Consider the following 72,089-nt stretch of genomic DNA (forward strand, 5'->3'; position numbering starts at 1 on the left):
ATACATACTGTAGCGAACGTGTCCTTGGTAGTGTAACTCGCCCCATGCGGGAATCGAACCCCGATCTCCCGCATAACCGACGGCCGCGCTAACCATTAGACCAAGAGAGTTAACTCCCTTGGTGGAGCTGTTAACGGGCCTCATACAGGATCGTTACACTATCCTCACCGTTCGGGAGAGCGTGCCCTCACGCTTCACTATGTCAAGTCCCTCACGTGGGACACGGCTCTCCGATGGCCTTCCTTCCATCCCACTTCTGACACCAGTGTAGCGAACGTGAACTGGTAGTGTAACTCGCCCCATGCGGGAATCGAACCCCGATCTCCCGCATAACCGACAGCCGCGCTAACCATTAGACCAAGAGAGTTAACTCCCTTGGTGGAGCTGTTAACGGGCCTCATACAGGATCGTTACAATACATACATACATACATACATACATACATACAGTACATACTGTACATCATGCCATCCTTTGGTAGCTTTGTATGAGACACTTGAGATGAGCTCTCATCTTTCAACACCTTCAGTCTAGCAGTGGAAGCAGCAAGGTTAATTTCCATGTCCAGTCGCTCTCTCCTGGCTTTTCATTTTGCATCCTCCATTTCAAGAGCATGTCGTCTTTTCGCTTGTTTGTTTATGTATTCACCCAGCACACACACACACACGCACACACGCACACACACACACACACACACACACACTCACACACTCACTAGAGGGGATGAAGAGGTCTGTACAGGGGGGTAGAGGGGATGAAGAGGTCTGTACAGGGGGGTAGAGGGGATGAAGAGGTCTGTACTGGGGGGTAGAGGGGATGAAGAGGTCTGTAGAGGAGGGTAGAGGGGATGGAGAGGTCTGTACAGGGGGTAGAGGGGATGGAGAGGTCTGTACAGGGGGGTAGAGGGGATGAAGAGGTCTGTACAGGGGGTAGAGGGGATGGAGAGGTCTGTAGAGGTGGGTAGAGGGGATGAAGAGGTCTGTACAGGGGGGTAGAGGGGATGAAGAGGTCTGTACAGGGGGGTAGAGCTATTCTCATGCTAAAATCGACTGTAAATCCAGATTTTAAAGTTGATATTCTTCCCCGTGGAGCATGCCCCCATAACCTGTGCCCCACCCACATTTTTTTTAGCACCAGCCGCCACTGCTACAGGCACATGAATGAATGAATGAATGAATGAATTAAAGCTTTATTTCGAACATGTGAAAAAAGAAATAGTTAACAACAAAAAACAAAACAAAAACAAGAAAAAACTAAACAAAACAAAAAACACTATTTACTTAACATGTCCGAAAAGGAGTAGGAAGAAGCATAACATAAGCTTATTTAATCCTACCCCTTCGCCAATACTCAGAGATTAATAATTAATAATCTACAGTTTCAATATTAATATAATATTTTTTTTGCACTGAGGCAGGTTCTGTCTGTTCCTACGGGCCAATCCCAATTCCCTTTTCTACCCCTATGGCTCGTTTTCGAGTGTCACTCGATTCGAAGGCAAGGCCTTCGAATACGTCACAAGCCCTACCCCTTGAAATCTAAGCCCTTTGAATTCATAGCTTTCAGTCACGTGGTTTCTTCCCTAGCAACCACCAACCTGACGGGCAAAAAGGATCATAGCAACATCGCGCAACATGGCGAGTGGACGCAATTTACCGGCTGCCGACTATTTTGACCACCTCACCCATGAAGAACTAGCAAGATACACGGAAAAGCTACACATATTGGGCACTTGCGACCCATATTTAGCCCCCGCGGCTGTGTTTGAACCACTAAATGCAGCTAAGTCCCTGCCTGATCTCGTGTTCGGTGACATCTGGACATATCTGGTGGAGAATCCATCCCCATTTAAGCCAACTGTACATGCCCCAGTATCGAGCTTTATCAGACAAAGAACTACAGGCAAAGAGTGAAGAGATCTTTACAGGGTTGAGTTTGACAGAAGAACAGGTAGGCTACATTTAGGCCACATCAGTCAGTAAATTTGGTCAGAAAAAACTGAACAAACCTTGACATGTCTTCATTCATTCTATGGTATACACAGCACAAAGGACAAACATGTTCAGATGTTAATATTTAATAAAACAATAAAAATTAAAATAAAACAAACTTTCAGTACATGTTCAGTTTTTTTATTTCATTAAATGTACATAAGAATATGAAGTTTTTCCAAATGAAATGTACACATTTGTGATGAGGCATACAAAGAAATCTTCTACGGTGTGCGGGACATCCTATTTCCTAGTTTATTTTATTCACCCAGCACCCGTCGATGTGCGTACCATATACAGCTTTATCCATGTAGGTACTAACCCAAAGGAACAATAGAGGGAGCAACATTTATCAGAGCGCAGCACACTTGCACTATCTTGTCTAGAGGTGTAAGAGCATGAGGATGTTCAGCTTCACACATTTGAATTCCAATTCTACTCTGAAGGATGGTGTATCTATTTCGGGCCTCACCAATGACCCTCTCCACGTGGATTCTGACAGATGCAAGCCCTCGTGTGGACTCCAACTCTACTGGACTCAGTTGCTTTTTGCCCCTTGTAAATGCTGGGATCTTAAGTTGTGCATTGAAAAGACCAACTGAATCTGCTACATCAAATCCTCGATCTGCCAATATAACATCCCCTGGGTTAAGTTTATCCAAAAACCCACATCTTTCAGTCAGGTGTTTGTCGGATGTTCTACCACCCCATCCCTTAGATATAAAAGAAACAGTTCCTTGTGGTGTGATACCAATAAGATATTTTATGGTATGGTTGTGTTTGTAATTTGAATATGTCTGTGCTCTTGCTCTTGGGTCTCCAGGCTTTTCAATAAATATCTCGAAGCAGTCAATTATACAAGCACATCTACGAAAGACCTGTCTAAATACCATAGGCATTGACAGCAATAGTTCATTTCTATTTGGCCAAAACACAAGTGCTGGAACAAGCTTGGCATTCAATGCATCAATGGTGTTTCTAAATGTTCTGCTAGCAGTTGGAACGGAGACTCTAAAGATGCAGCTAAGCAATGCAAGGGGCAGGTTCATTTTGAGTCTCATAAGGGTTAAGACAAGTTGTTGGAAAGGAGAGAGGATTGTACCAGTTGGTAACAGGGAGAAGACAAACATATAAACAACGTGTAATTTGGCATAGGTGGGCATTCCAGTCATTGTTATCACTTTTTCATCATCATTTTCTAAGGTGGCTTCATCAAATGTACTTAATTTGATCATGTCCTTCAGCCGACGGTTCTCTTCCCTAAGGTACTTGCATTCCCTCTCCAGTCTTGCAACATTATCCTTGCACCTGTTGTTGTTACACTGCTCAGCCTCAGGAGCAGGTAGCTCTGGCTCCATGTCAGGTAGGCTTTGATCTGTCAGTGCTGGGGCAGCTGCATCTTGCTGCTTCTCCTCACGCTTTTTCATAATTTTGTTGTGCTGCTCGTACCTGTCCATTGCTTTCTCCCTTTTCCTCTTCTTGTTGGGTGATGTGTGCGAGAACACTGATGGAACCCAGTCAGGAGACAAAGGGTCGTCAGATTTGAAACCTATGAATCAAGGCGATAATAACGTTACGGCATTAGTAGCTAATGCTAACGTTAGCAACCTTTTGGCAAGCCACCTAAACAAACCATGCAGAAATGATGAACGTTAGCTATGTACAGATAATGGCTAAATGCTTTGCAATTGTAGCGAATTATATTAACATTACTTTAGCTAACTTACCTTTGATGAAATGTTCGCTGCACAGACGTGTGTGCTTTGATGGCACCCATTCTTTCTGTCCCGCTCCTGGTACACTTCGTTTGATGGCATTAATCCACACATTTCTCCTCTCTTTATTTTCTTTTTCACTCGGTAACCTATAAAGACACAACCCAGGCCTATCTCCTCGCCGGTTTGTACACCCGATTGCACAGCAACTATCTGGCATGATTGTTTTCTAACCAATGCTACTGTGTTTCCTGGTGCTCTGCAGCTTCACAGGCAGTGCCTTTTGCCCGTCAGGTGGGCGTTTCCACTATGCTGTGACGACACATGAAAGCTATGAATTGGGACAGCCCTTCACGGCGCCTACGTCATCAACAGTGGTTTAGACGCGGTACGGGTGACGCGTTGTGTTGCCGGCGAATTCTCACATCTCCTGTGACCGGAGGAGATAGCAAAGATGGCGGCCGTTAGCATCAAACACTATGATAACATCCTCTGTAGTATCTAGTCTATTTCAGTCACAGACATGTTCAACAACAACACGTTTTACAACAAGGAAGGGATACAACTAATAAACATGTTAACTCACTATTCACCTTGTTATACAACAACTACTACTACAAGTGTCTATGACTACTGTTAATGTTAAATCCGTGTGGAGCTAATGCTATCGCGTCTCCACAGGCTAAAGTACAACACTGATATCCTTAACTTATGTCCTAAACACACTACTGTCATACAAGTCGTACCTTCTCCTTGACATGGACATAAACACCTGCTACCTTCTTTGAAAGAAATCGCGATTTATTCAGTGAAAACTAGTACATGATAGCACAACATAGCATAGCATTCGCGGACACTATGCTAACAACACTATGATAACATCCTCCGTAGTATCTAGGATAAACGGGTTATTTTGATAAACTGGACACATTTTGTGAATATATATGGTTACTTTCTCGCCTGAAAACATATAACAACTTCATAAAATAACATATTAACACTTGTAGAGCCAAATTACAGATTGTAGCCAATGGCGGCCAAAATTGAGGATTTTATATTTGTAGATGATTCGCAATGCATCCTGGTATCAAGGGGTAGCGTACCTCTAGCCCTTCGAAGCTAGTCTGGTCCTGAAATCCCTCGAAACGAAGTAATAGTTAGCCCTCCCCCTTACCCCTAGCCCTCGATGAAATATGAATTGAGACAGCCCTCGCCCTAAACGTGAACGCGCAAATCGAGCCATAGGGGTGAAAACGAAGGGCTAGGGGTGAATTGGGATTGGGCCTTTGTCTTGCTGTGTAGCTGGGCGGCTGGTGGGAGTGATCCCTTCTCCTGCTCTCCAGCTCCTCAAAGTCACGAAGCCGAGGCACCGACGGGTCATTCACAGGTGGTGTTAAGGTGGACGGGTCATTCACAGGTGGTGTACGGTGGACGGGTCATTCACAGGTGGTGTTAAGGTGGACGGGTCATTCACAGGTGGTGTTAAGGTGGACGGGTCATTCACAGGTGGTGTTAAGGTGGACGGGTCATTCACAGGTGGTGTTAAGGTGGACGGGTCATTCACAGGTGGTGTTAAGGTGGACGGGTCATTCACAGGTGGTGTTAAGGTGGACGGGTCATTCACAGGTGGTGTTAAGGTGGACGGGTCATTCACAGGTGGTGTTAAAGTGGACGGGTCATTCACAGGTGGTGTTACGGTGGACGGGTCATTCACAGGTGGTGTTAAGGTGGACATGTTGTTCACACCGGCAGGCAGAACAATGTTCATATGATCCATCTCAGTAATGAAAACATCTGACGTTTCCGGGTTCTCCCTACGTTGGTCACGTGTGCAGTAGTCTTATCTCACGTCACGGGGGAGGGGCTTGGCTTGCCACCACCGCCACCTACCGGTGGACATAACACATGGCAGGTAATGACAAAAACAAGACATCATTGTAATAACAGGAAACTGTGTAGGCCTCCATTATAGAAGTAGCCAGTATTGATGGGCTAGCTTATTAAAAGCAAGGCTAAAGGTTGTCAGTTGCTTTTTAAAAGAGCCCAAAATTGCTTTACTCAAATGGATGTTTCTGAGTAACAACCGACACATTTGTTATATTGTACATGGTGAATGGTGGATACTTATGTGTGTTACCTGTCCAGTCCAGCTGAAGAGGAGGAGACCAGGGGGGTATAACAGACCCAGAGGTATAACAGACCCAGGGGTATAATAGACCAGGGGTATAATAGACCCAGAGGTATAACAGACCCAGGGGTATAATAGACCAGGGGTATAATAGACCAGGGGGTATAACAGACCCAGGGGTATAATAGACCAGGGGGTATAATAGACCAGGGGGTATAATAGACCAGAGGTATAATAGACCAGGGGGTATAATAGACCAGGGGGTATAATAGACCCGGGGTATAATAGACCAGAGGTATAATAGAGGAGGTATAATAGACCAGGGGTATAATAGACCAGAGGTATAATAGACCAGAGGTATAATAGACCAGGGGGTATAATAGACCAGGGGGTATAATAGACCAGAGGTATAATAGACCAGAGGTATAATAGACCAGGGGTATAATAGACCAGGGGTATAATAGACCAGAGGTATAATAGACCAGGGGGTATAATAGACCCAGAGGTATAATAGACCAGGGGTATAATAGACCAGAGGTATAATAGACCAGAGGTATAATAGACCAGGGGTATAATAGAGGAGGTATAATAGACCAGGGGGTATAATAGACCAGGGGTATAATAGAGGAGGTATAATAGACCAGGAGGTATAATAGACCAGGGGTATAATAGACCAGGGGGTATAATAGACCAGAGGTATAATAGACCAGAGGTATAATAGACCAGGGGTATAATAGACCAGAGGTATAATAGACCAGGAGGTATAATAGACCAGGGGGTATAATAGACCAGAGGTATAATAGACCAGGGGTATAATAGACCAGAGGTATAATAGACCAGAGGTATAATAGACCCGGGGTATAATAGAGGAGGTATAATAGACCAGGGGTATAATAGACCAGGGGTATAATAGACCAGGGGTATAATAGACCAGGGGTATAATAGGCCAGGGGTATAATAGACCAGAGGTATAATAGACCAGAGGTATAATAGACCCGGGGTTATAATAGAGGGGGTATAATAGACCAGAGGTATAATAGACCAGGGGTATAATAGACCAGAGGTATATTAGATCAGGGGTATAATAGACCAGGGGTATAATAGACCAGAGGTATAATAGACCAGAGGTATAATAGACCAGAGGTATAATAGACCAGAGGTATAATAGACCAGGGGTATAATAGACCAGAGGTATAATAGACCAGAGGTATAATAGACCAGAGGTATAATAGACCAGAGGTATAATAGACCAGGAGGTATAATAGACCAGGGGTATAATAGACCAGGGGTATAATAGACCAGGGGGTATAATAGACCCGTGAGAACAGCCCAGAAGATCACCGGCGCCCCCCTCCCCTCTCTGGAAGAGCTGTACAACACACGCTGCCTCAGGAAGGCCTCCAAGATCTCCAGAGACCCATCCCACCCTGGGTACGAACACTTTGCCCGGCTGCCCTCGAACAGGCGGTTCAGGACCATGGCCGCAAGGACAAACAGACTGAAGCTCAGCTTCTACCCCAGGGCCATCCAGGCCCTGAACACAGCAAAGACCTAGGTTCTGGGCCCTGGACAGTCTGGACGGATTGATGGCAGCTGCTGGATTGAAAAAATCAGGTGTAGTGCTGAGGCACAAATGTGTACATTTCAAGCCTGCAAACTGCGACACTTTAAATGAATGTGCAATAACACTATGTGCAATATGACAACCCTAGTCGTCTTATCTGTACATTATAGTATAGTGGATACGATAGTGTACATAGCCTTTATTTATGTAAACCAGCTCCTTTCCCTTCTTTTTTTTTCTTTTTTTTCTTTTTTTCTTTCCTAGCACCAGGGGAGCTGTCATGCCAAATCGTGTGCACTGCCAAATCGTGTGCACGCGTCACGACCTAACGCGTCAGAAGGCCATGCTATGGAAGGCCATGCTCACAAAAACCGGCACGTCTCCACACGTGATATTTTGACGCCTCTAGGCGTCAATTCCACACGTCGATTTTTAACGTGTCTACGTAGACACGTCGATTTCAACGGGCTGTTCCATTCTACTGATGTCTGGGTGTTTCCATTCTACTGATGTCTGGGTGTTTGGCAAACAGCTTTTAGGTGCATTACCAGTTAACTTTATAATAGTTACCTTTAGAACGATGATGCTGTTTAAACAACAAAAGAAGAAGAAGCAACGAGGACTGGTAACATTAAAAGCAGACATAGATTTCGAAATCTATGTATGTTTGTAATGTTACCAGTCCTACCACTAGGCGTCACTATGCCATATATAATGTATATTCTCATGTATATACACATATAATTTTGCTTTCACTTTAGATTAAAGGAGAGATAGATAATACATAGAGAATTGTATGAGAAAAACAATGGTCCAAACAAATAAAGATTTGAAAAATTATGATAACCATCTTATTGTCTTAGTTTAATGTCATTTCAATACTGCTTCAATACTAACGTTGAAATTACAGTCTTAAAACAATAAGTACATCGAAAACATATACACAGAGCATGTATGTTTACACATGTAAGACAAAGAAAAGAAATTTTGATTTTTCTATTGTCCCCTATTTCCTGGGGCTCATATAGATTTGACTAATTAGTAGATTAGATTAGATCAGCAAATGTCTGTCCAGCGATTGATATGAAGGGGTGAAAAGTAGGGGAGGATGACATTGAAAGACAACATTATGGCCCATTGGCATATGAACATCTAAGCAATATCACACGAGAGGGAGTGCTGTTATACTTAATATCAGCACGGCTGTGATAGGTACGAGGCCGCAGTTCTACAGCGCCATTTATTACTTAACAGTAATAAGCGAGAACAGATTATGATTTGTTTGTTTATTTAATAATTTATTTTGGCAAGGGGACATCACTTTGCTTGACATTTTGGTATCAACTAAGGTAAACAAACTCATAGTCATGTTACATGGTGGCGGATGTTCAGTGCAAAACAAATTTGGTCTTGCCTGAGTAATACACATTCTGATATCTTATCCCCTTTCTCTTATCTTATCCCCTGACTCTTAGTAACAACAACAAGGTACAAGGTTCATTTATTGGCATTCTATAACACAGGGATGCACAATGAGATGCAAAATATAGTCCTTACAGTCCCAGTAGGTCTCAGGTCCTTACAGTCCCAGTAGGTCTCAGGTCCTTACAGTCCTAGTAGGTCTCAGGCCTTACAGCCCCAGTAGGTCTCAGGCCTTACAGCCCCAGTAGGTCTCAGGTGTGTGTGTGTGTGTGTGTGTGTGTGTGTGTGTGTGTGTGTGGGTGTGGGTGTGTGTGTGTGTGTGTGTGTGGGTGGGTGGGTGGGTGTGGGTGTGTGTGTGTGTGTGTCCGTGCTCCGTTCTACATCAGCACCAGACAACAACATAGCGCAAAGAAATAATATTTTAAATAAAAAAAGAAAATACTAAATGAGATAGTGTGCAATATTGGCAGTGGCTAGCTAGGCTAGTGGCCAGAGTTCAGTAGTCTGATAGCTTGATGGAAGAAGCTGTCTCTGAGCCTACAGCCCCAGCAGGTCTCTCAGGTCCTCTGACCAGGGTTTGCTGGTTGTCTCCCGTGCCAGACTGAAGACCCAGGGTGATAGAGCATTCAGACAGACAGACAGACAGACAGACAGACAGACAGACAGACAGACAGACAGACCCAGGGTGATAGAGCATTACAAACCGTGGCTCCCAAACTCTTTGTGACTTTGTGACCCTTGGTCTGGGAAAGGTGCTGTCCAAATACATTTTACTTACTTACTTACTTCTGTATCTCTTGCCAGATTGCAGCAGGGTGAATACCCTGTTGCTGGGGTTGGTATTGTCGATAGCAGTGCACACTGAGGTCATTTAATTTTTCAATAAATATAGGCTATATGGGATGAAAACCTAGAAAATGGAATGTACATTTATTTTGAACATTGTTGTGTGACAGTGCTGTGGTTTTTGTAGGCTTGGGACACTGGGTCTCTACAGATTGTTTCTCTATGATAAAGTGTGGGCTATTGCACAACAAACATGACACAATTGATTATGGATAATTTATTTATTTTTTTACAGGTGGAGAAACCCCGCTGACCCTGGAAGAAGTGCTAATATTTGCCACTGGCCTGGAGAAGATCCCAGCTATGGGGTTTCCATCCCCTCCTGAGCTGGAGTTTCTCCACCCAAGTGATGGACCAGCCATGTTCCCCACGGCCAACACCTGTGCCCTCATTCTCCGGCTCCCTGTATGTACAACATACAGCGCATTCAAGGGGGCCATGGAGACAGGAATTGGCTGTGCCGTCACCTTTGGGGTGGCATAAGAGGCAGTCTGTCTCAAGGTCTGCAGATCGGCGGTTCGAGCCTCGGCTGGCCACATGTCTTGACATGTTTTATGACGTTATTAATTACTGTTTGTTCTAGATGGGACCGATATTGGTGTGACCAGACATTACAGTTGTCTTTGAGCTCGATTGTAATCTAGGGTTGGGAGAAATAGTCACATATACACTGATGTGTTCTAATTTATACTCATTTATATCTGGGTTAGGTTATCTGTAAGGTATGAGAATTCTGAATTTGACTGCTCACTTATTCTTTGATTCCACCATAACCATAACAAAGTTGGCCTACATTGCTCTTAGGCAAGTAGAAAGAAAAACAGAGTTTGAGAGTTTTAAAACAATAAGCTGGGAGAACTCATTTGATTAAAAGGTTAAGTTCCTGCTGACACACTGTGGCTCAATGTGGTATTACACCTGTTGAAGGTCTCTATGCTCCTAATCTGTCATGTAGGACACTAGTACTACCTCTTCAATTTCACCATGTGTAAGGTGTCCTTGGGCAAGACACTGAATCCCAAATTGCTCCCAATGAGCGGGCCGGCGCCTTGCATGGCAGCTTGCCGCCATTGGTGTGTGAATGGGTGAATGAGAGGCCGTTGTAAAGCACTTTGGTTTCTTGATAATAAAGTCATTGTTCAATTAACATCAGACCTTGATTAAGTATTTCTTCACTTATAATATACTACAGAAGTAAATTGTTCCATAGCCATTGTAGTATATTTCATACATAATTATCACTATGCATGTAAGCTAAACACATATCATGGCTGTTCCTGCTTCTGAGGCCATGTGCCTGTACATCCAGTACTTTTTTGAGATATTGCTGAGTCTGCTATTGTTACGACCCCATATATGGTCTAGGATATGGGGGTAACAATTTTATAACAAGAATCAGGAGAGATGGGAGAATAAAAATAAAATAAGATTTATTTTAAAAGGACAAGAAAACAGGTTTCCGTGAAACTCTTTAACTAAAAACGACTATAGAATGAAGAGCAAATGGATATCATATAGTAATAAAGAATAAAGTAAATTAGAAAGCTATGCAAGTATTAAACAGTTAACAATTAAACAAGTGTGAAACAATTAACTTAATGACAAACACACACTCCCTCTGCAAGGAGTCAAAAACACACTACATGTAATAGCAACCCACCATAGCACCCTATGGTGGTAGCTTGCGCTAACCAGAACCAATCACACAGAACTATACTATAGAAGAACACACAGTAGCAAACTATAGTAGGACACACAGTGTCAGCTTGAAGCTAAGCACTTCCTCCAGAAGATCGACTCCAATACTCTCTCTTGGACCTGCCAAAGGGTCGACTCGCTGCTGGAGTTCTTGAAGGCGACCAGGCTCAAGAACAAACCGATTAGAGGGAACAGCAACCCTCTCTGGCCAGTTGAAAGCAGGTGCTGGTTGTCTCTGTACTCCCTCTGCTGGCTGCTCATCTGCACCGAAAACCCCTTGAACACCTGTGAGGTTTCCTGCTTGTAGTCGAAGACATCCCCGCACAAAGAGTTGATACGGGGACATGTACCGTTCAGTCCTGAGCCCATGGTGGTTCCACTGGTTCACAAAGAGACCCATGTCTCGGTTAATTCTTGGCAAGTACACGTAGTGTAGAGCCCAAAGGTGCATCTCATTGTTGCAGTCCAGTGTTCCATCGTGCTCCAGCATTGTGAAGAGGGAGTGGTATACATTAGAGACGCCATTCCAAACGTCTCTCCACAATCTTTCAATCCTTTGGTTGTGAGTGCTCCTTCCTTTCAATGCACTTCCCCTGGCTGACCCTCGAAAGACGTCCATGAAGAGGCAAACAGCATTATTCTCTCCACCATGATCACATCTCACTCGAGAGGGGACACCAAATCTGTCAACCGCCTGAACAAACTGCTCCATCACAGTGCTGCTTCTATTGTTTTGTGAAGCTTGGAGGAACACGATCATTCGACTGAAGCCATCGATTCCTCCATGTATAACGATTCTCCACCTTGTAAAGAAATAGCATATTATTATTATTGTAACACTACATCATGAGTACTGGTTATAGATAGGTAAGCATATAAACATATATACAATGGTGGATCAGATATACAGAGATGGATAAATATATACTGTGAGCTTATAAACATGTAGTGAATTATTTAGAAATTATTTAGAAAGACTAATATGTAACCATAAAAGAAATCAGGAAGGGGCAAATACATTTGCACTGCACTTTTATTACACATGGGGTATAGTTACTGACCTGATGAGCTTGTGGTTTCCATCCAGATGCCACAAGGAGTTTGGCCCAGCCACTCTGTATGTACGCCTGTGCAGTCTATTAGACATAGCTCTAAGAGCAGCCCCGCCTGGGTCTGTCCTGAGCAGACTTTGTCGAACACGCCTCCTTTGCACAACAACGCCCTCTCCAAAAAGACGTGCACGCACAGCTTCTGGGCCAATTTCATCGTTTCCTTGTACCAGGTCAATGACTCTTTGATCCAACTCTGCGTCGGTCATGGTTGAGTAGCGATGCCGTATGGAGATATTAAACAGTCTTTAATAAAATAAAATAAAAGAGAGCAAATTAGTCACTCATTTTGACATTAACTAATGACTCTGTGCAACTATACACAGCTCAGGTTAAATGCATCAATAATTACCTGAGACGTTGCTCAACAGTGCGTCTTGAGACACCCAGTATGTCTGCGATCTGGCGTACGGTAAAATTAAAAGATAATAAAAACACGAGTTGCTCTTGGGTGATCAAATAACGTGGCCGTCCAGCCTGTCCCCTAATTCGGGGAGCACGATATCCTTGGGACACTGCAGTGGTGAAACAACAAAAACAACAAAAAGGTTTATTAGAACAAAAAGTTTACATTCGGTTCAGTAACACTGCTATTTTACATACTTTAATCCACAACATCTCCCACTCTGCCTGTCTATTGTTAATTGAGTTGAGTACTTCTGTCTCACGTTCCTCTAGACCTGTGAACACCATGTGTCCTGTGGTCATTTGCAATTGACTAGAGGCCAAAAGGCCTGCATTGTATTGTAAAACAGGCCTCCAGACAGCGTCTAGTTATCCATTGTACCCATGTTAATTGAGTTGAGTGGAAGTACTTCTGTCCCACCTTCCTCTAGACCTGTGAACACCAGTGTGTCCTGTGCTAATTTGCAATTGACTAGAGGCCTGCATTGTATTGTAAAAGAGGCCTTAACTTGAGGAGAGGTGTGGTAACGAAATCTCTTCATGGTAAAAACAAAATAAATCATATTACTTTAGTGTAATAATAATTATTGATATTCTAATATTAGATTGGGCTATGTGCTAGTGAATAAATGGTACTATATAATATATTTGAATAGTTTAATATTGTAGTTTATTTAGATAAATTGCGTTGTTGATACATTTTGTAAGTTTAATTTGATACAAAGGTACTCAGGTAATCTTATATGCCGTGCGGACAACTCAATTTATATACAACAGTTAGTTCCGACATCTTGGATCTCGATTGGACAAGAGGCATTCCATGAGTGCTGATATACAGTATAACAGCACTGGGACTTTTAACTACATGTATCACTCCGCCACACAGATGTTCTACTAAATGAACGTTAACTAGACTACATGTTAATTAGACTACATGTTTGTGTTCACGTTACTAGGCAACAGTCCAGTTGAAGTTCAGTTGTGGAAATATTTTTTTGTTTATTTTTATGATTAAATAAACAAACTATTCATAATCTGTTGTCATGTATTACTGTTAACTAATACATGGCTGTATAACTGTTGTATAAAAGCAAATTGAGGGAACTTACGAGGCCGTTGTTGCTCTTGCCCAATCTCCTGACGAAATTCATCGATGAACCCCAACAACTGATCAACAAAATCCGATTCAACAAGCCTTCCTCTAGCCCATCGGAGACTTGTTTCCATTGTCTCCATTCTAGGTTAAATAAACACAGTAAAACAACAGGCTATAAGATTCAGACCAGACACTGTATCATAGCCTAATTACCTATGCATAAAGCTAGGATTGATCTTACCTTGCCAAAGCTGCTTGGACTACTTCCTCATCGTCCGACATTGCTAGTCTCACACATTCACTAAATGTGCGGTTGCAATTCGAAAGAAAAGCCCGCAATGCCATCCTCACGAAGTAACTTAACTTTACTCCCCCGCGAGAAGTTTTCAAATCGGCAATGCCATCCTCACAAAGTTGGTCTGCTTGTGAAACTTTACTCGAAGTTGGTCTGCTTGTGAAACTTTACTCCCCCGCGAGAAGTTTTCAAATCGGCTCGCCTGCAGGGTGTGGCCTTCCATACGTAGCGAAACGTACCCCCTACGCTGTGGTCGACAGCAATGACGCGAAACTCCTCATTAATATGTATGAGTGCCTTGATTCAAGGTCCCTCATTGGCTATGATACGCGAGTCCATTTTAGCGGAGCGGGCGTTCCATAGCTGGCACGCGTCACGACCAGCTGGCGACTGTGACGCGTCAGTCTAGTGTTTTTGAAACCTCCGTTTAGCGAAAAGCTTTAATTTGGCTCTACAAGTGTTAATATGTCATTTTATGAAGTTTTAATATGTTTTCAGGCGAGAAAGTAACCATATATATTCACAAAATGTATCCGGTTTATCAAAATAACCCTTATATCTATCTGATCTGACGGTTTTTTCCACAACGTTATTACTTGTCACTTTAAGCCCAGGAGGGAGTTAGCGATTAGCGATGTTTAGCTTAGCTTAGTTTAACAGAAGTATCTTCACTTTTAACATGACTTCCCGTGGTCGTGGAGGGCTGGTCGACGGCTTAAAATGACCGTGTAGACCTGTAGACCTTATCCAGCTATAGTCTTGTGTTTCTACCCCGGGCATAGCCGGTGTTATTCACGGACAAACACTCCTGTTAGAGTGGTCTGATCAGCAGATCATTTTCTCATAAAGTTGCAAACACAACTCAGCAATTCAACTTAATAAAAAAAATGCGCGTTTCGTTCAAGATCCATTAGAGTAGGACATGTACAGTTATGATAACTACAGTCATATGTAACTTTTGGACTAGTATAGTAGTTGATATTGTAATAAAACGTGCCAATGTCAGACGATGAACAAACACACCACGAGTCCACACTGATTCAGAAAACAGAATAAACTTTATATATAAATACACAACACCTCAGGGGGCGTTTGCAAAAGAACTGTACAGGTTACAATCAGGTATATAATAATAGTTAGGGAGTAACATATCATTCACAAATTCAACAATAATAGAACAGATAAATACACAGATAGCCCTGCTACGTCCTCCGTGAGGGCCCGTTCCCCTGTACATAAGTCCCTGTCCAGCCCTGCTACATCCTCCGTAAAACTCTAGAATGTAATAAATAACATACATCATTGTTGTTAAAACTCTAGAATGTACAGATTATATCATGGCTTTCAATTATTCCCAAACATAAACTTCACTGTAGGTTAGTGAGTATTACGAAGTATTGCAAAGTTTAAACTTTAAAGCCTTCACTTTTACACTAGTCATCTTTCCCCTCCTACTAAGGTTACCAACCAATCACATCACGTCAATACGATGTTTATGACCAATCACGTCGGACAGGGGTAGGACCAGCCATCAGACGCAGCCAACCAGACGAACCCAACCGGCTCCATACTGCCATCTGCTGGTCAGGTCATGGTATGGCGGCTGTATCGACTGACTCACAAGTCAGGAATTTGGGGCAAAATATGTAGCCCACCATCATCTGTGATGTCTTGTCAATAAAGGTGCTGTGACAAACTGTGTCGATGTGTATGTGGCCATTTTTGGGGATTTGGGTCACATTTCACTGCAGTGTGAACGTAGCCGTAGTGACACCGCAGAGTACCAGGTATTGATAACCATGCACAGCTGCCCCGCATTCCCCAATCAGGTGGATGGCCCAGGGAAGCAGACTGCAGGCTTGTTAGCCCCACATGCCACACCTGGGCCTCCTCCATAAGGAGGAGCCACTTCCCTGTTTCACTGATCACAATAAAAAGGACAGGAGAGACCAGACATCTTGGGAACTGTTGTTTCTTATTGGTTATGAATCAAAGAACAGTTATTGAGTTTAAGACGATTTAATCCGAGTTACAAACAGATTTATACATACATGTGTTGATCCTGTGACCTGGGCTGGAAAAGAGGCCGCTCTCTAGCTAGCCTGCCCGTTTTGTTCAAGAGGGGAGGGGCCAGAATGTATGTGTGTTTGCCCAACCCCCAGAGGTCTCTGTTGGTCATCTGGTTGGCATAGAACCCTCATTGTTAGAGGGCATCATGTCCTTGCATGCCCTGGTATGTGTGTGTGTTTAAAATATACTACATATTCATACATAGATCATACATACTACAGAAATATACGACACATCCCCCCTCGGACCACCCAGAGGGTGTTCCGAAACTAAACGACCACAAAACAAAAACAAAAACACAAAACCCCACATACTGCAGCTAAGAAACCAAAGAAAAAAGCCACATGTGCTAATCCATGAGCTTCCCGTATTAACATGCCTATTAAATCTGAGGGTGCTACAACCAACCCCTCATGATTCCTCCATAGACCTGTGTCATCCTGACTTGCCCCCCTTGCTAGCCAAACGTTCTTGTCTAACATAGTTGCTCTACTCTGTAACATCAATAAATCCTCAAGTGTGACCATGCCCTGTAATTGCTTTTCATGTGTGACCAGAAGACCTTTACCTGCCTTGTCTGCTCCTGTAATGGCTTTGGCTGCATCCTCTGCAGCCCTGTTACCTTGTGTGACATGTGATGAGTCAGACCTGTGTGTGGCACACTTCACTATGGCTAATTCCTTTGGCTTCATCATGGCTTGTAACAGCTTCATGATCTGTGCGTGGTGCTGTATAGGCGTACCATCAATTCTCTTAAAACCCCGCCCCCTCCATACAGCTCCATTAAAATGACAAACATTATGTGCATAGGCAGAGTCGGTGTACACTGTCACTCTCCGTCCGGTTCCCAAGTTGCATGCTTCTGTGAGGGCAATCAATTCAGCCAACTGAGCTGAGCAAGGCTGAGGAACTGCCTCAGCCTGTTCTACAATAAACTTTGAATTCTGTGCTTTAACTAAGGAATACCCAGCGCACAAAGTTTCTCCTACCCCGTAACAAGACCCATCAACCCAATATTCTATATCAGCTCCCTTTAAAGGCAAAGCTTGTAGGTCTGTTCTATGCTTAATCACTCTGGCTGTCGATGGAATCTGAACATCGGCTGGCACCGTCACCTGACAGCCGTCAGGTGTGCATTTTACTGTACAGTTCAATTGGCATAGAGCATCTCTCCCTAGCAGCCCTGTTGGCGTGTGTTCTGACACAAGTGTTGACAGAGTTGCTCTCTGTCCCTTGTACTCTAAGTCTACAAGCTCAGTTGTAGGAATCAGCTGTTTAATTCCCTCAAATCCGATTGTCTTCACATATTCTCTAGACATAGGGAGGTGCGTGGCGCCTTCAGGCTTCTTTGTCACCACCAGCTGGCACCTCCCACTCGGATCTTCCGGGCACCCCTATAGGCCAGCTGCTGGGCCTCCGTAAGGGTTCATCACTCCTGGAGCAGGTGTAGTAGGGGGCCAATATCCTCCTCCTTGGCTCCCCCCTGCGCCCCCCTGGGGCCTGTTGCAGCAGGTACAGGCTAGATGTCCATTCTGGTCGCATTGGTAACACGGTTCTAGCATCTTCTTCCCTGCTGCTGTCCATCCCCCTGGTGGTGGTCCTTGGCCAGGCTGGTTGTACATCTGGTATGGAACCGCTTGCACCCCTGGTGGCCCTTGTGGGTATGGATACCCCCCTTGTGGCCCCTGTGGGTAGGACTGGTAAGTAGCAGGATACCCCCCTTGTGGCCCCTGTGAGTAGGACTGGTAAGTAGCAGTCTGCACTCCAGGTGGCTGTTGCTGTGGGGCTAAAGCCTGCACTCCCTCTATGTTCCTCTCGCTTTCAGTCAATTGCACATGAGTCAATATTCTGAGTGATTCTTCGTCTCGTGCCTTCTGTATCTGAATATTCTTTCGATATAACTCAACTTGATGAGCTACGTGGTCTATATAAACAGCTTTGTTCATGTGTCGTAGCCCCACCACTTCTGCTAGCTTATCCTTAACTGGGGTAGGAAGCCCTTCTTGTATTTTTTCCCTGATTATGGATTTTTCTAAGGGGTTATCTTCAGCGTCTTTCCCTGTCACACTTCTCCATTGAGAGTGCACACGGGCAACAAACCCCCGGGGATTCTCATCTCCCCCCAGTGGCTTCACAATGATATTGTCTGGGTGAATGTGAGTAGGGTAAGTCTCTCTGATTGCTTTCCACAGCCTGCCTCTGTTTGCTGCGAAGAGCTCTGGATCATACACTGATGTATTGATATATCTATGAAGTCCTGCCTTCATCAATATTTCCTGCATTGTATCCAATCCTGCAATAAAAGCTAAGAGTCTTTTCAGGTCTCCCATTGCGGCCTGCGTTCCTGTCAGTCTCACGTCCATCTCAGTAGTCCACGGGTATCCACCATCTTGAAGAACGGGGAGCTTCTCCATCACTTCAGACAGATCTGTATGATGCCACGGATGATATTCCATCTTGTTACCCCGAATCAGCACTGGACAGTTCTTTAATGTATTTGATGACATTCGGTGACAATCTTCCTCTCTTTCCGCTTTCTCCGGGCGTCTTCTCCCACCTTTCCTTTCGGCTGTGGCTATCATCTTCCTGACCTGCGCGTTGTAGCCTCCATCTGCATTGTCGTCATCACTTGAGTCTTCACTGCCATCTTCGCTGTCATCTTCCTCGTCACTCCTGTCGTCCCCTTTTCCCCTTGGCTCCTTCTTCTTCTTCTTCTTCTGGGAATGGTCCTCCAGTGCCTTAGCATATGGAGGGGGACTGGAGACAGGACACATGTCTGGGGATGAAATGTTCAATTTCTGTTCCAGTGTTCTGGCCAATTCTTTTTTCTTTTCCGGTTCCATCTGAGCTATTTTCTGTCCCTCTACCTTAAATAGATCTAAAATAGCTAACTCTAACTTGCGTTTCTCTGATCTAATCTTTCCTCTTTGATGTGCTTTGTGCCCATTGATAAGTATTTCCAATGTTGCAATTATTTGTAAATTAAGGCTGCCCTCTTTCGGCCACGGCTGTTCAATGTATGCCCAACGGCTATTCCATTTCGTAGACATTTTGCTAATTTCCCTAACAAGAGGATTCATTTTTTCCACTACAGCCATAGGGGATAACGTAGCCAACATTCCACGATGTTCACTAATATCTTTTAACAGCTTCGTTGAATTTGACCCCATTCTACTTGCTCAATATGCTGACAATATTCTATATTAGATAAGGTGTACGCTTCTTACAACCCACCTTATTTTGCCTTATTTGCTAAACAAATGCTAGTCCAATTTAACTGTATTAACCGTCCACACAAAACCCTGCAACTTCAGAATAACAGACTTGCCTCTTGTGTATGTCAGTGCAGTATTAACTTAAATCTAATATCTGTGTAAGTACTTTATACTTAAATGTGTTTCCTAATTGTTTATGAATATGTGTCACTTGATTACTCATTCAATACTAATTACAGTTCTGGTCAACACAATTATTAAATCACAAAGGCTGGTCAACACCTAAGTATTCACTGATTTACAAAAACCCTTTTACTGCTTAATTATCAATACAATCTATTCTGCTATTCCTAATCAAAAGCTGTGGACATGACCTAACTTGAAATAAAAGATGTAAATTACAAATATTAATTATAACCTGTAAAGAAATCGACTTGTTATTTGGAAAAGAATGAATGATTAATTATTAATTACAATCTGTAAAGAAATCGACTTGTTAAGTGAAAGGAATGAATGATTAGTTAGAATTATTCATTGACACTTCATTGATGTAAACCTGTGAAGTCAATTAGCTATTATCAACATATCATTAGATTGTCACAAAACAATTGATCAAAGTTTTGTGAAAACAGAAAAATAAAATGATCTGAATAATTAATTCAATCAATTTGTAATTAATTAAATTAATTAAAGTAATGTAATATATTACAATCATTTATAACCATCTATTTATTAATGTATCGGACTGTTTCATCGACCTCAGATGTATCTCCCTGAGGATTAGTGTTTTAAAATGTCTTGTCGTATTTTGTCCAGCAGGCGGCGCCAAGCAACCGACTTGCGTATCGATTGCGCATGCGCCAGCTCCTCCGTGTAAAATGGAGTAGGGGAAGGAGGGGCTAGTCTTTGTCCTTCTCCTCTGAGGGGAAACCCGCTGCTGTGAAAAGATTAGTCTCACAACATATATTTTGCTTTCCACAATACTGTTATTTTCCACGACACAACAATTTCACGATTATCTTTCAATCCAGTTAAACTATTATTTATCTCATTCAAATATTCTACAATGCATTCACGTTTTCCTCATAGAGATGGCCTCTGTGTGTGTCCTTCCTCAAGGACAAAGACAATGGCGTCTAAGAATGGATCCTCTGACACAGTTCTGAAGAATCGATTTCTTAGTCTATAACAATAATGCTCTTTTCAATGCAATTTAACTATTAGTTACCGAACTAAATCTTACACGGTCCCTTCACAGAGATATCTAGGCCTGTGTGTGTCCGCGCGTGCCTGAGCGTGCGTGTTTCTGCTCCGCTGACAAAGGACAAAGGACACTGCAAATGGCGTCTAAGCTCCGCTGACAAAGGACAAAGGACACTGCAAATGGCGTCTAAATGCCAATGGCGTCTAAGACACACTTCTGCTACAGTTCTACAATAATGACTTATTACGCTTTATCAAAACACAATTTTACACACACACTCACGATATTCCGTAATACCACTATTAGTTACATAACTAATATCTTAACATAAAAAAAGCGAATTACCAAATTCAGCCCTATATCACCAATACAAACACTCAAATCCCTTACCAATCTAATCGTATATTTACAAAAAACGGGCTTCAAAGTCCGGCTCTCACCAACCCCACTTATTAAAGATTATGAAAAGTTTGTTTCTATTCCAACAAGATACTTTACTTTAAGGTTGTTTTAGTCTCAAAGAAAATGTTTGAAAAACACAGCCATTCCACACAATCATACCTTTCTTGCAGCTTCAGTTTTCAAACATAGATTTCCCTTTTTAGACTCCTGGCTGGCTCGCCATGTGTTGTGTATTTCTTATTGGTTATGAATCAAAGAACAGTTATTGAGTTTAAGACGATTTAATCCGAGTTACAAACAGATTTATACATACATGTGTTGATCCTGTGACCTGGGCTGGAAAAGAGGCCGCTCTCTAGCTAGCCTGCCCGTTTTGTTCAAGAGGGGAGGGGCCAGAATGTATGTGTGTTTGCCCAACCCCCAGAGGTCTCTGTTGGTCATCTGGTTGCCATAGAACCCTCATTGTTAGAGGGCATCATGTCCTTGCATGCCCTGGTATGTGTGTGTGTTTAAAATATACTACATATTCATACATAGATCATACATACTACAGAAATATACGACAAACTAAACTAGACATCTTCTGGATCAACAAAGCTACAGAACATCTGCCGTTCAGTAGAACTGACAAGGTAGGTTCTCTAACATGACATACGGTAAAAGCCATTTTGTCCATTAATGCCATGCAATTGAAGAGAATGCAAACCCATTTATACTGTGCACATATGCATGCACATTGAAACCCTGGTGTAATATGTGTTGTAAACAATGCTGTTGTTTTGTGAACAGATGGAGAGACTCTTTGTGGTGCTGGTCATGTTCACCGTGTGCTGGGCCTCTGACACATCTCAGCATAAAGGTGAGACATCAGGTGACCATCCTGTTGATTTACTTTGAACATGAACGCTCATTTGACATACGATCAGTATTCATATGGCAATGCGTACATACCTGGAAGTACACCATTTACATTTGTGTATGCACTGGAAATCTCTTCAGACAGTACTAACATTACAATTCCATATGTGCTTTGAATGGTTTGATTTGATGGACTAAATCCTGTTTGTCTGACCAGACCTCACAGGTAAAAATTTTATATTTGGACAAGTGACGAAGAATGCGCACGTGAAGCTGATCCCAATAGGAGAGATCCTTGGCTCTGTGTCCTTATGTCTCAGGTAACGTAGTGTTCAATACTTCTGTCGTCAAGTTAAGACAACTCAAAACACCTTGACTGACGTTGACCTTGTGTCTGCATGGTGAATCCCTAGTTATATTGAACATTTCTTGATCTAACTCTATATTTATGAATCTCTTCCTGAAGGTATTTCACAGACCTGCAGAGAAACTATGTTCTGTTGTCCGGCGCCTCCAGAAGACACTTCAACAACCTGATGCTGTTCAAGGGAGTTGGGGAACTGCAGTTTGGGATCATGGATAGAGTTCAAGTGTTTAAGGGGCTGCCACATGAGCCCTATGTGTGCGTGTCAGTGTGTGGGACCTGGAACTCCACCAATGGGATCAGCCAGGTGTGGACCAATGGGAAGCCCAGCCTGCGGAAGCAGGGCTACAGAGGGAGTAAAATTGATGGTAATCTCAGCATTGTTCTGGGTCAGGAGCAAGACAACTATGGGGGGGGGCTTTGCTCACAGCCAGTCATTTGTTGGCCACATCACTGATGTGCATGTGTGGAACAAAGTCCTGTCTCCTTGTGAGATTCAGCACTTCACAGATAATGTAGACTACAGCCCAGGCGATGTGATTAACTGGGGGGATCTGACTTACATTGTGACTGGGCAGGTGTATGTAGAGGACACTCAACATCCTCAACTCGCTAAATGCAATACCTCATGATTTCCCCCCCAACAAATCGTTGAATGTATTCTAGCTGAAATTGAGTCAGTTGAAGTCCAGTACTTATGCCAATGTTTTATTCCCCACTGAATGTAATAAAAGTAGTTAAGCATTAAACAGTTTCTTTGTTATTTCTTTATTGGAGTACAGAACAGGCTGTATGCACACAGTTTTGTTTACCTTTTAGTCTCATAGAATCCTGATTCAGTGAGTGCCATGCTTGCTCATATTGAACACTGCATGTTAGATGGCCTCTACACTCTGGGAGCAAAGTTAATGCAGCTTATTTTGCTGTCCAGTCACAACCAATCAACCAACTCGCATAGCAAAACATACAAAGAATTTCTTTGGAATAACACACCATCATTTGGACCACTGCCTCGTTTGTTTGATTGATTGAAAACTTTATTAGATTTGCAGAAGTAGGTACATGAAAGTACATATTACATACAAGGTCAACTAAAAGGATAAAAACCCAAGAAAGCCACTGGCTTATTTCAATTGGGGTCCTTGATTCTCAATTCATCGTTACATGTAAGACAGACAAAAAAAACTAGTACTATATACAAGATAATACAGACAAATAACTAGTACTATCTACAAGATAAACATGCATCCATCATGGGAAGAACAATACAACAAAACATAAGGTATGTACAGCGGGTAGGACAGGTGGGGACATACACCACAGGTGGGGGCGGGGGACAAAACACAAAGTATGTACAGCGGAATGATTGACACATCGGTCACAGGTGCTCGTGTGACGTACAAAGCTTTGTTCGGGTGATCACATGTTTTTTGACAAATTGACGAGCATCGATAAATTTCGTTTGTAGCGACGCACATTGCGTTGGAAGATCGACGTCATGACTACCGCGTCAACCGTAACATCAGTAGTCAGAACTGCAGAGTCACTCCCCATCTTCCGCCGGAGACTGAAGACCTCCATCTCTTCAGGTTACACCTTAACTGCTCCTCCTAAGTAGGGTTGGGTACCGTTTGGGTTTTATTCGATACCGGTGCCAAATCGATACTTTAAAAACGGTACCGGTACCGAAACAGTACTTAAATCGGTACTTTTGATTGGCGGGGTGGTCACTGACGCAATTTTCCACGTGCACGCCATTAATGCCGAGCGGTGATGTTTTATATAGAAGGTGATCAAATACCAACATATCCTGACGCTACAGCTGCAGCAGAACATGGGGAACCCGCATACAGCACTGAATATGACTGACAGGTACGCCCAAGACACACACACACACACACACAAAGATAATCAGCTCATTGAATATGAAGTACACAAGAGTACACACAGAACCGGGAACGCGCATACAGCACTGAACAACATTCGTAGAATATAAACTTGTGACTGACAGTCACATACATACACACACACACACTGAAAGATTATCAGCTCATCCATACGAAGTAGGCCTACATGAGAGTACATGCACAAAACGGGCTAACGTTACTCATTAAGTGTTTACACAACAGCGTCAGTCAAATCACAGTGTGACAGTCAGATGGAGCATTAGGTAAACAACCAACAGCAAGGTAATGCATATTATCAGCTGAGAAAAACAATGTTTACCTTTGATGACATCGACATGAGCCCTGTTTACGACACTGGAGAGGTGTCGAGGTTCAGAATTCTAATGTCATGATCGGCCACTGAATTATCACATGTTATAGACAACATAAACTATGAAAGCAAATGTTTAGTTGTGTGTAATAGAAGGTGCAATGGCTGTTGTTAGTAAGCTGTTGAACACTTCATGGCTGTATAAAACCCAGTTCTACACCAGCAGAGAAATGGTTGTAACCCTCAAATGTAACCTCACACATTCAAACGACTGTTTTTACTTGAATTTGAATGATTGTAGAATGCCTCTGCGTTTTGAATCTTTTTTTGTACTGTCAAAATATTTTCTGCCCAAATAAAAACGATTTCTATCTTTATGATCAGTGTGGTTTATTCCTTAAGTTTCATTAGTTTAGTGCGACCATGTGTGGAATGGATGTTGTATAATATGTCCATCACCATTGTAGGACAAAGTGCAACGGAATCTCTTCCTGACGATGTGAATGGAAGCTGGACCACTGCATTTATTTAGGAGCGACTACGGAGACACGCTGAACCTGAAAACCATTAATCTCAGCCCTGACTTAACCGAACCGTAACCACTTTTTACCCAAATCGGAAATCCAACTTGGGTTGTAGACCCAGCCTGCAGTCCAGAGTACAGAGAGGCATCCCTGAGCTGCGCTGACGAACTGCTCCCTGCTCTACTCTGTAGTAAGCTATGAGGTAGCTGTATAACTGCGCCATCTAGTGGCTACAGATGGTAATTTAACTCCATCTCACTTTAACACGATCTTTGAGGAAGTACATAGTTGTATCCAGTGGGGATCATTAGGGGAACCCTGGTGGCTGCAGAGGGAAGTTGAATGAGTATTTCAATACGTCAACTACTAGAACATGAACACTGTTCCTGGTCTCTGAAGAAGACTCCTCAATGTCGGTTTATAATATTTATTCAGACAAAGATGTCAACACCCTGTGGGTGGGAATACAGCGTATGAGTAAATACAATTACCAAAACAAGACATACATAACAAGATATAAACAAACATGAACGATTACTGTTAACCACAATCTGATAATAAGATACATATAACTAATAACAGACTTACGTATAACAGGCAAACACGTCCTAAAGAGAGAGGAGAAACAGCGTGTATCCTCGGACCACCTGGCATCCACAATGGCCGCCACACCTTCTCCTAACTCTAACCTCTTAACAGAGAGTACTAACCACATAAACCAATACTATCGCCCCCTAGCGGTCGGGAGTACACTCCACCCTGCATCCCCCCCAGACCGGGGAGCCACGAATCCACGTGGGTCCACGGGCTCAAATCCATTGGCCAGACTCAGCTTCATATCGCTTAGGTGGCCTCCTAGCACGGGCCGGCCGGGCGGGCCGCAGTGGCGACGGCGCAGGAAGAGGTGTAGCGGGAGCCACACCAGCGGGAACTAGGGGCGCGGGGAGAGACGACGCCCCGCCTGAAGGCCCTAGCAGAGAGGGGCCCAGAACAGCAACACGGGGCCCATCCGTCCCCAGCCGGGCGTCACCCTGGGGCACCACTGGACCAGAGGGGGTAGCTAGGGGCAGAGAGTCCAGGGAGGGAGGAGGCAGGGGAGGCGGCGACGGCAGCCGCTGGGTACATGGGGCGACTGGCGTGTAGCCACGGAGGAACCGCCGGTTGCGCAACGTCAGGCGTCCTGAGCCATCAACTCTCACCCGATACTGATCGTGGCCAAGCGACTCCACCACCACCCCAGACCTGTCCCACTTATTGGGGCTCGGGCCCTGCTGATTCTGGATGAACACCCTCTCACCGAGTGCCAGAGGGCGAAGTGGTCTTGAATGAACCCCCAGAGACTCGGTGGTACGGGACATCCGCGTACGAAGGGCATCCTCCTTCACAGCCCATGCCTGACGCCAGAGAGGACGGATATGCGGGTTCGAAAACTTCTCCAGCCTGTTAACGAAGGAGAGCGAGCCTCGAAGGGGGTGACCGAAAATGATCTGTGCTGGTGAGAGGTTGCAGTCTGGGTCGGGTGTGTTACGCAACTGTATCATCGCGCGCAAGAAGCGATCCTGGTCGAGACTGCCCGCCGGGCCACTGTTGGACATCAGAAGCCGCTTCGCAGTCTTAACAGCGACCTCCGCTCTCCCGTTAGACTGTGGGAAACTGACGGAGGACACACGATGCCTGATCTGCCATAGGCGGAAGAAGTCCTGAGTGTGGCTTGCCATAAATTCCGGGCCGCCATCGCTTGAAAGCTCCTCAGGCACCCCAAAGGTCCGGAAGAATGAGCGGAGGTGGCGAACAAGGCCAGCTGCGCCTCCAGCATCAGTCCCGGCCGCAGCGCCCAGGACCTCCACCCAGCCTGAGAGCCGATCCCCGACGACCAGGTAGTGGCGGCCCCCGTAATCAAAGAAGTCAGCAAACACTGCCTCGAACGGGGTGGACGGTGGCGGAGATGACAGAGGGGGCGTAGCTGCCTGTGATGGAGCATTGCGGTTGCAGTCCGCGCACCCGGTCCTGACAGTGCGGATATCCCCAGACATCCCAGGCCAGTAGACTATGGCCCGGGCGTGCTGCTCCATCGCCGAAACCCCCTGGTGGGCAGCATGAAGGTGTCGAAGGACTCTCCCGCGGAGGGATAGGGGAATCACGACGCGATCCTGATACAGCAAGACCCCGTCCTGCGCATAGATGGAGTCACAGACCGGCGACAAACTCACCACGGCAGGGTCATGCGCGTCCACTCCGTCCCCGTGCTCAATCATGTCCAGCAGGCGGCCGAGGCATGCGTCAGCCGCTGTCTCTTGCGCGAGGAGGGGCCAGGAGACGGCGCCGAGCTCCTGAGCATCGACGCAGATGGAAGCCATGAGTGCCAACTCGACAGTGTCAGGCACGCCTGGCGGTTCCAGGGAGAGGCCGCTAGCCGAGCCCGAGGGGGAAGGGTGCCTTGAGGCAGCGTCAGCGGCATGGTTGCTCACGCCAGGGAGGTAAACAATCTCGAAACGCCATGGGAGGGTACGCTGTTTGAGCCTGAACAAGCGTGAGTTTGTGATCTCGTCGAGTGTGCGGTCCCCGAAGATCTTCACCAGGGGCTTGTGGTCGGTGACCACGACGAGATCGTCGCATCCCTGCGTGAAGTATCGTGCCTGCTCCAGACCCCAGGCCACGGCCAGGGCCTCCCCTTCGATAGCCGCATAACGCTGCTCCGCGGAGGACAGGAAGCGAGACCCAGCGAGTGTGATTCTCCAACCTCCCGGGCAGCAGTCCGGCACGCCCGAGGCACAGCTGCAATGCTGTTGGAGAAGGAAGTAGCCAATGCCTCGCCTGGACCAGTCGGGGCGGAGGCAGGTGCGCTTCTGCATGTCATAGATCTCTACACCTTCGCGAATGGCCCCAATTATGGCATGCTTAGACGCCTGGAAGGCCTCCTCCAGCTCGGTTGACCATGCGAACTTGCAGCGTGGGCTGAGGAAGGGCTTGAAAGGAGCCATAGTATCGCGCAACTGGGCGTAGTTAGTCACTTGATTTACAAGGCCGAACCAGCTTCTGATATCTGTCGTGGAGACCGGGCTGGGGAAGTCCCGGATGGCGTCCAGGTATTTGGGAAGTGGCTCGATGGTAGCGTCCGACACCCTGAAGCCAGCGAAGTCCACGCTCCTCTGCGCAAACTGAAACTTGCCCGGGTTCAACACGACGCCTGACCGCCCGACACGTGTCAGGAAATCGATGGTCCTCCACCAGTGCTGCTCCAAGTCGGTGTCGTAGTGGACCGTGTCATCCACACACCGTTCCTTGCGTTCAAAGTCTGAGAGGATAGCGTCAAAACGGCGGTTGTAGCCATCACCCGACGAGAGGAAACCCTGTGGTGCCCTGGTGTAACGCCACCGGCCAAAGGGAGTGATGAACGTTGTCAGATGACGGTCAGACTCGCGCAGTGGCACACTGTGATAACCATTCCAAGCGTCCGTGACTGTCTTCCAGGTGCCCTTCGGGACACGACGTGCGAGGTGGAATGGGGACTCAGTGGCGAACGTCTCACGCTGGCAGAACTTATTGAGAGGGGAAAGGTCCACGGTCCTGCGGGGGGACCCGTCGTGCTTCCGGGTAACCACCATCCGGTGGCACCATGTAACCGGTTCGCCGTACGGCACACGCTCGATGACACCAAGGGCCTCGTCCCGGAGAAGGTCGTCGTGGACCTTCTGCTGCCAGTGGAGAGGCACACCGGCTGCGGTGTGGCACGCTTTCGGCGCGGCAGCAGGGTCCACATGCATCTCGACGGGCGGCCCCTCCATGCACGGCAATGCCCGATGGGGGCACGTGTTAAATGTAGATGAGGCATACCTCTCAATCAACCACCCCTTCATCCGGCTATTGTTCTCAGGCTCGCAAGAGAATGGCAGCGCCGCGGGGCGTGACGGAGGGACTGCACGCTGTGGACACGAGCACCCGGCGTCATGGGGGTCGCTCGGGCCGTCGCAGCCGCCGTTGGCGGACCTCAATGCATTCACAGACAAGGGCCGACCCGGCGAAGAAGGGGGGGCAGGATCGTGCGTGTCCCTGGGTCGCCCCTCACCACCTGTTGGGAAGTCCTTAGGCAGGAGGCTGAGGTTGAGCAGCGACTCATAGGAGAGGTACATTCCCCGGACCGAGCTGCTCACATACACCATTGAGCGGCAGGACGACACCTCGCCGCCGTTGGAGACCGCCGAGAGTGTAGCAAAGAATGCGCCATCAATGGCTATGGGGGAGCGATTTGCAGCCGAGAGGCTGAGGCTAACAGGGCGCAGGTCGTCACGCGAGAATCCGCAGGACAGGTACTCCTCTAACGACCAAATGTCCGACTGCGCACCTGTGTCTGCGATGGCGGACACCTCCACCATGTTCCCCGAGGGCCGACAGCCGGCGCCGCCCCCCTGACCCACCGGATTGTCAATCGAGACGGAGATCAGTGCCCGGGGGTGTTCCCTCAGCCTGGCCCGCCTCCATTCGCCCTTGGAGAAGATATGGTGCTCGAGTCTGAGAGGTGCCGTTGTGCGGCGCCGACGATGGTTCCCGTAGTGTCGATCTGGGCGCGCCTCAGACTGAATGACCGAGAGCTGGGAGATTGGCTCCGACTCCAGGGCGGCCTGCTGACCGTTAGACGGCGTCCGCAGCCACACCTCGGATCCCATGGTAGCCTGCTGACCGTCAAATGGTGGCAGCCGCCGCTTGCGTCGACGGGCCTTGAAGCAGTCGACACAGAGCTGGTGAGGCCTGATGTTCCATCCGCGAGACCCCTCTGTAAAGACATGGAACGTGTTCTGACACCCTGGGCACACGGCTCGTTTTGCCACATCAGCTGGACTCGGGGCCAAGGAGGGGCTCCGCTGTGGGCTTGGCTGTGGGTCCTTCCTCAAGCGCTGGAATGAGGAGACAGCCGACAGGGCGGATGATGGAAGGGCGTTACGAGCCATCTCCTTGCCCTCGACGAGCGCGACCACATCATTAACGGGCTTCAGAAGAATGTCAGGCGTCCCTAACGCCTCGCGGCGTATGTCCGGGTCGTAGATCCCATTAACAAGGACATCGCGGATGATGTGATCAGTGTAGCTCACACTCTTGCCACACTCGCAGACAGCCACGTAAGAGCACGTCTCCGCCTTCCCACGCACTCTGGCAGTAAAGGCGCGGAATGTCTCATCGCGTTCCTGGCGCAGCTGAAGCAGCTCTGTGCGCAGGACGCATGTGGCGACCGGGACAACGGCCAGCAAGCGCATAGCAGCAAGTAGTTCCTCTAGAGCCCCAGAGGCGACGTCCGGGTCCGCTTTCAACAGGCTGTCTCCAAGTTCGATCCCCGCGCACTGAAACAGCTGGAACGGGGCCTGGGCCGCTCCAATGCCCGACCCCGCCCGGAAGACCTCCCACCGCCGGACGAACACGTTCCACTCCTCCGTTGAGATGCCGGTGTCAACCCTAGGCCGCTCCATCCTCGGGCCTCGGGGAGCTGGGGTCTGAACCGCCGCACCTCGATGGAAATGTCCATGGTTTGTCAGCAAGACGATGGCGAGTGCTTCGGAAACGTCTCTGGTCTCGAAGTCGCAGCCGGGGAAGGGGCATTCCACCTTCATGGTGTTGACATGAAGAAGACTCCTCAATGTCGGTTTATAATATTTATTCAGACAAAGATGTCAACACCCTGTGGGTGGGAATACAGCGTATGAGTAAATACAATTACCAAAACAAGACATACATAACAAGATATAAACAAACATGAACGATTACTGTTAACCACAATCTGATAATAAGATACATATAACTAATAACAGACTTACGTATAACAGGCAAACACGTCCTAAAGAGAGAGGAGAAACAGCGTGTATCCTCGGACCACCTGGCATCCACAATGGCCGCCACACCTTCTCCTAACTCTAACCTCTTAACAGAGAGTACTAACCACATAAACCAATACTATCGCCCCCTAGCGGTCGGGAGTACACTCCACCCTGCAGTCTCTGTCCAACACCACTCCCTCTACACAGCTATTGGGCCACAGAACCAGGAAGTGTTCCCGCCCACAAAGCACTAAATATTTCTAGAGAAACGAAACGTATCACTGATACTCTGTCCTGACGCTGTTCTGTCTAGAAGTGTTTGCAGCAAAAATGGCAGAGGGCATGGACTCCTTCAGTTGTCCGATCTGTCTGGATCTACTGAAGAATCCGGTGGCTATTCCCTGTGGACACAGCTACTGTATGGGCTGTATTAAGGGCTGCTGGGATCAGGATGATCAGAAGGGGGTCTACAGCTGCCCCCTGTGCAAGGAAAGCTTTATTCCAAGGCCTGTTCTGAGGAAAAACACTCTGTTGGCTGAATTAGTGGAGAAACTGAAGAACACAGGAATCCAAGCTGCTCCTCCTGCTCCTCCTGCCCACTGTGATGCTGGACCTGGAGATGTGGCGTGTGATGTCTGCACTGGGAGAAAGCAGAAAGCCCTCAAGTCCTGTCTGGTGTGCATGGCCTCTTACTGTGAGACTCACCTGCAGCCTCACTATGAATCTCCTGCCTTTAAGAAGCACAAGCTGGTCAAAGCCTCCACACAGCTGCAGGAGAAGATCTGCTCCCATCATGACAAACTGCTGGAGGTGTTCTGTCGCACTGATCAGCAGTGTATCTGTTATCTGTGTTCCATGGATGAACACAAAGGCCATGATACAGTCTCAGCTGCAGCAGAAAGGGCTGAGAAACAGGTAAGAACCTCATGTGAAACGTCATGTTAGAAATGAAAGAGAGGAGAGATTGTGACTTTAGAAGCCCTTAGTGTCAGTGGAATGGTTATATTTATATACAGTAGTGAACACACAGTCTATGATAGAAATTCTTTAACAAATCCATACTTTATTGGGCTGGCGTGGAGCTGAAAGTCCATGTCCTTGTCTCTGACACTAAAGTGAATTAATCATTGAAAGAATCATTTGACCAGGATTTTATGATCAGATCATTTTACTGTAATCTCTAAGGATATACAGTATATGGCCCAATATTTAACCTAGTTTAGCAGATTATAACAGTCATCTGAAATGTATAAAGTCCTGCAAAAAAAGTGAAGTAAAACATTGCCTTGATGTACAGTACATGTATTCCATTTGAGCTACAAATTCCATGATAGTATTACGTCATTAAATCATTATTATGAGTATTAATCACAAAAGTAAAATTATTGTTATGTTTTTTTCATTTCAAACTACATCTGCAATTTTCTTATGCATATTATTGGAGATGTGCACCAATGCTGAAAATCAGTATCGATATCAGTTTCATTTCTCATATGAATATATATATACTGTATATGTTATATAATATAATATAATCTGGCATTTATCTCACTATTTGCCCACAGAGGCAGCTGGGGATGAGTCAGCAGAAGGTCCAGCAGAGAGTCCAGGAGAGAGAGAAGGAACTGAAGGAGATCCAACAGGCTGTGGAGTCTCTCACAGTGAGTATTGACCAGAGGAGACACACCATTACTGCTCTCCTCCAGTCAGCCATTCTCCACTTTTTTAAATTTATTTTTAATTTAACTTGTATTTATGCAATCCCACTGTGTGTGTCTGTGTCTGTGTGTGTGTGTGTGTGTGTGTGTGTGTGTGTGTGTGTGTGTGTGTGTATGTCCTAACAGCGCTCTGCACAGGCAGCAGTGGAGGACAGTGAGAGGATCTTTACTGAGCTGATCCGCTCCATTGAGAGAAGGCTCTCTGAGGTTAAGCAGCTGATCAGAGCCCAGCAGAAGGCAGCAGTGAGTCAGGCTGAAGGACTCCTGGAGCGACTGGAGCAGGAGATAGCTGAGCTGAGGAGGAGAGACGCTGAGCTGGGGCAGCTTTCACACACAGAGGACCACATCCATTTCCTCCAGGTAACTACACTGACCTTCCATCTGGAATACTGAAAGGAGCTTACTGTTCAATTATTCATTTATTCTCTCTCTCTTTCTCTCTCTCTCTCTCCCTCCCTCCCTCCCTCCCTCCCTCCCTCCCTCCCTCTCTCTCTCCCTCCTCTCTCTCTCTCTCTCTCTCTCTCTCTCTCCCTCTCTCTCTCTCCCTCCTCTCTCTCTCTCTCTCTCTCTCTCTCTCTCTCCAGAGTTATGTCTCTCTCTCCAGTCCCAGTGTATCTTCAGACGTACCCAGCATCACCATCCATCCTCTTCAGTACTTTGGAGATGTGACTGAGGCTGTGTCTAAGCTGAGAGAGAAACTAGAGGACATCCTTAAGGGGGAGTGGCCTAAGATCTCAACTATAGGTGGGCTAAAACTCTGTCTAGTCCCTTTATACAGGCAACTTTAGAACACAGTCCTAATCATCTCTTTGTATACAGTATAGTAGTGGAGGCTGGTGGAGGTAGAAACTGGAGGATGGGCTCATTGTAATGCATGGAATGTAATGAGTAATGGTAAGCATTTTGATACCATTCCTCATTCCATGCATTACAATGAGCCTGTCCTCCGATTTCTACCTTCTCCAGCCTCCCCTGCAGTACATGTACTGTATGTGTAATATCATCTGATGTGAAAGTTCTCTTTCTCTCTCTGTTAATGTGTATGTGTGTCTGTAGTTGATGCAGTGGATGTATTACTGCCACCAGAGCCCAAGACCAGAGCCCAGTTCTTACGATGTGAGTCTCTTTATTCAGAAATCTCCACTGATACTCTCTACAAACCATGAGATAGAACTAGAGAGCTCTAGGAGAGGGAGAGACTCATCAAAGACAGGTTAGATATCTGACTTCCATTATTTCTCTGATTTGGTTTCTGCTCGTCTCTCTCCCAGATTCCTGTCAGATCACACTGGACCCAAACACAGCATACAGCTGGCTCTCTCTGTCTGAGGGGAACAGGAAGGTGACATTTATGAGACAAAACCAGTCATATCCTGGTCATCCAGAGAGATTCACTGACCAGTTGCAGGTGCTGTGTAGAGAGGGTCTGTCTGGACGCTCTTACTGGGAGGTTGAGAGGAGTGGTAGTCCTGGTGCTGCAGCAGTCTCATATAAAGACATCAGCAGGTCAGGTGATGACAGTATGTTTGGATACAATAACAAGTCCTGGAGGTTATTCTACCATAGTAGTGGTTATACTTTCTATCACAATAGTGTTGAGACTAATGTATCAGGCCCTCAGTCTTCCAGAGTAGGAGTGTACCTGGATCACAGGGCAGGTAGTCTGTCCTTCTACAGCGTCTCCTCTGACACAATGACCCTCCTCCACAGAGTCCAGACCACATTCACTGAGCCCCTCTATCCTGGGATTGGGCCTAATTGGTGTAACTTTGGAGACAGTGTTGAGTTGTGTCACCTGGAGTAGAGGTCTCTGTTAGAGTGGTGCTTTATCATAACCTATTATTCTGTAGAAACATCTTTCTCTGTGATTTAGTCTTCAGAGTTGTATCATTATATCATCATCACATATTCAATATAACGTACTCTGTTCCAGAAATAATATATGTTTAGATTGGTGCCTTGGTTCATATATTTGTTTTGATTCCAACTATTCTGTTGGACATCTGTCGTGGCAGAAGCCTTTTCTGATACTTTGTTTGTTTACGACACTGGAGAGGTGTTGAGGTTCAGAATTCTAATGTCATGATCAGCCACTGAATTATCACATGTTATAGACAACATCAACTATGAAAGGAAATGTTTAGTTGTGTGTAATAGAAGGTGCAATGGCTGTTGTTAGTAAGCTGTTGAACACTTCATGGCTGTATAAAACCCAGTTCTACACCAGCAGAGAAATGGTTGTAACCCTCAAATGTAACCTCACACATTCAAACGGCTGTTTTTACATGAATTTGAATGATTGTAGAATGCCTCTGCGTTTTGAATCTTTTTTTGTACTGTCAAAATATTTTCTGCCCACATAAAAACGATTTCTATCTTTATGATCAGTGTGGTTTATTCCTTAAGTTTCATTAGTTTAGTGCGACCATGTGTGGAATGGATGTTGTATAATTATGTCCATCACCATTGTAGGACAAAGTGCAACGGAATCTCTTCCTGACGATGTGAATGGAAGCTGGACCACTGCATTTATTTAGGAGCGACTACGGAGACACGCTGAACCTGAAAACCATTAATCTCAGCCCTGACTTAACCGAACCGTAACCACTTTTTACCCAAATCGGAAATCCAACTTGGGTTGCAGACCCAGCCTGCAGTCCAGAGTACAGAGAGGCATCCCTGAGCTGCGCTGACGAACTGCTCCCTGCTCTACTCTGTAGTAAGCTATGAGGTAGCTGTATAACTGCGCCATCTAGTGGCTACAGATGGTAATCTGGTGTAGTGCTGAGGCACAAATGTGTACATTTCAAGCCTGCAAACTGCGACACTTTAAATGAATGTGCAATAACACTATGTGCAATATGACAACCCTAGGGTACATAAGGTTGCAGAGAATAGGAAATGTTAGAATAGGTATAGCATAGCATAGAGTACAGCAATAGGTTAGAATAGGTATAGCATAGAGTACAGCACAGTGTTTTATTTGTACAGTATAGCATAGTGGATAGTGTACATAGCCTTTATTTGTGTAAACCAGCTCCTTTCCCTTCTTGTTTTTTTGTTGTTGTTTTTTCTTTCCTAGCACCAGGGGAGCCCCCCCTCCCAAATGTCGTTGTTTGGTACCTGTACTATATCAATGACAATAAAGACCATTCATTCATTCATTCAATTTAACTCCATCTCACTTTAACACAATCTTTGAGGAAGTCACAGAACCAGGAAATGTTCCCGCCCACAGAGCACAAACACTTCTAGAGAAACGCAACTTATCATTGTATTCTGCTATTCCCTCTGGTAGTGTGTGCAGCAAAATGGCAGAGGGCATGGACTCCTTCAGTTGTCCGATCTGTCTGGATCTACTGAAGAATCCGGTAACTATTCCCTGTGGGCACAGCTACTGTATGAGCTGTATTAAAGGCTGCTGGGACCAGGATGATCAGAAGGGGGTCTACAGTTGCCCCATGTGCAAGGAAAGCTTTATTCCCAGGCCTGTTCTGAGGAAAAACACTCTGTTGGCTGAATTAGTGGAGAAACTGAAGAAGACAGGACTCCAAGCTGCTCCTCCTGCTCCTCCTGCTCACTGTGATGCTGGACCTGGAGATGTGGCATGTATCAGTAGATGCATGCCAAGCATTCGATAGGATAGAATGGGGTTACCTTTTTGAAATACTACCAAGATTTGGACTTGGTGAAACTTTTCTCAGATGGATTCAGCTACTATACACAAATCCAACCGCTGAGATCCTGACTAATGGTAACATCTCCAAACCCTTTAGTTTGCAGCGATCCACCCGACAGGGCTGCCCCTTGTCTCCACAATTATTCACGCTAGCAATTGAACCGCTAGCAATGGCCGTAAGGACACATACAGGACTATCAGGCATTACAATTGGGGGAATAGATCATCGCATTTCGTTATATGCAGATGACATAATATTTTTTCTGACAAATTTAAAAGATAGTATTCCCAATTTGGTGAGGTTAATTGAAAACTTTGGGGGGTTCTCTGGATATAACATTAATAATTCAAAATCAGTACTGATGTTTCTTAATAAAGAAGAAAGACATAATCCCATAGTGCATACTCCATTTATGACAACCACTGAAGGTTTTAGGTACTTAGGTGTTAAAATCACTCCTGATCTGAAGGAAATAATCCCAGCAAAGTATGACCCCCTGGTAGAGGGCGTAACTGAAACACTGAATCGCTGGTCCACTTTGCCTATATCTATGATCGGACGAATAAATATAATAAAAATGACTATATTACCCACATTTTTATATAATTTTCAAACACTCCCACTGCCACTGCCAGACAAGTTTTACGACAATATTAACAAACTACTTAGTCAATTCATCTGGAATGGCAGGAAAGCTAGACTCCGCCGTAAGCTGTTATATCTGCCTTATGAGAGGGGGGGCCTTCAACTTCCCAATCTTAAATGGTACTATATGGCAGCCCAACTGACCACAGCATCATATTATTTCCGCACGACAGCGCCTCCTGCCTGGGTAAACATTGAACAAGAGTCCATTCCAGATCTACCATTAAGAGTACGGTATATCTATACTCTTCAAATATTAAAACACTGAAGAAACGAACAAAAAATCCCTTTCTTAAAAATACAATTTCAGTTTGGCACGCTGCACACAAACATATAGGTGATGTACCTGTATTGTCTCAATTTACTCCTATATGGGGCAATGAGCAATTTACACCAGGTAGAAAAGATGGAGGATTTAGGTCATGGAATATAAACGGTGTTAAGAAAATGATGGATCAATATGCAGACGGAGTGTCGCTTTCTTTTGATCAATTGTGTCAAAAATATCAAATTCCTAAAAAAAACACTTCTTTAAATATTTACAGTTAAAAAGCTATATGTCATCAAAATATAAACAGATAATGTGTATACCACCTCTATCAAAACTCGAGGAAATAACACTTGTACATTTGGAAGAGAAGGGCCACGTATCTAGGTATTATAATATACTAGTGGCACATAGTAAAGAATCAACACTAGACAAATTAAATGCTTGGAAATCTGACATACAAGAAGACATTGACGAGACTGATTGGAATGCTGCTTGTTTAAAAGCGCAAACACACACGATAAATACAAGGTTTAAACTACTTCAACATAAATGGTTAATGAGAACGTACATAACTCCTGTCAAGCTCCACCATATGTCTGCTAACATCCCAGACGTTTGTGTTAAGTGTGTAGATGACAAAGGTACTCTATTTCACTGTCTATGGGAGTGTCCGAAGATCCAACATTTCTGGAAAGATGTAACAAAATGTTTGTCTGATATATTTAATGCCAAAATACCGTTAAATGTAAAACTCTGTGTGCTTGGAATATATCCGGAGGACTTCACACAGACATCAAAACAGACCAAACTTCTGGACTTTGGACTCCTTCAAGCCAGGAGAATCATAGCACTATGCTGGAAGAGTATGGACACTCCAACATTGAGAATGTGGAAGAGGGGGCTCTTGGAATCTATTGATCTGGAAAGATTAACCTATATTATTAAGTGCCCTTTTGAGTGTCAAAAATGCCCTTTTGAGTGGCGAAAATGAGAGGATGTGCCCTACTGGTGCCCCTCCAATGGTCTAAACTTGACCATGTGCCCCCACAGTTGAAAAACGTCGCACTAAAGTGCCCTTTTGAGTGGCAGAATTAGAGGACGTGCCCTATTGGCTGCCCTTCCAATAGTCTAAACTTGACCATGTGCACTGATGGGGTCCCACATGGGCGTCAGCAGCTTTTTGAATGTGGGGGGGACACTTATTTTTCGGGGGGTCTGGGGGTCCTCCCCCCGAAATTTTTTAAATAGTAGATTCAATTTCCTGCATTCTGGTGCGTTTTACACCCAAAATAATCTCCCCCTTTCTTTGTTTTTCCTTGGAGCTGGCATGGTCTGCAATTACTGACTACTATTATGTTTTGGTTTAACTCACAGAGGCCTGACACTGACACGTGGCACTTTTTAGGTACTTTATTAAATATGAAGATTCAAAAAGAATCAAAGAGTGAATTAGAAAAGAATGAGGTAACTTTGAGTCAACAAATTGAATAAAAAGTTATGAGGAAACATAAAATATGTACCTAGGCTACTCAGAGCCTATTACAATCAAACTTAGCCCTCTTCAGTGCATTGCAGAACATACAACTATAACAAAACAAAAAATCAAAGAGTGAATTAGAGCTGTCTCCACTGCCCCTGCCTGCTGCCCCTGCCTCTGACTCACTCTCACTCTCAACCACCTATATCAGGAGAAATGGGGATGCATTGAGCACTTGTTCATATTGTTTTTCTCTAATAGAACATTTGACATAGAAATACAATCATCAATACAAAAAATACAATCACAAGCATTTTAGAAATAGAAAAATAAATTGGAACAGGTGTTTTCTTCTTATTTTTTAACCCTAGCTAAAGCAATCAGATGCAAAATTGATTCTTTGGGTGGGTGCAATGGCCAAATTAAATAGTGCAAATGCTCAGGGCAATGAACACGGGCAGGAGATGCAATAATGACAGGACAGGTAAGCACTGTGAGGTGTTTGTCGCCATTCTGTGCTTTTGATGACATTTCGCCTGTGTCTGTTCTGCATTTAAACATGTCTAACCGCACTAGTAATGCCTAACAAAACTGCTAGTGCCATATAGCTGATCTAGCTCGTATTTGGTTGCTAGTAGGCTATGCTAATTCTATTGCTAATACAGAGAATGTCTCATAAGGTGCTAACATTCTTATCAGAAAAGCTGGCTGTGTTTGACCTTGGGAGAACGCAATGTTGCTGTTTGGCCACTCACGGGAAAACTTGGATGACTTTGACTTACTTTTCTCTTCTTAGAAAAAAAAAATCCTTATATCCATCTTGGTGGATGATCTAAATATCGTCTTGCCTCATTCTGAATGTTTAGAATCTGCGTGCGTGTCTGATGCTGCGTGCCGTTAAAAACAGAAGTAAAACGCGGAGTGGATTTCTGGATATAGGCAATCCCCTACTCATAAAGTGGAACGGATTTGATTGTGAAGCAATGAAAATAACGCTGACCAGTCATGCAACATATTTTTGATGGCAAATGTGGGGGGGTCCAAACGACCTTGTTTCAAAGGTGGGGGGGACACGTCCCCCCCCAAATATATGGTGGTGACGCCCATGGGGTCCCATGTTGTGCAGTAGGTGCCCTTTTTTTCTTTTCGCCCCTGCCCTTCAAACAGCCTGAGTCCGCCACTGGAACACATACTATTATAGTATCAGACTCCCTGAAGCCTAGGCCTATTGTGGTTAATCTTTCTGATCTCTATGGCACCTCCTGCTTGAATTAAAAAGTAATTACACGTGAAAAGGACCTGAATGATCATTCTAGCTTCAACCCCTATAATTACGGTACATGTGGGAATACGGTACATGTGGGGAAACTAGGGCTAGGGTTAGGTGCTACGTCGACTTGGTACATGCTGGCATGTCTAACCCTACCCCTAACCCTAATCCTAACCCTAACCCTAACCTTAACCCTAGCACCCTAGCACCTAACCCTAACCCTAGTTTTTCCACATGTACCGTAACGTACACATTACATTACACATATATTGTAGACTTGAATGCATACTGTACGACTGAAACATAAATGCATCATCTCACTCAAAGGTTTCATCAGTGCTGTCACTGCAACAAAAGGTAGTCTCAGAAATATAACCATAAACCAAATAAATAATCCATCAACTACTTTTTGTGAGTGAGCCTGTTTTCATCCTTTCTCTCATCATAGGTGCTGGTTCATGCCCTCACCTCATAGGCCATGACAGCTCACATACAGGAGAACCATTAGGCATCACATGTTCGACACAGTCTTTCAGGTTACTGTATACATTGAGTATTTATTGTGTAACTGGAATACGTTTTGTCATAGAATTGAACAAAGAAAGGTCTAGGCTCAAACTTCTCTTTTTATAATCTGGTTGGTACGGTTCACCACATGCAAACATTGTGTTGACAAAGCCCATATTTTGGGTTGGCGAGATTTGTGCGTCACTGACGCTCTTTAAGTGGAGACAAGTTTGTTGACATACAGTCATGGACAATATATATTGGCTGAATACATTCTCAGGGAAACAGTGGCTGTAGTCTCTTCCTGTTAAGCAATGTTACAGTACATTTCAGAAAAAAGATAAAACACCTGGTGCAGGTTGAGTAAATACAAGATTAAGAGATTAGGATTAAACTTTATTGACATTGAACAGAGCACAAGTACTGAGAAAACTAAATGCAGTTTGTGCACACATCTCCCCCCAGGAAGAACAGAGATCTGGGGGTCGAACCAGCGACCTGGCCAGTCTCTCGAACCCCGAGGCTAACGGCCGCCAACCAATCAAGTGTCTTAATGCTGTGTCATGCTTAGAACGCTGCTGCTTGGAACCGGTTTATTCAGTTATGGGTGTCCATAATAATAACTGTAAAAAAAGAACAGAGGGGAATCCAAGGCTGCGCTCGATACTGTTTATAAACAAGCTCCATAGTACAGATCTGCTCAGGCTCAGTTGATGAAGACTTGTTCCCATCCAACATCTGGATATCTCAGGTAAACGTTGTCCAATTGTTCCTCTAATGTGGTTTATAGTGCTGTAGCATTGAACAATTACAGTGTTATGTATAGTGTACAGATTTGGATATGGATACAGGTATGGACAGTGTTATGGATATGTGTAGTGTATTTTTCCTGTATGGGAAGTTTGATGACGTTTGAGGAAGTTTTGATGATTTGATACTTGTGCAATATAATTTGAAAGATTTATTCTTTCACAAAAGTATTTTGGATCTTGGATCTTGTTGTATTTTGTGCAATGTCAAGAGGATATAATGTTGAGGGATGAAATGCGTTAATATTTCTTCTTGTGTCTTATATTGTATCTTTCTTTGCTTATTGTTCTTTGTTATTAGGGTGCCTGACCCTTCCAAGAACACCTGAAGAGAATGTTTATCTCTACTTTTCTGGTGGTGAGCCTGGCTGTCTCTGGCTGTCTCTCGTCGGTAAGAGTATGACATTTTTATATATATATATATATGTTACGGTACATGTGGGAAAGCTAGGGTTAGGGTTAGGTGCTATGTCGATTTGGTACATTTTTTACATTTTACATTTTTGGCATTTAGCAGACGCCTTATTCCAAAGCGACTTACAATCAATACATTTGAATGCTAAGCATGTGAATCAGCAGTCCACCATTCGTGGCAGGAAGAGTAATCTAGCTCAGGCCCGGGGCCATTGATAGAAGGAAAAACCTTCTTCTATCACCTTCTTCTGAAACCTAGTTTTTTATTTGTATTTTTATACTGGAGGAACAGAGAAACAGTACAAGGGGGGCAATAGAAGTTCTTAGGGACACAGTAGAGGGGAAAGCGGGTGTCTTTAGGAGACGTAGTGCTGAGGGGCAGAAGATGTCTCAGGAGGAGCAGTTAAGATGTAACCTGAAGAGATGGGTCTTCAGTCTACGACGGAAGATGGGTAGTGACTCTGCCGTTCTGACAGCCGTGGGGAGCTCATTCCACCAGCGGGGAGCCAGTGTTGTGAAGAGACGTGATCGGGCAGCACGACTGCTGTGCAGAGGTCGTGGGGCCAGTCGGCCAGCCGAGGTGGAGGAGCGGAGTGAGCGGGCTGGAGTTTGGGGGGTTACCATTTCCTTCACATACATGCTGGCATGTCTAACCCTAATCCTAATCCTAACCCTAAACCTAACCCTAACCCTAACCCTAACCCTAACCTTAACCGTAGCACCCTAACACCTAACCCTAACCCTAGTTTTCCCACATGTACCGTTATCCCACATAACATATATATATAAATTGTTATTATTATTTTTTATTATTATTATTATTATTATTATAACAACATCGTCAAGTTATCGATAATACAACAGTTATCGACAAATTATACATTTTGATTGTATCCAGCTATCCCTCCACCCCCCCCCCCCCCCACACACACACACACACACCTCTCTCCACCCCCCAACCCCACCACCAACCAACAGAATAATACAAACATGTAACACAGACAGGTATAGAAAGTCAGAAATCAAATGCGTCCAGATTAAATTTGTGTTTGGTCGTGCATCATTGATTCTTGCTGATGACAATTCCAGGTACGAAATGTCCAAAAAGCTCAGACGGCAGTGAGTATTTGAATATCTTTTCTTTGAGATCACAAGGACATTGTACAAAATGAAAATCATATTTATTAGTAAGTAAGTACTTTTAAACAAAAATAATATTTTATATTAAATGTTTTATTTGTCTTCAGGGACCACCAAAGATCAAGGGTACGTTTTTGCAAACAAAGGTTGTTTGGAAATATATTAGAAACATCTGGTGACAGTGGTGTCACAGATTTTAGATGCACACATACCTCAGTGTACCTGGAGGACGACATGACTATTATTACAATTATGTTTTGTCATTACATTGTCTTAATACTAGCATGGTAATGCCCTGCCATTATACAGTCATGCTCTCTTTGTTTCTTTAGGTATTTAGCACGTTTCTGTACCTATTCATTCCCTCTATATGTGTTTTCTTCTTCTTTTGTTTTTTAAGAACTGGGTGACAACCGGGACATTGTCGAAATAAACAAAGGTAAAGATGAGATAAAGGATATCTGTTTGTGGAAAGCACTGTCTCCATCAGCCACAGTACAACCTATTTCTTAATTCCACCTTTACTTTTACAATTATCTGAATTCAAATCATGTTTTTAATACAATATTCTACACACTCAATATGATTTTTCATTGTTGTTTTAGATCTGAATTTACATGATGGAGATATACTGCAGGTAAGTCAGTGGCACTACATTTCCAGAGGGATTGTTGATTTACATTACCCAAGGCTTATCCATATTGTTTGGTTTCAGAAAAAACAGAGGAACACCATTTTGGACGAGAGAGACCTATGGACCTTTCCTGTCCCCTATGTTTTGAACAATGACCTTGGTAAATGAAGTAGGAATGACATTTTACCACAATATATATATATATATATATATTATATTTCCCATGCCATCCTTAACTTGGTCCTAATTCCTCTGTATCCTAATGAAGACATGAATGCCAAAGGAGTCATTCTGCGAGCTCTTGAGCAGTTCAGGCTGAAATCATGCATCGACTTCAAGCCCAGGGAGGATGAGGATTACTACATCTCTGTCCAAAAGCTGCAAGGGTAAGGTCCTTTAGTTACAGCTGATGCAATAATGTGTGCATTAGAGGAGATTATTTTTTGCTAGCACCATTTTGCTGTATGTTTGTTATGGGAATTGCCTTGGTTGAACCCTGTTTTATAACAGCTTGTTGAGATCTGATCTCATGTGTTGTGTTCTAACCTTGCCAGGACACATGAAGTGATTAAGATCAACAGCAGCATTCTTATGGGTTCAACAGCAGTCCTATGGGTGATCAGCTGATTGACATTGTGTCTTGAAAAATAACTGTCTATGGTGGTATATCATTGCTGCTGCTGGCATCCATCGGTCATTTGCGGGTGTGTTACCCTGTGTCCTTTCCTGTGTAGGTGTTACTCTTACATAGGGCGAAGTTTTCCTGGGCAAGAGCTCTCCATTGGAGAGGGTTGTGATGGTATTTCTACAGTGGAGCATGAGTTTCTCCACGCTCTGGGCTTCTATCACGAGCAGTCCAGAACTGACAGAGATGACCATGTGACCATTGTCTTCGAAAATATCATAGAAGGTTTGATATATTTGTTTTCTGTATCATTAGCAAATCTGAACAAAATGTTCTTCTTATTTTTATTTAATTATTCATTTTATTTAGAAAACAGTGTACCTACACATGGCCAAAAACAATTACTTGAATTTGAATTGATTAATGATGATTCATGTCAGGCTAAGATGATTTAGCTAAATGATTAGCAGTTATGACAGTATTTTATGGTTTTTATGGTTTATGGTTTATTTTATGGTTCATGGTGTTATCAACAGATAATCAGATGGGTGGTAATTGTGTGATTGTATGTGCCTCTTGCTATCTCTACAGGTAGAGAGGGAAATTTTAAGAAAAAAAGTGCAGAAGAAATCACTACCCAGGGTACTCCATATGACTACAACTCAGTGATGCACTACTCCCAGTATGCGTTCAGCAATGGAAACGGAACTACCATCATCACTAAGCTACCAGAGTATCAGGATATGATTGGCCAACGCCTGGAAATGAGCTCCAATGATGTTGTGAAGCTGAACAGACTCTACAGCTGCAGTAAGTTCTATCAAGTGGTGCTACATCACTGATAGAGTTTTGGAAACTTGTGTTAAAATATTGTTTTTGTTAAAAAAAGAAAATCCCATATTTGCATTTGTTGCAGGGGAAGTGTTAAGAACCGATTATTTGATTTGACCAACGTGCCAGCAGAATCTTAGTATTTATTGTGTGTGTGTGTGTGTGTGTGTGTGTGTGTGTGTGTGTGTGTGTGTGTGTGCGCGCGTGCGTGTGTGTGTGCGTGTGTGTGTATTTCCTGTAGGTTCGACCATCGCATTTAACAAATTCTGCGACTTTTCCGACGAGGATATGTGTGGGATGAGTCGTTGCAGTTGTTGTGTGGAGTCCGACTGGGAGAGAGTAACAAGTAGTCCTGGGGGTCCTGGGGGTCCCGACACTGACCACACCTCCCTCGGCAGTAACGGTGAGATTTCAGAAAGCTATACTGACTCTTCATTTAGAGTTAGGGTTATTGTATATAATAATATGTATACAACATGCATAAGAATTAAGAACATTGTGTTTTTCATCTTTAATTTGACTGCCAGCCATGTTCAGAGCGGAGAGCTCCACACTGCCAGACTTTTGGGGCATTTTCACTGAACTTTGAAGACCCACCAAATATTGACTTTTCGGACTACATAAACATTGAACATATCTACCAAAACTTTAGACTCTCTTCTTTCATCAGAAAAAGAAAGTTTGTTTCTAGCCTCTTTGAGTGTTTAGAAATCGGCCGTAGAACATAGGGTGGTTTCAGCAAAAACACCTGATTTTGACCAATAAACAGAGAAAACGAGCTTTTTCTGCAGAACTTTTTTTTTTTTTCTGCACTTTTTCTGTATCATCCGACTCTGAACTGTTTGAAGAGTCGCGCGATGGCCGCGCTGCTCCGCGATGCTCCGCAATGCTCCGCGCCGCAATGCTCCGCGCCGCGTTTGGCACATACCCTGATCCGTTTCGCCATTACTACAACCCACAGCAAGCCACTTCCTTCTCCAGGCTTTTATCGAACTACTGCCCCCATCTGGGACCGAAATACATTACACCCAAGTCTGAAATTCACTCGCTAGGTGTAGAACATGTCAATAACGCGATCCCCGCGGAAGAAAAAAAAATCTATAAGACGCCAATTGGCGTCTTTGGCAGTCAACGTTACTATTCTATAAGACGCCAATTGGCGTCTTTGGCAGTCAATGAGTTAAGGTGCATCCACCATAGCCTCTCCAAAACAGGGTATTTACTCATAAAATGATCAAACGATAAAAGGATCAGATATTTTAGATAGAGATGCGCTATTTAAGTGAGTACATCGTCTGTTAATAGCTTGTTTGAGTCACAGGACCTAGGACTGCAGTCCAACCCAGTGGCAAGTACACAAATGTATATGTTACATACCGTATTTTCCGCCCTATAAGGCGCACCGGGGTATAAGGCGCACCTTCAATGAATGGCCTATTTTAGAAATGTTTTCGTATACAAGGCGCACCGGCTTATAAGGCGCACCGGCTTATAAGGCGCACTGTCGGGTTTTTTTTTTGACTGGGGTTGCGTTATGCATCCACTAGATGGAGCTGTGCTAAAGGGAATGTTAACACAACAGTCAAATAAAGTCACACTTTATTAAGCGTTCTTAAACGTTGTTCAACGTTCAAACGTTGTTCAAACGTTAATGTGCATATTAACAATATTAACAATATTAACAATAACACAGAGACATACTGGAGGTATAATTTTTTTTATTTAACCGTTATTTAACCGGGAGGTTCTTTGAGATCAAAATCTCTTTTTCGAGGGAGACCTGGCCAAAGAAAGCACACCAACCAGTACAGATACAAGTTACAAAATTAAAAACAATAAAATATTATAAAACAATAAAACAATAATAATAAAACAAAACATACTAAATAACAGACAAGAGATAAGAGCAGACTACATATTAAAACATGAAAACATTTTAAGAGTAGCAATTGCACATTTCTGTCACACAATTTCCAATCAGAGCTTTGAACTCTCACAGGGAGACGAGGTTAATAAACTGTAGTGTGTTCTGGAGGTTATTCCATGACCAGGGCGCAAAATAATAAAAAGCTATTTATTGTAAATGCGTCACCTCTCGCTACACATATGTACATAACAATATTAACAATAACATATTAACAATATTAACAATAACAAGTTCACTCTTCTCCCAAACGTGGAGGGGAACGTTTCTTCCAAAGGCATGGGTGTTCTACAATGACATGGAGACAGAGGGATGAGATGTTCATTAATTCAATTCAGTCAAACATTCAAACTTTATGTCAGTAAACACGTAGTAAAAGAAACAGTCTGATACCACTAAATCAAACGTTAGTGCATAACTCAACATTGTTCAGTTATGTATAACACGTAAAGCTCACTTTTTCAGTTCATTCGTCTTCCACGAATCCCTTGAATTCTTCTTCTTCAGTGTCCGAATTGAACAGTTGGGCGAGTACGGGATCCAATATGCCCTGCTCCCTCTCGTCATTATCTGAGTCAGTGTCGCTGCTGTTGAATGAATGAATGAATGAATGAATGGTCTTTATTGTCATTGCTATAGTACAGGTACCAAACAATGAAATTTGGGAGGCGGGGCTCCCCTGGTGCTAGGAAAGAAAAAAAAACAAGAAGGGAAAGGAGCTGGTTTACATAAATAAAGGCTATGTACACTATCCACTATACTATACTATACCTGTTGCCTGGCAGTTCAGTGGCAGTTATTCCTGCCTTCGTGAAAGCTCGGACCACAGTTGAGACTGATATATCAGCCCAGGCATCCACGATCCATTGGCAGATAGTGGCATAAGTCGCCCGGCGCTGTCTCCCCGTCTTGGTGAACGTGTGTTCGCCTTTTTGGATTGATTGAAAACTTTATTAGAAGATTTGCAGAAGTAGGTACATGAAAATACATATTACATATACTGATTCTTAATTCATCGTTACCTTCTGTCATCCACTGCTCCCACGCAGCTCGCAGTCTAGATTTGAACGCCCTGTTTACACCAATATCTAGCGGCTGGAGTTCTTTAGTTAATCCACCCGGAATGACGGCAAGCTCCGAATTAGTTTGCTTCACTTGTTTTTTGACAGCATCGGTGATATGGGCCCGCATGGAGTCGTAGATCAATAGAGACGGAGCTGTGTGGAAAAAGCCACCCGGTCTCTTGACGTAAATTTCTCTCAGCCACCCGCGCATCATTTCCTCATCCATCCATCCCTTCGGGTTAACTTTGATGACGACGCCGGCTGGAAAGTTTTCTTTTGGCAAGGTCTTCCTCTTGAAAATAACCATGGGTGGACGTTTCTGGCCACTAGCCTGGCAGGCGAGAACTACAGTAAAGGATGACTTCTCATTCCCTGTGGTGCGTATGGACACCGTACTGGTTCCCGTTTTCTCCACAGTGCGGTTCACAGGAATATCAAAGGTGAGTGGAACCTGATGAGAGATGAGATGAGATGAGATAACGTTTATTGCCATTTATGCATACACATTAAGCATACACATATAGGAATTTGATTTGGCGTTACAGTAATAGCATTTCTAAATGCAATGCAAACAAAACAATATCAACCTCGTCCATGTTGGTGATATGCTCTGGCAGGATCTTCTTTTCAGTTATCTTCTTTTCGCAGTATGCGCGGAAAGTGACCAGCTTTTCTTTATAATCGTCTGGCAGTTGCTGCGAGACGCTAGTTCTTGCGCGGATGGACAGTTTACGTCTTTTCATAAATCGAAAGCACCAAGAAGGACCCCCTCGAAAATCCTCGATGTTCATGTCTCGTGCTAGCGCTGTTGCCTTCATTCGAACTGTGACTGTAGAGACGCTTCTACTTGCTGCTCTCTGTTCAATAACCCACTGTTCGAGTTGGTCCTCTAACTGTGGCCATCTCGCTTTGCTCCCTCGGAAACTTTGCTTAGTTTTCTTTACTTGGCGCAGGTCATCTTCTTGCTTCCTCCACTTCCTTACCATTGATTCATTAATATTGAATTCCCTCGCTGCTGCTCTATTACCATTTTCTACTGCGTGACTGACAGCCTTGAGCTTAAACTCTGCGTCGTACGCGTGTCTCTTGACAGGAGCCATTTTGTCGTCTTCTTCACTGTGAGTAAGCACCGGTGTTTACAGATTACCGTAATGCTGCAAGCGGTGCGGCTTTGCAGTTTACCAGTCGTACTGAAACATTGTATTATTATTAAAAAAAAAATATTGGTCATGTAATTTTTACATTTCGATCCATATATAAGGCGCACCGGGTTATAAGGCGCACTGTCGTTTTTGTTTTTTTTTTGGAACTTTTAAGTGCGCCTTATAGGGCGGAAAATACGGTACATTATGGACATTTTATATCCCCCACGTGTATGCATAGCAGCCTGTCCTGGCTAGGACTCTTATATTTAGAGAATTGCCTGTACCGGTAAATACGTATGGATGCCCGTCATGGAAGCATACACCCTTGCCCATCCGAATAATTAAACATCATCAGAAATCAGAAACCACAAATAATACAACTGCCTAAAGGCGAATTAACGTACAGTACTATATGAAATAATGTTTACGGATGAAATAAGGCAGGAATTAGCATTTTATAGCATGCGTCATCCTATTGTCAAAGTTGGTTGCAATCGACCCTTACCATTTAGACATTAATGAAACTAACTGAAATGAATGTTGTTTGTCTCCAGGGACTGGTTTCTTCATGCACGCCAACACAGCTGATGGGGTGGAGGGAGACACGGCCAGGCTGGAGAGCAGGGTGATAACTCCCAGCAGGAAGTGCAATGTCCAGTGTGTGCAATTCTACTACTACCACAGTGGGAGCGAGTCAGACCAGCTCAACATCTGGATCAGAGAGTACCAGGATGAGATGGACACTTATGGAACTCTTCGCCTCATGGGCCAGATCACAGGTGATAATGATAAGTAGGAGACATATCAACAAACACCACAAGAGAAACCTAGAAAAGATGTAGAACACTACGCTTTGCTTGAAACATGTAGATGTGTCTTTTCAGTTGTTTTATTCCTTCCTTTTTTGCATATATTATGTTTGCATTTTTTGTGCAGGTCAATTAGCAATACACCCAGTGTATATTGATACTAGGTATCTTCCTAGTCGGGTATACCACTTAAACACACTTTTCTTTAGGTCCACCAGCGTCTTACTGGCGGCTCCACCACGTGCCCCTGAACGGCACCAGAACCTTCCAGGTGGAGTTTGAGGTGCGTAAAGGAGCAGGAAACTCTACAGGAGGGTTCTCCATCGATGACATCAACCTGTCAGAGACCGAATGTCCCCACAACACCTGGCAGATCAGGGACTTTGAGAATGTCTTGAAAACCAGCAACTGGAACACTTTTCTCTACAGCCCCAAATACTACTCCAGAGGGGGTTATGCCTACCAGATAGTGACAAGATTGTCCAGGTCCTACTTTGGACTGTATGTGCGTTTGGTGTCTGGTGACTATGACGACCAGCTCCAGTGGCCTTGCCCATGGAGGCAGGTGACCTTCCTACTGCTGGACCAGAACCCCAACGTTCAGCTGCAGATGTCCAAGCAGCGGAGCATCACTACTGACCCCGATGACACAGAGAGTTGGGGAAGGCCGAGTGTAGTTGGGACACTCTACACAGACCAGAACAACGAGGCGTACTATGCAAACCGACTGATCGGTACAATCTACTTCAGTGACACAGAGGAACTGCAGAGAAGAGACTTCCTCAAGGGAGGTGACGCCATCTTCCTCACCACCATGCAAGGTGAGCCTATAAAAGCATATTTCCCCATTTTGTAATGTAATGTCCAGTGTTATGTATACAGCAGCACTAGGTGTCTAAGCAATGTTTCCCCTCTGGGACTTTAAAGTGTACCCTATCCTCTTACCAAACGGTAATGTTACTCACACAAGCTGGATGTATTGTTTTGGCAACATGGAGATAGAGTCTTTGTTGTTGTCACTGCTAGCATTTGAAATGTATAGCAGGCATTCACATACTATGCCCTTTTGGAAATTAGTTTTTTATTCTATCCACAGATATCTCCCCTCTACTTAATAGTAGCTCTCTTCCATGCCCAATGCTGCCACCAGTGAACTTCACCTTGTTTGAAGGGAAACGTGGCGGGGGTCCATGTGCCCCACGGTAAGATATTGCCTAACAACGATATGATATTGCCTAATGATATGCCTAACATTTTATGCACAAGTTTTATGTGATATATATATATATATATATATAATATATTTAATGGAATACTATCATTTCAAATAATGTCATTTTGCAAGTGTGTTAACATTTTCAAGATTGTCAGAGTACTCAATATTACCTACAATATTAAAAGATATATAAAAGAAGTAATAAGTCTAATTTATCTTTTAATATGTCTGCTCTATATTGTAGGATCATTAGCACCACTGTTCCCCCTCCACTCTGGACATCCACTCTGGATCCATCCCCTCCAACAACCACTCTGCCCCCTCCAACAACAACAGAAGACGACAGGTACCTAAACCATACCTCCTGTTTACAGTCATTCTCTTTCAAGTTTTGACACAATACTGCTGATGATTATATGATTCAGACTACTGTGAACTCAACATGTCTATATTTTGATTATCTGTTTCAATTACATCATCGACCATTAAATACATTTGTAAAGATCTCGAAAATGTGACAAGGTCTGGTGAAAAGGTCCGCATGCCGGCAATTCTTAAGTCGTCCAAAAAGCTTCTTTAAAAAAATAAGATAAAATATAATAAATAAATAAATATACAATAATTATGGGCCGGTTTCAGAGACAAGGCTTAAGCCTAGTCCTGGACTAAATCACACTTTCAATGTAAAATCTCCATTGAAGATGTGTTTTAGTCTAGGATTAGGCTTAAGCCTTGTCTGTGAAACCGGCCCAAAGTGTTTTATTTTTTTTGCATATTATGAAAGTTTAAATGTTGAAGAGCCCACTCAATATAACAAAAAAACGGTTTAAGGATCACTAAATACTGAATTCACTGTATCGTCCTGCTTCGTAGTTACTAGGTTAGTGATGCATATGGCTTGTAAACAAACGTCGGTTTTAGGACGTGTTCAAAAGCAAGGACTGTGTGATCGTCTAATTATGTGTAGTTATGTGTTTTTAGCACGTTGATGTTCTATCACCATGTTGTGATGTGCTAAACATGCAATTAGATGTTCATAGCGATGTTCTTTCTTAGCTGCTAGCTGGCTAGCAACGTGATGGTAGCGAACGTGTCTGCGATTTTCTCCGGTATTTGGTTTGAGGTGTACCAACATTCAAATAAGCATATCTTAAACTATTTTCAGATTTCAATGTATATGACACATCATTTGAAAGCTTATAATCTACACAATCACCAGACCCTGTCACAAATAGGCTTCACATTAAAGCATTATCTCACAGTATCTCTTCCCTCTCCTCTAGTATCTTTGGCTTCTCTCCTGGGATGGCGTCCTCCCCTGTGGTGGTCCTCCTCCTGGCTCTGATGCTGCTGTTGAGTCACTGTTGAGTCACTCAGCCCCGTCCTCACCTGGCCTCTGAACGATGTTCTGCACCAATGATCTCCATAAAACACTGTAGTTTCACTTTTCACTTAACACTAGAACAGCTGTGCCTTTTTTTAAACCTCTTTACAATGCTCAAGCTGCTATTTACACACAACGACCACTAGTTGGCACGTCTTGTAAATTAGCCTGCCTCCTACAGAGAAAAACTGCAAAATAGCTTTATACTAGTTTATCCTGATGTGATTTTGAAAATGTAAGGATACTGGGTGGTAGAACGCACATAAGTGTTAAAGACCATCCCATCAATTTTGTAATCCTATATCAGTTTACTTGTTTTTTGAGGGGAAATTGTGTGGTAAAGTTTTATTTTCTCAAAGGACTAAATATAATTGTTGATTGTTAGAAGTGAGTCTATATACTGTAGTGGAGCTTGTTTCACTTTATCCCAATAAAACTAGCCCTCATTCTGACCCAGGAAAAACCCTGGTATGTACTGTATAACATGATAGCCATCTATGAGCAATGCACTGTATATAAGATGATGATCAAGAGTCTTTCTGCTGCTGACCAAGGGGCTGAGTTCTGTTGATGGGGCCCATTTTTCTTTTAGAGTCTGTAGGCTACTGTATTTGTTTATTAAGATTTCATAAATATGATATATTGTCTGAATTGTTTTCTTGTTTTATAAAATGTAAATTATTTTCATTTCTTGTGCTGGTTTATTATGAACAACATGTAAAATTGCAGGAAACTAGCACAAATAATTGGGTGGGAGAGAGGGGCCGCCGCTGCTGAAAACACGCACAGTTTTGGGTCGCTCCACTGCCAAAAAATCTCACTCCAAACTTTTGGTGAAACTTGGCAGCCCTGAATGGATACAAGTACAACTGATGGTTGACTTAGAATTACTGCAAGTTAAGGCAAGGAAAGAAAGTGTGGATTTAGTTGATGAATTGACTGGTTCTGCAGTGGTAGTTCCTAGCCACAGAGTTGAGTTATGTGAAAGGACTCCAAACTTCTTAAGTGTATATACCGTTGAGTTGTACGCCATTTGGATGGCTTTAGTGGAGATCTGATCTGTAGTGACTCATCATCTGGTCTGTACAGCTAAAAGCTCGGTACATCTAGTGAGTGCCAAGACTTATTATTATATTATATAAAATAATGGAAATACATTCACGAGTAGTGAAGCAAGGAATTGTGGTCACATTAATGTGGGTCCCTGCGCATATGGGCATTATGGGTAATGCGAGAGTGGACAAACTAGACAAACACCTTTTTTAACACCTTAAAAAAAGGTGACATAAATACAATAATTAAAATATCAAAATCAGAGGGAAAGAGGTGTGTAGGGAAGCCAATACAAAGAGGAAGACAATGCAGTACAAAATAGAGTGGGTAGTGAGAGAAACAGGGGAGGAAATAGAAAAGAGGAGGTGGTGATGACAAGACTAAGAATAGGGCACAGTCATTTGAATGGAACTCTTAACATTATGGGAAAACAACCGACAGGATTTATGTGACTGTTGTCAGGTAGAATTCTGGGCCCTGGACAGTCTGGACGGATTGATGGCAGCTGCTGGATTGAAAATCTGGTGTAGTGCTGAGGCACAAATGTGTACATTTCAAGCCTGCAAACTGCGACACTTTAAATGAATGTGCAATAACACTATGTGCAATATGACAACCCTAGGGTACATAAGGTTGCAGAGAATAGGAAATGTTAGAATAGGTATAGCATAGCATAGAGTACAGCACAGTGTTTTATTTGTACAGTATAGTATAGTGGATAGTGTACATAGCCTTTATTTATGTAAACCAGCTCCTTCCCTTCTTGTGTTTTTTTTTCTTTTTTTTTCTTTCCTAGCACCAGGGGAGCCACCCCTCCTACATTTCGTTGTTTGGTACCTGTACTATAGCAATGACAATAAAGACCATTCATTCATTCATTCATTCATTATCAGATCTGTATGCAAATATCTGGGGGCGTATCTTGCATGTTGTCTACTAGACTATATTTCTAGAAAATGCCCTGTGGAGAGATTTGAATCTTTCACTTTTAAAGGGAGGGAGGAATGATTCTTAATGATAGAATGAACATCTATTTATTCTTAATGATAGAATGAACATGTATTTAATGATAGAATGAACATGTATTTAATGATAGAATGAACATGTATTTAATGATAGAATGAACATGTATTTAATCATAGAATGAACATGTATTTCGTGGTGCAACATGGTGTTGTTGTCCTTGTAGCTCTAACATCTCTTGTGTGTCGCTCCAGCAGCGTGGCTCGTCAATGCAGCTTCGCCCATCGCATCAAGTTTGATCCATTTGCCTTAGCAGGCTTTGCATCGGGCCATGTAGGTTCAGTGAATCTTTAATAATCCATTGCTTGTAAATGTCTTTAGTGAGCCACACATCCTGACATGTACTTGTGATATTCTGACGTGTAGCAAGAATATAATGTATAAATGATGAGACACACGCTGGATATCAATTGGACTCTTTAGTTATTCGATGTGGTCGCATTACAGCATATGCATTCACTGACTCTAGACTGCGCATGACCGGGTCTTGACTCTTGACAGTGTATCGAGTCTACCACCAGGCGGCAGTAGGTGGTCTGAACATTACATCACTCCTTTTTTTTTAATAAATGATAAAGTGCATAACATTCAAACAGTCCATTAACTTGGAACATTGTTGACTCAGAAGAACATGTTAACAGTCCTTTGGTACTCCTGCTCTTTAATCGAAGTCACGCAGGTATGCGGGAGGTTGTCTGTTCTCTCTAACTGGATACCTCGGCGGAGGTGCGGGTGGAGGCGTAGCTGGGCCTACTTCCTCACTGACCTCTGAACTTAAGTCCATTAGAGTGTCTGGGTTGTCTCGGACAATCTTCTTAAAGAATGAACTGTTCCTAGTGGTGGTGTAACCACTTCTTCCAGCTGTTATCATGGAACCTTTGACATCGATTACTGTGAGCGGCTCTGCGTTGTAAGGCGTAGTAAGCTTGTTCTGTTTTGGTTGACTACACAGGACGGTGTCTCCTGGCTTGATGTTAGAAGGCGTAGCGTGTCGTCGAGCATCTGAGAGGGCTTTCATCTTTGCCTTGGCCTCTCTGTCGATTCTGCGTATCTCTTCGTCAGCAGGGATGGTGATTGTGTCTGCTGAGGGTAGCTTGGTGGTCATCTTCCGTTGGAATAGTAACTCGGCAGGTGACGTGTTCGTCGTGCTGTGGGGAGTGGACCTGTACTCACGCAGGAAGACGTGCAGCTGTTGTTTCCATGGCATCCTCTGCATCTGGGCGATTCTGAGTACTTTCCCGACGGTGCGCATGAATCTCTCAGCTGTGGCATTAGCTTGTGGCCATAGAGGTGTTATCTTCCTGTGCTTGAACCCTAGGTAGTTGGCAAACTCAGCGAACTGGTTGCTGTTGAAAGGAGGTCCGTTGTCAGTCTTAACAACTCTTGGGATTCCAAACATGGAGAAGACTTTGTCCATGACTGGTATGACTGTGTTTGCTGAGGTAGATCGAATTGGCTCAACAATTGGGTATCGTGTGTAGTCATCGACTATAACTAACAGATATTCTCCCGATGGGAGTGGGCCATAAAAGTCAGCACTAACACTGTGCCATGGTGCGTCTGGCAGCTCAGACATTTTGAGTGGTTCGGTCCGGGTAACTGGAGTGTTCACTTGACATGGGAGGCAGGTCTTGGTGATGGTCTCTACCTGTTGGTCTATGGTAGGGAACCATACCTTTTCTCTGAGTAGGGCCTTTGTCTTAGCTACGCCCTGGTGGCTTTCATGAGCAATCTGCAGCGCCCTCTGCTGTAGAGCTGCAGGTATGACAATCCTGGTGCCTCGCAGTATGATGTCGTTACCTGTGGACACTGTGAGTTCATCACTGACGAGCTTGTATGGTTTCAGTGCAGCAGCACCTGGTGAGCGGTCTGTGATGAAACGCCATGAGTCATTTCTGATGTGTGCACTGACCTGTTGCAGGAGTGTGTCTTTCAATGTCTCTCGCTGTATCTCTTGTAGTGTCATCGCCTTGGGTGTTGCTTGAAGTGCTACGAAGTTAACGTACTCCTCTGCAACCTTGGATGCTCTTGTGTTCTGTGACGACTGTACCGGGAGAGGGTGTCTAGACATGTAGTCAGCTGGATTGTCAGCTCCTTTTCTATATTCCACTCTGAAGTTGTACGGCTGTAATCTGAGGCCCCATCTCTCGATCCGTGCAGGTTGTTTTGATCTCGGGTTATTCCATATCATCTCCAATGGTTTGTGGTCGGTTACCATGGTGAATGGATGTCCATACAGATACAGGTGAAAATGTTCGCAGCTCCAGATGATGGCTAGGGCCTCACGTTCTGTTTGCGAGTATCTCGTTTCTACATCGCTGAGTGCGCGGCTGGCGTAGGCTATGATGCGCTTCTCTCCCCCTCCTCCTTTCTGACAGAGGATGGCGCCTAGCCCCACCGGACTTCCATCAACAATGAGCTCCGTCTCCTTCCTGGGATCGAAATATGACATTGTTGTGTCGCTCGTCAGGCTGTCCTTGAGCGTCTGGAGTGCCGTAGCTTGATCACTGCCCCACTGCCACGGAGCGTCCTTCTTCGTGAGCCCCCGGAGCGGTGCAGTGATGGTTGAGTAGTCCTTTATGAACCTGGCGCAGTAGTTGGCCATGCCCAGAAGACTTCTGATCTCACCTGGATCTTTGGGGTCGCTGGCGTCGTGAATGGCTGACACCTTCTTTGGATCTGCAGAAATCCCGTCGGCAGAAAAAATGAACCCAAAGAATTCAAGGCGCTGCTTGTTGAATTCGCATTTGTTGCGATTGAGTGTCAAACCACTGTCTTTCAGTCTTTTAAACACTGCTCTCAGAGTGTCGTCGTGTGCTTCCTGAGAGACGCCATAGATGATGATGTCATCGCTGAGGTTCTTCACGCCCGGTATACCTTGCAGCGTCTGGCAGATGGCGTTCTGGAACACTTCAGCGGCGGATGATATACCGAAGTTCAGGCGTTTGTATCTTCTTAGCCCGAGGTGTGTTGTGAACGTTGTGATGTAACGACTCTCTGGATGCAGCTCGAGCTGGTGGTAGCCTGCTGTGAGGTCCAACTTCGAGAATACCTTGGCACCGTTCAGCTCGTGTATTACATCGTCCATTGTTGGCGTGATATGTCGTTCTCGCTGAATTGCTGTGTTCGCCTGACGCATATCAACGCAGATTCGGACTTTATCAGGGTCTTTTGGCTTCGGTGGTGTGACGATCGGGGAAACCCAGGGTGTTGGTCCAGATATAGTTTCAATGATACCGTCGTTCTCCAGCTTCTGAAGCTCCGCCTCGACCTTCTGACGGACATGGAAAGGGACCCGTCTGTGCGGCTGGCACGTCGGTTGGATGTCGGGGTCTATATGCAGTTTCACCTGGAAGTCTTTCAGCTTTCCGATTCCGATGAAAAGCTCTGGGTAGCTCTGCACGAGTTCATCTGCGACAGTACGCCCACTGGGTGGCATCACCGGCGGCGTGTTCACCATATTGATGATCTGGATCAGCCCTAGTTCACTGGCAGTTGCGTAGCTGAGCAGAGATTGTCCGGCGTCGCCTCTGAGAACGTAGAACACACTCTCTGTCCGCTTGTTAGTAGCCTGTACTTTGCATGCAAATTTACCAATGATAGGTAGAGCGTTGTTGGACCCATATGGAAATATTTTGATCATGGCTGTGCTGAGCATAGGCTTTGGGTCAAGTGTGTTTAACACATCTTCATTAATTATGTTGACAGCTGCTCCTGAATCAATCAGTATTTTAACACTGACACCATTCAGCTTGATGTTGGTCTGGGGTTGCTGTATACTTGTGCTGTTGATTACATACACAGATCTTTCGTCTCCACTTGATGAGTCTCTTGATTTGGTCTCGGAGCATGCTGTCACCTGGTTCACTTTCTTAGTGCTCCTCTGCTTGTAGTGAGCTGTGTCTTCCTCTTGGCTTTGATGTGCTAATTTCTGACCACGGCAGTGTTTGGCATAGTGGTTGGGCTTTCCACAGGCCCTGCAGTCCTTCCCTCTGGCTGGACAGTCACCCTCGTGTGGATAATTTCCTCCACAGTTTCTACATTGCAAGCTCTTCTCTTTGTGCCTGTATGCTGCATGTTGCTGTTTGGCGCCCTTGAGATGCAGTGCATTAATTGCGGTGACAGCCTTCTCTTCTATGCTTTCTGCCTGTTGTTCAGAGATCTCTAACATTCTCCCTAGGTCTAACATATTAGTCAAAGTCATGTTTGGCTCTCCGAGCGCTCTCCTGCGCAGCCGTGATGAGGTACAGCTCTGTATTATTTGCGCGACTATTTCTCTGTCTGCATCTGCAAATTCACAATCTTTAGCTAGCATCCTCAGTCTGGTATGAAATGTGTCTAGAGACTCACCGGGAAGCTGTATGGCTTGTCTGAACTTGTACACAAGGTAGTGTGTGTTCTTTTTCGGTGAGAAATATCCGTGGAGCTTCGTCTTTGTGTTTTCATAGTCATCACTGTCGTCAGCCAGCGTGTCGTAGATATCATGGACTCTCTCTCCAGCTAAGTGAAGCAGCAGTGCCCTTTTCCTTATTTCTTGAGTAATGTTTGTGGCTACGGTGTAATTTTCAAATCGGTTGATCCATTTGTTCCATCGCGTTCCAAGCGAACTGGGATCGGTTTCTGTGTCGAATGGCTGTATGGCCATGTGGCCCGAAAATGCCGACTGCATGATGCTATCGTTAGCCTGGGTAGCTTAGCTTAGCTTCTTGCTAGCTAACTACTCACTTCGACTTTTCCGGACGGATTCTTCTTCTTCCTCCTTCAAAAATCGACACTGGTGGCGTTTCCACTTTGAATCCTCGTCGCCATTGTGATATTCTGACGTGTAGCAAGAATATAATGTATAAATGATGAGACACACGCTGGATATCAATTGGACTCTTTAGTTATTCGATGTGGTCGCATTACAGCATATGCATTCACTGACTCTAGACTGCGCATGACCGGGTCTTGACTCTTGACAGTGTATCGAGTCTACCACCAGGCGGCAGTAGGTGGTCTGAACATTACAGTACTTTTGCCAGGCATAGCTACAGCTGCTTGCTGCCGCTTAACCTGCACCGGACTCAGATAGCGGGAGAGACATGCAGACAGCGGAACGGAGCATATTTACTAACATTACGTTAACAAGAATTATAAAACGGATGGGTGAAATCAAGCAATCTGATTGGTTCATAGCCGTGGTATATTGAGCGTATACCACAGCTACGATTAGTAGAGCCTCATCACAGTTCGAAATGAATACGCCTGTTTCACGGTCAACATTCCAAATATAACAGACTTTTAATTCAATCTCAAGGACATTTTATCAACTTAACAAAATAAAATAAATCCTACGCAAAGTAACCATGTAGATTCCCAATATGTGGTCTGTTTATCAAAATAAAGCCTGTTTGAAAATGTGTCGAGACGTTTTCGGAGTGCCCTGCCTGCGTCCACTACAGCCGCGCGCTGTGACCAACTGCAATAAGAGGAACTATTTTATTTGAGGGGAACTATTTAAGATGATTAATTACGAATAAAAACTATTTGAATTTGAGTGTGCTTTTCTAATTAATATTGACAGTGTTGGTAACCGTTTTATAAAAGCAATAGCTCACTTCAGGCCAGTGGTATATCCTCCGCTTCGCGTCGGGCCGAACAACGCCCCTGCTGTGATATAATAAGCATATACCACGGCCTGTCGTGAGCTATTGCTTAATTGAGTTAGAGAGTCTCTCCCTCTCTAAAACAAAACAAACATTGAGAGAGAGGGAAATTCAAGCACTTTCAAGGACCCATGTCTATTTTCCGAAACTTTTTTTTCTCAAATTCACAAACTTTCAAGGACTTCAAGGACCCGTGGGAACCCTGCATTTTGATCATGATGATATTTTGATGATATCACATTATTTTCGAGGGCTTTAATGCTTTAATGATCAGAATGAGAGATGAATACTTATGGGGCTTTTTAATATTATTATTTGTATTATTATCATTGTTTTTAAGAATTTTCTTTGGTTAAAAATGGAGCTCCTGAGATCAGAATGTTCAGAAAACATGCATTATGACGTCATAATCATAACAGTCTAGAGGACGTCATACTGAAACAGACGTCACAATCAAATGTCTGCTCCAGAAGCCACGCGAAAGTGTATCAGGCCAGTTTAACTTCGATATGAGAAGGACCAACACGCGTGACACAAGCACGGTAAGCCTGTGTTAGCTACTTGTCAAAGTCTATGGGCTTGTGATACGAGTGATATTATTAATGTCTAGCTAGCCTGCCCTGTACTCACTGTGATATTAATGTGGAACATAGAAAGGAAGTGGGATGACCTTACTTTGCCTTTGTAGAATCCAATTGATAAATCTTCAAGCCTTAAGTTCAAGCCCTCAAACATGTGTATGAAGCATATGCATTTCTGTAACTGATGTGGCTATTGGAACTTGTATTCCACTCAGATGGGCAACGTCAGTCACTTTTGAAGTTCAAACAGCCTCACAGTCATCCATGAACTCATAGGGGACAAGTAATTCTATAATAATAATAATATATAAATATAAAATACGTAATTTCACATTCTCTTTCCTTGTTCAGAAATGCCAAATAAAAAGAAGAAGAGTCAGGGAGGTCAGGGAGTTTTTAATTTTGACGTAGCTTGGAGGTTGGAAAATGAGTCGGACGATGAGGAGATCACCTTAACCAAAGCCATGAATGCCGCCCCCATCATGGCCGCCCCCAGGGACAACAACAAGGCCCAGACAGCAGCCAGCCTGGAGGACCAACCCAGTGGTGTGTGTGTGTGTGTGTGTGTTTGTGTGCGCTGAGTAGAGATCAACGTGGGTCTTGTGCGTAAATTACCAGAGAGTCTTGAATTACAGATTTGCACATAAAAAATGTGCCTTGACAAGTAAAAGTCTATGGGCTTGACGGCCTGACTGTATTCATAGGATTGTTGTAACTGTATAGGTTACATGATTAACTTTATAGGTTACAGGATTAACTTTATAGGTTACAGGATTAACTTTATAGGTTACATGATTGATTAATATGTTACATGATTGACAATTAAAAGAGATTGATTAATATATATTACATAACATAAAGAAGTACATTTCTGTTGTATTGGCTAAGAATAGGTAGAACTGCAGGTCCCAGGAGGCCTTGCGGCAAGACGTCATGGAAGTTGACAGTTTAGTTTGTTGGTTTTGAGAAATGCAAATTGTAACGTCCAGAATTTAAGTGAATATCCAATAGCTCTTTTATTGTTTGAAAGTGATCAAAAGTGTAGGCCAACAGATTTTTTATATAAAGAAGCTTTCGCTTTACAACCCGACGTCCTAGCCATCATTTTTTAAGGTAGAAATACTACAAGGATATGGCTTTTTGCCACGTTGCACCTGTTGTCATGACAACTGATGCTTCAATCATAATGTCGCGCAATATCAACAGTCAGTCACTTTTGAAGTTCAAACAGCCTCACAGTCATCCATGAACTCATAGGGGACAAGTAATTATATTATAATAATATATACATCTAAAATACGTAATTTCACATTCTCTTCCTTGTTTTTCATATTGTAGCCATGAGCAGGAGGACTGGGAGGAAGCATGAGGATAGAGGGGACAGACCTGTAACTGTAAGTGTAACCATCACCATTAGCACACGTCCCTGCAGTTATATCAGTTTTGTGTAACCATGTAGCCATGAATGATGCCACACCTCCTCTGTTCTGCTCCTGCAGCAGGTCTGCTCGGGTGACGAGGCCACCAATGCCTCTGTGGCCACGGTTGCCCCCATCATGGCTGCCCCCGAGGACAACCAGGTCCAGGGAGCAGCCCCCCTCCTAGAGGTCCAGGTAGAACCCGAGGCCACCTCTGAGGAATGGCCGTGGCTATCTCCGGGGACGGCCGTGGCTGCCTCCGGGGACGACCAACCCAAGGCTTCATATGCCAATGTGGTCAAGGTAAGCATCCCGCAAAGTCCAACTCCACCTTCTGCTACGACCTGGCTAAACGACTTGATCTCATTTTTGTCACTAGAAAAGGTGAAATATTCATTAAGAGGCTCGATAGCGAATTTCTATAAAAGATGGCAACCTATCATTTCTTATGTAAATACTCTTTCCTCTCTGGATCCCAATTGATTAATTTGTTTATTGTTTGAGTTGAGCACCCAGTGTAGGCTATCTGCTCTTTTGTACTTTTCTCCCTGTTTAATTTCATTTTCTATGTGTTTTTTAATTTATTATAATTATTTAATTTACTTAAATGATACATTACGTTTTTGTGCTTGTCTTTTATTTATTTATTTATTTTATTTTTTCAATTTGTTTTGTCTCTCACTTGAGAGTTTGGGCTGGGTGGGTGTTTAGGGCTAAAAAAAAAAGTTATCTGTTCAAACACCAAATGGGGGATAAAGAAAATAAAACTCTCATTTAGTTTTTATTAAGTCAAGTGTATAATTTGCATTTGTATATTCTTGAATATACCATGAATGATGCCACACCTCCTCTGTTCTGCTCCTGCAGCAGGTCTGCACGGGTGACGAGGCCACCAATGCCTCTGTGGCCACGGTTTCCCCCATCATGTCCGCCCCCGAGGACAACCAGGTCCAGGGAGCAGCCCCCCTCCTAGAGGTCCAAGCTGAACCCGAGGCCACCTCTGCCTCTATGGCCATGGCTGCCCCCGCGGACAACCAGCCCAAGGCTTCATATGCCAATGTGGCCCAGGTAGGCATCCCGCAGGTAGAGGCACTCCAGAGAGAAGCCAGCCAGGCCAAGAGAGCGGTAGTAGCCCAGGCCCAGAGAGCTGCCCACACAGCAGCCCAGAAAGCAGCCCGTACCCAGAGAGAGGCCCAGAGTCCCACAGCAGTCAACTGGGCCCAGGGTAAAGCCGAGAGAGCAGCCCGACAGGCCCAGAGAGCAGACAAGATACTGGCCCAGGCCAAGACAGCAGCCCAGGCCCTGACAGCAGCCCCACAGGACCAGAGAGCAGCCCAGGACCTGAGAGAAGCCCAGGACCAGATAGTAGTCCAGGCCCTGAGAGCAGCCCAGACAGCAGACGAGAGAGCAGCCCGTACCCGGAGAGAAGCCCAGAGTCCCACAGCAGACCCATGGGCCCAGAGGGAAGCCAAGAAAGCAGCCCGATGGGCCGAGAAAACAGCCCAGGACCTGAGAGCAGCCCGACAGGCCCAGAGAGCAGCCGAGAGACTGGCCCAGGCCCAGACAGCAGCCCCACAGGGAGCAGCCACACAGGGAGCAGCCCCACAGGTCCAGAGAGCAGCCCCCATCATGGCCGCCCCCGAGGACAACCAGGTCCAGGGAGCAGCCCCCCTCCTAGAGGTCCAGGCTGAACCCGAGGCCACCTCTGCCTCTATGGCCATGGCTGCCCCCGCGGACAACCAGCCCAAGGCTTCATATGCCAATGTGTCCCAGGTAGGCATCCCGCAGGTAGAGGCACTCCAGAGAGAAGCCAGCCAGGCCAAGAGAGCGGTAGTAGCCCAGGCCCAGAGAGCTGCCCACACAGCAGCCCAGAAAGCAGCCCGTACCCAGAGAAAGGCCCAGAGTCCCACAGCAGTCAACTGGGCCCAGGGTGAAGCCGAGAGAGCAGCCCGACAGGCCCAGAGAGCAGACAAGATACTGGCCCAGGCCAAGACAGCAGCCCAGGCCCTGAAAGCGGCCCCACAGGACCAGAGAGCAGCCCAGGACCTGAGAGAAGCCCAGGACCAGATAGTAGTCCAGGCCCTGAGAGCAGCCCAGACAGCAGACGAGAGAGCAGCCCGTACCCGGAGAGAAGCCCAGAGTCCCACAGCAGACCCATGGGCCCAGAGGGAAGCCAAGAAAGCAGCCCGATGGGCCGAGAAAACAGCCCAGGACCTGAGAGCAGCCCGACAGGCCCAGAGAGCAGCCGAGAGACTGGCCCAGGCCCAGACAGCAGCCCCACAGGGAGCAGCCACACAGGGAGCAGCCCCACAGGTCCAGAGAGCAGCCCCCCAGGGAGCAGCCCCACAGGTCCAGAGAGTGGCCCCACAGGTCCAGAGAGCAGCCCCCCAGGGAGCAGCCCAGAGCGCAGCCCCACAGTTCCAGAGCGCAGCCCAGGCTTCATATGCTTCTGTGGAGAAGGTAAGACCCACCCCATGTCAGGAGACATGTGCAATGTGCAATATACAGTAGTACAAAGGTAGTAATGTACATCAGTAGTGCAAAGGTTATAGAGTGATCACATTAACCAGGGATGAGCAGCCATTATTAAGTATTGTCATTGTCATCATAGTGTAGGCATTTTCCATTGTCATATCTATAGTATCCTAAGGTGGGGGGGGGGGGTACTGAGAGTCATAGTCAAGTGTGTGTGTGTGTGTGTGTGTGTGTGTGTGTGTGTGTGTGTGTGCGAGGGGGGGGCAATAGTTCAGTGGGGTATGTGGAGGGGGGGATTGTTTATCAGAGTGATAGCTCTGTTATCTCCATCGGGGAGTTTCAAAGGACTAACCCTAACCCACTCACCCTATTTAGGATTGCTAAAAATAGACAATACACAAAGATGAGGGAAGACAACTGACTGGTTTTATTCTCAGAAAAGACAAGGGACCCCTCTTGCCAAATACATTTGAGATTGCACCTTAAGTGTGTTCACTGTATGTCCACAGGAGTGTAAAGTGGCCCAGGCTGCCCTGCTGTTGGAGGCAAACCAAAGAAAGGCGGAGCAAGAGCTCTACATGGCAGAGAAGGCCCGAGTGGCAGAAGAAAGAAAGGAAAAACAAGGGGTCTGGAAGAGGGAGATGGAGGAAGTCCAGGCCAGGTACATGGCAGAGAAGGCCCGAGTGGCAGAAGGAAAGGGAGAGCGAAAGATCTTGAAGAGGGAGGTGGAGAAGAGAGAGAAAGAGGTGGAGAAGAGAGAGAAAGAGGTGGAGCAAGCTCAGGACAGGCAAATGAAAGAGATGGCCAGAGTGGAAAAAGCTAGAAAGGTAGAGCAAGAGGTCTGGAAGACAGAGAAGGAGAAGATAAAGAAAGAAGGGGAGGAGAAGGAGAAGCAACACAGCGATGCAGAGAAGAGGCTGAAGGAAGAGAGACAGAGGGTAGATAAGGACAGAGAAGAGCTGGACAGGAAGAAGAAAATAGTTCAGCTGGTAGGCTTAGGGTTAACACTAGGCTGGGGCTTAACACTAATCCTAAATGTTGCATGTTTCATTTAGATAATTTTTGCATTTTAGATAACTGTCAGAGCAAATCAATAAATGTCCTGAAATGTCTAAAAAAGTGTTTTCACTTTGTCATTCTGGGGTATTATGTGTGGATTGATGGCAAATTATGACTTTGCTTGTTCTGTAGACATGGGTCTACGGACATCAACTAAACTTGTTTCTCTAAAAGCTTGTTTGCTTTGAGAGAACCATAAACAGCAGAGGAACTATTAGCTCTTACAGGAGATACGAGAATGATAGTGATTTGGGATATTAAGATACACAGTGTCTAAACTAGCAAGATAAACACCTTATATTAAGATACCCAGGTTACACAGTGTCTAAACTAGCAAGATAAACACCTTATATTAAGATACCCAGGTTACACGGTGTCTAAACTAGCAAGATAAACACCTTATATTAAGATACCCAGGTTACACGGTGTCTAAACTAGCAAGATAAACACCTTATATTAAGATACACAGGTTACACAGTGTCTAAACTAGCAAGATAAACACCTTATACTGATCCACGGGCTGAACCAGTGCTGCACACAAGAGCCCTCGGCATGACGAGTCTCATCATGATTATCTACAATCATTCACCTGTAGGCGTACTCAATTTACAGTAAGTTGTCAGTGAGGTCACCTTGTTGCGTCCTTCTGAAAGGTAACAAGTTCTACAGCAATAACTGTAAGCAGTTGATGTACTGTAAATATACCATTATGGTATTACCATAAAGCCCAATTCTAGCAGAATAAGAAATATTGTATATCTACTTTAAGTAAAATAATAAAGTGCCTCCAGTTAGCTCTTTAGCTGGCATGTGTGCAGCAGACTAGCTCATCTAATCACCTCTGAGCTAGTTAGCTTGCTAGTTCTTTGACACTATTATGAATGAATGAATGAATGAATGAATGAATGAATGAATGAATGAATGAATGAATGAATGAATGGTCTTTATTGTCATTGATATAGTACAGGTACCAAACAACGTAATTTGGGAGGGGGGGGCTCCCCTGGTGCTAGGAAAAAAAGAAAAAAAAACAAGAAGGGAAAAGAGCTGGTTTACATAAATAAAGGCTATGTACACTATCCACTATACAAATAAAACACTGTGCTGTACTCTATGCTATGCTATACCTATTCTAACATTTCCTATCTCTGAACCTTATGTACCCGAGGTTTGTCATATGTGACAACTGCCAATGAAAAGGGCTACCTGTAGGCAAAATCATTTTTCTGTTTTTTACATGTGCTTAAACTACAGATTGTAAGCTTTCAAATGATGCATCATACATTGAAATCGGAAACAAATTGAAGACGACATGAGTATTTGAAAGTTGCTACACCTGAAATAAAATGAAAATCTGAGTTTTAGGTCAGAAAAACTTTCAAGACGAATTTCACGTCTTTCTCATTTCCAAGAGGTGTCTGTTTACATCAAATTGTGACACATATTGCACATAGTGTTATTGCACATTCATTTAAAGTGTCGCAGTTTGCAGGTTTGAAATGTTCACAGTTGTGTTTCAGTATTGCACTTGATTTCAATCTAGTAGCTGCCATCAAATTGTCTAGATTGTCCAGGGCCTAGAACCTAGGTGGAACCTAGGTGGATAAACCAAAAGGCATATCATATCAAAACATAATCTAGGGATGTAAAGGAATAAAAAAAATCACATCTAGAATTTGCCCACCCAGATGGTAATGAAAAATGGTTTGGCCCAAGGACGATATCGACTTTGTCGCTTTTACCACGTCACGCGCGGTTTGATTGATTGATTGAAAACTTTATTAGAAGATTTGCAGAAGTAGGTACATGAAAGTACATATTACATACAAGGTCAACTAACAGGATAAAAACCCAAGAAAGCCACTGGCTTATTTCAATTGGGGTCCGGTATCAACCAATGAAAATGCGTGGGGCATCAACCAATGAAAATGCCAAACACGCCCCCATATTTGCATACAGATCTGATAATCGGGGAAAGAATGAAAGAATGAATGTGGAAAACAATGTGGAAAAGAAAGAATGAATGTGGAAAACAAAGAATGAATGTGGAAAACTGAATGTGGAAAAGAAAGAATGAAAGTGGAAAAGAATGAATGTGGAAAATAATAAATAAATATAGAAATGTATTTCGTTATACTGTGTGTATTCATTCATTTATTTGTTCATACATTAATTTATGTGTCTATATATTTATTGTTAATTTTGACAGACTGGGTCCTCCATAATTTTAAAGGCATGGACTGTCATTAGGTTCATTGTAATCACATGTGTCAGTTAGCCACCATCTACCCTCACCCAATACAAACACACCAATTAACTGTGATTTGAAAAGTATGGTGAAGGATTATGAATGAATGGTCTTTATTGTCATTGCTACAGTACACGTACCAAACAACGAAATTTAGGAGGGGTGGCTCCCCTGGTGTTAGGATTTTTTAATTTTATTTTTTAAAAGAAATCACAAGAAGGGAAGGAGCTGGTTTACATAAATAAAGGCTATGTACACTATCCACTGTACTATACTGTACAGATAGACGACTAGGGTTGTCATATTGCACAATAGTGTTATTGCACATTTATTTAAAGTGTCGCAGTTTGCAGGCTTGAAATGTACATATTTGTGCCTCAGCACTACACCTGATTTTTTTCAGTCCAGCAGCTGCCATCAATCCGTCCAGACTGTCCAGGGCCCAGAACCTAGGTCTTTGCTGTGTTCAGGGCCTGGACGGCCCTGTGGTAGAAGCTGTTCTTCAGTCTGTTTGTCCTTGCAGCCAAGGTCCTGAACCGCCTTTTCGAGGGCAGCCGGGTAAAGTGTTCGTACCCAGGGTGGGTTGGGTCCCTGGAGATCTTGGAGGCCTTCCTGAGACAGCGTGTGTTGTACAGCTCTTCCAGAGAGGGGAGGGGGGCGCCGGTGATCTTCTGTGCTGTTCTCACGACTCTCTGTAGCGCATTTCTCTCCGCGGTAGTGCAGCTGGAGAACCAGTTGCAGATGCCGTAGGTGAGGATGCTCTCCACTGCGCCGCGGTAGAAGGTCACCAGTATCTCCTGCTTGCTGTGTTCCTTCCTGAGGACTCTCAGGATGTATAGCCGCTGTTGTGCCTTCTTGATGGTGTCTTTTGTGTTGTCCTTCCAGGTCAGGTCATCCCGCATGTGCATCCCCAGGAATCGGAGGGTTGAGACTCTCTCCACGCTCTCTCCGTCGATGAGCAGGGGCTGGATCTCAGACTTTTTCCTCCTGAAGTCTACGATGATTTCCTGGGTCTTTGACTTGTTCAGCAGCAGGTTGTTAACCTTGCACAGCTTGCTCAGTTGCTCTACCTCATCCCTGTACGCCGCCTCGTCCCCCCCCGAGATGCATCCCACCACGGTGGTGTCGTCTGCAAACTTTACGATGGAGTTGCTGGGGTGGACGGGGGTGAAGTCGTAGGTGTAGAGGTTGTAGAGGATGGGGCTTAGCACGCAGCCCTGGGGGGACCCAGTGCTGAGTCTGAGGGCTGTGGAGGTGTGGGGGCCCACCCGCACCCTCTGGGGGCGGTCGGTCAGGAAGCCCTTGATCCATGCACATATAGAGTGTGGTAGACCCAGGTCTAGTAGTTTGGTCACTAGCCTGTCTGGAAGGATGGTGTTGAAGGCGGAGCTGAAGTCCACAAAGAGCAGTCTCGCGTAGCTGTTTCCCCTCTCCAGGTGGGATAGAGTGGCGTGGAGAGTCGTCGCGATGGCGTCCTCTGTGGACCTGTGGGCTCTGTAGGCGAACTGGTATGGATCCAGGTTGGGCGGGAGGCGTGTGAGTATGTGGGCCCGGACTAGTTTCTCGAAGCACTTCATGATGATTGGTGTGAGTGCCACCGGACGGTAGTCGTTTAGGCAGCTCAACGTGCTTTTCTTCGGGACTGGGATGATAGTTGAGGTTTTCAGGCAGGGATGTTGGTGAAAACCCCGGCCAGCTGGTCGGCGCAGTCCCTCAGCACCCGTCCCAGGACGCCATCCGGCCCCGAGGCTTTCCTGGGGTCCACCGCCTTCAGCACGCGTCTCACTTCATGCTCTGTGAGGGTGAGGCTGCTGAGAGCTGGAGAGAGTGGTGTTTGTGTTGTGGTTGCCTCCGTTCGCCCCTCGTCGAACCGGGCGTAGAAGGTGTTCAGCTTTCCCGCCAGCAGGGGGTCGTCCTCTGCGGCTGTGAGCCTGTTGGCTCTGAAGTTTGTCATGTGCTGAACCCCCTGCCACATCCGCCTGGAGTTGTTGCTCAGGAAGCATTCCTCAATCTTCTCTCTGTGGTCTGCCTTGGCCGCTTTGATTCCGCGCTTTAGGTTAGCCCTGGTGGTGCTGTACAGCGGTGTGCTCTTCCCTGCGAAGAAGGCGTTGTCCCTCTCGTTGATCAGTTTTTGGACCTTCCCAGTCATCCATGGCTTCGTGTTGGGGTAGACCCGGACCCGTTTGTCCACGGTGACTGAGTTGGTGCAGTTCACTATGTGGTTCAGAACCGACGACGTGTACTGTTCCAGGTCCTCATGCTCATATTCCTGCCATGGGGTGTCATTTAGGCAGATCTGCAGTGGAGCGGACCCTTCTGGCCAGGTTCTGACAGTCTTAGTGGTGATGGGAGCACTTTTCCCCATGGTAGTGTATGCTGGGATCAGGAGGATTGACACATGGTCAGACATGCCTAGATGAGCTAGCGGACTAGCCTTGTAAGCACGTTTGATGTTGGTGTATACCTTGTCCAGTGTTTTTTCTCCTCTTGTTGCACATTTCACATGCTGATAGAACTTGGGTAGTACTGCCTTCAGGTCGACATGATTGAAATCTCCTGCTATAATGTGAATTGCCTGTGGATCTGTGCTTTGTTGACCACTGATGACGTCATATAGCCGCGCCAATGCTAGGCTACCATCCGCGCTAGGCGCAATGTAAACAGATGTTATGTACACCGCGTTGAATTCCCTCGGGATTATCGACGAAGGGTTTGGTTATGAAACACAAAGCTCGTGATCTTTAGTTTAAGACTTGGATGAATATGTTAACAGTAAAATGTGCCAGTGGAGAGTAACGTCTTCATCCCCCGTCATGGATCTAATGATAGACAAAAAGCTGTCACACCTATCTCCAGGGACCACCAATCAGACAGCTCGATTATCTTCCTTCTGATCCGGATTAAGTTTTTACATATTAGGCCCAGGAGTGAGGAACACAGGATGTTCAGAAAGATCATATTCTTGCAGTGGAGTGGTCTAAATTCAATCACTTATCGCTAAAACCTTCAGCTAAAAGTCGTTTTAATTATAACTATCGATGAAGTTATAAAGGGATTCATTGTTTTTCATTTAGGATTCATCTAATTGAAGTATACATGTAACAAACTCTCTGGCCAACCAAACCACAATCAATGCCAAGTAGAAAATAAGACCTCAAGGACCAGTATTTGAACCATGCCATAGGCTTCTGTCCTAGGACATTTAATAGACAATAACTCATAGGGAAAAAAACTGGGCAGAGTAGTTAGGTAAACAAAACTATTTCTGTAGTTAATCATTCATACAAACTGCTTAACGTGGAGTATGAGAGCAGCACTAATTCTCACATTTCTGTATGTTCCATTACCAGTGAGATATCCAAAAGGGTTTCTCCTTCAATACTAACCTCATCTTAATCCTAAATTGTATATAAAAATGCTACAGTGAGACAGTTAATGAACACAGTAAGTCAATTTAAGAGTTCAGGAAAGGGCTCCTTGCATTATAAACATAAGAAATAAAGTCAGGAGACAAGACGCAGAACATTGAACAACAGGTCTCCTAGAACTTCTGGAACTGCTTCTTGGCTCCAGCAGCCTTTGTGACCTTGAGAACATTGAATCTCACAGTCTTGCTGAGTGGTCGGAGCTCTCCAACAGTTACAATGTCTCCAACCGAGACGTCTCTGTAGAAGAGATGAGAAAGAGATTAGACAAAGACATTGGAATGACAGACACTGCTTTTCAGAAGATAAGATATGATTACTTCAAGATATTCAAGGCAAGTTGTGGGCTAAGTTGCATCAGTATTGCCCTAAGGCATTGTCGTCATAACCACAAGGCTTGGAAGACCGTCGTGAGAAAATCATCATTTGCAGCCCAACTACCAATTGAAACAGGTAACCCAGACCATCCTTCCTAAGCTCTAGCCAACCTCACCCACTGTTGGGCGATTTAATTCAGAGGATCAAAATTCAAACCAGGGATATATCAGTATTGAAATAATTTACTATTTAGGTTCTCCTTGATCTACGGGGATGGGTTGATGTTGATGGTGGTGTTGACTGGCTCTGAGGGGACAGTGATTGAGGCAGATTCACTTCTGAAATGAAGAG

General features: G+C 44.6%; 4 protein-coding genes across 4 annotated transcripts in view; 3 read left to right on the forward strand and 1 right to left on the reverse strand.

The window, feature by feature from the left end:
* Window positions 1–21,949: 21,949 nt before the first annotated feature.
* Window positions 21,950–23,801, forward strand: LOC308173897 (mucosal pentraxin-like; the record flags this gene model as incomplete). The annotated part of the gene is made up of 4 exons (XM_080548950.1): window positions 21,950–22,019; window positions 22,236–22,338; window positions 22,485–22,750; window positions 23,767–23,801. The coding sequence occupies 4 exons, from the start codon at window positions 21,950–21,952 to the stop codon at window positions 23,799–23,801; spliced, it is 474 nt and encodes a 157-aa protein (XP_080405076.1).
* Window positions 23,802–31,257: 7,456 nt separating this feature from the next.
* Window positions 31,258–34,897, forward strand: LOC308174092 (tripartite motif-containing protein 16-like; the record flags this gene model as incomplete). Its single annotated transcript, XM_080549146.1, has 6 exons — window positions 31,258–31,842; window positions 32,493–32,588; window positions 32,772–33,005; window positions 33,230–33,389; window positions 33,702–33,761; window positions 33,917–34,897. The coding sequence occupies 6 exons, from the start codon at window positions 31,258–31,260 to the stop codon at window positions 34,447–34,449; spliced, it is 1,668 nt and encodes a 555-aa protein (XP_080405272.1). The 3' UTR covers window positions 34,450–34,897.
* A 1,059-nt stretch (window positions 34,898–35,956) lies between these two features.
* On the forward strand, window positions 35,957–52,474 carry LOC308173898 (meprin A subunit beta-like; the record flags this gene model as incomplete). The annotated part of the gene is made up of 9 exons (XM_080548951.1): window positions 35,957–36,016; window positions 43,574–43,652; window positions 43,761–43,878; window positions 44,227–44,402; window positions 44,709–44,927; window positions 49,636–49,860; window positions 50,100–50,711; window positions 51,041–51,092; window positions 52,390–52,474. 9 exons carry the CDS (start codon window positions 35,957–35,959, stop codon window positions 52,472–52,474), a joined length of 1,626 nt encoding a protein of 541 aa, XP_080405077.1.
* An 18,824-nt stretch (window positions 52,475–71,298) lies between these two features.
* Window positions 71,299–72,089, reverse strand: part of LOC308174165 (non-structural maintenance of chromosomes element 1 homolog) — a 4,343-nt gene continuing 3,552 nt past the window's right edge. The window contains exons 9-10 of the mRNA XM_080549235.1: window positions 71,985–72,076; window positions 71,299–71,660 (exon numbers count right to left, since the gene is read on the reverse strand). Of these exons, the coding sequence (XP_080405361.1) occupies window positions 71,988–72,076 (89 nt within the window). The 3' untranslated portion in view covers window positions 71,299–71,660; window positions 71,985–71,987. The remainder of the gene's footprint in view (window positions 71,661–71,984; window positions 72,077–72,089) is intronic.

The sequence above is a fragment of the Nansenia antarctica genome (assembly GCF_963989245.1).
Source record: "Nansenia antarctica genome assembly, chromosome: 19".
Lineage (NCBI taxonomy): Eukaryota > Metazoa > Chordata > Actinopteri > Argentiniformes > Microstomatidae > Nansenia > Nansenia antarctica.